Source organism: Zonotrichia leucophrys, chromosome 22 (genome assembly GCF_028769735.1).
Source record: "Zonotrichia leucophrys gambelii isolate GWCS_2022_RI chromosome 22, RI_Zleu_2.0, whole genome shotgun sequence".
NCBI lineage: Eukaryota > Metazoa > Chordata > Aves > Passeriformes > Passerellidae > Zonotrichia > Zonotrichia leucophrys.
Genome location: NC_088191.1, coordinates 2,392,880 through 2,453,827, shown reverse-complemented (window position 1 = coordinate 2,453,827; position 60,948 = coordinate 2,392,880). Strand labels below are relative to the sequence as shown.

The 60,948-nt window shown below is 52.5% G+C and overlaps 1 protein-coding gene across 4 annotated transcripts; it reads right to left on the bottom strand.

The window, feature by feature from the left end:
- Nucleotides 1-4,003: 4,003 nt before the first annotated feature.
- On the bottom strand, nucleotides 4,004-38,386 carry FGFR1 (fibroblast growth factor receptor 1). 4 transcript variants are annotated; one of them, XM_064731092.1, is made up of 18 exons: nucleotides 38,177-38,386; nucleotides 32,381-32,576; nucleotides 24,098-24,361; nucleotides 22,733-22,816; nucleotides 21,759-21,934; nucleotides 19,919-20,042; nucleotides 18,491-18,681; nucleotides 15,361-15,505; nucleotides 13,577-13,779; nucleotides 12,078-12,223; nucleotides 10,974-11,095; nucleotides 9,899-10,009; nucleotides 9,623-9,813; nucleotides 8,577-8,699; nucleotides 8,350-8,420; nucleotides 7,993-8,130; nucleotides 6,891-6,996; nucleotides 4,004-6,146 (listed from the first exon to the last, which is right to left on the bottom strand). In XM_064731092.1, the coding sequence occupies exons 2-18, from the start codon at nucleotides 32,469-32,471 to the stop codon at nucleotides 5,970-5,972; spliced, it is 2,463 nt and encodes an 820-aa protein (XP_064587162.1). In that variant the 5' UTR covers nucleotides 32,472-32,576; nucleotides 38,177-38,386; the 3' UTR covers nucleotides 4,004-5,969. The 4 variants fall into 4 exon arrangements, with proteins under 4 accessions (XP_064587162.1, XP_064587159.1, XP_064587160.1 ...); XM_064731089.1 differs by having other exon boundaries at nucleotides 13,583-13,779; nucleotides 38,177-38,310; XM_064731090.1 differs by lacking the exon at nucleotides 24,098-24,361 and having other exon boundaries at nucleotides 38,177-38,310.
- Nucleotides 38,387-60,948: the final 22,562 nt, after the last annotated feature.

Sequence of the window (60,948 nt, the reverse complement as noted above, 5' to 3'; positions counted from 1 at the left end):
CACTGATTTCACTTGCCACTAATTGTGACTGTGTTCATAGGGGTCTGAGGATGAGGGAAGAGACAAGGATGTCTCCATGTTTCAGAAGGCTTGATTTATTATTTTATTATATATATTACATTAAAACTATACTAAAAGAATAGAAGAAAGGTTCTCATCAGAAGGCTGGCTAAGAATAGAATAGAATAGGAAGGAATGATAACAAAGTTTGTGTGCTCGGACTCTCTGTCTGAGCCAGCTGTGATTGGCCATTAATTAGAAACAACCACATGAGACCAATCCCAGATGCACCTGTTGCATTCCACAGCAGCAGATAATCAATGTTTACATTTTGTTCCTGAGGCCTCCCAGCTTCTCAGGAGGAAAATTCCTAAGGAAAGGATTTTCCATAAAAGATGCCTGTGCCAACTAATTCTTCAGAAAGAACTCCTGAGCCAGGTTGTCCTGCTCTCTCTGCCCCCCTTTCCCCCCTTATTTCTTGTCTGAGAGAACAGTCAGTCACACTAAACAGCAAACTACAGATTTAACTCAAAGATGTACATTCCACCTGAATCAAAATGGATTTCTACCCTGGAAAATTTCCACTCTGCCTCAGCACCTTGCCCTGGAGCAGGGAATTTCTGCTGGATTTCTGCTGCATGCTGCTCCTGTGGCAGCGCCAGCCCCGAGCCTTGCGTCAGCCTCTTCCCCTGAAAGCTGCAGGGAAAAGATGCCCCGGTCAGCACTTTTGGAGGACATTAGCATTCAGAGGGAAAGGCGGTGATTTAGTGCGGCCCAAGCACAACAAAGGCTGGGATTTACAGCTCCCGGATCCCAGCAGCACATTCCTGCAGCCCTCCTGCCTCTGCTGTGAACGTGTAACAAAGGAGAGGAGCCTGAAATCGAGTGGGGCAAGATGTCAAATCTTGCATGGAGCAGGATGGGATGCAGGTGGCAACGTCCCAAGGTGTCCCCAGGGCTGGTCCCACCCTGCTTCTCCTCGTGATGCCCAGGACAGGGGGGTTTGGGGGGAGCTGTGTGCCCCAGCTGCAGCTGCACACATCTGGCTCTGCTCAGCTCTGGGGGGCTGGAGCTGCACATTCCTGAGCCTTTTTGGAGCATCCCTTGGCGCACTTTGGAGCACCTTAGAACATCCCTGTATCCTTTAGAACATCCTTGAGCCCCTTGGAACCCCTTGGGTCCCTTGGAAGCCCCTTGGAGCATCCTGCTGACCCCACAGCTGGCTGGGACACGGGGATAGGGGGTGGCTGAGGGGGCTGGGGGATCATTCCCCACCCACCCTGAGCCTGCTCGGAGCTGTGGGAGCTGCCCCGAGGTGCAGTGGCACAGGAGGTGGAGTGGCACAGGAGGTGCAGTGGCACAGGAGGTGCAGTGGCACAGGAGGTGCAGTGGCACAGAAGGTGCAGTGGCACAGGAGGTGCAATGGCACAGGAGGTGCAGTGGCACAGGAGGTGCAATGGCACAGGAGGTGGAGTGGCACAGGAGGTGCAATGGCACAGGAGGTGCAGTGGCACAGGAGGTGCAGTGGCACAGAAGGTGCAGTGGCACAGGAGGTGGAATGGCACAGGAGGTGCAGTGGCACAGGAGGTGCAGTGGCACAGGAGGTGCAATGGCACAGGAGGTGCAGTGGCACAGGAGGTGCAATGGCACAGGAGGTGCAGTGGCACAGAAGGTGCAGTGGCACAGGAGGTGCAGTGGCACAGGAGGTGCAATGGCACAGGAGGTGCAGTGGCACAGGAGGCGCAGTGGCACAGGAGGTGCAGTGGCACAGGAGGTGCAGTGGCACAGGAGGTGCAGTGGCACAGGAGGTTCCTGCAGGGCTGGCAGGGTGACAAAGCCCAGCTGAGCCCTGGCAGAGCAGCCACAGCCTGGGCTGGGGCCAGGAGATTGTCCCGGCCCTGCACAGCCCGAGGGCTTTAAAAGGAGAGAACGAGGAGGGAGAGGAGTGGAGAAGACAAAGGATGCTGTGAGAGCCAAGCACTCAGCAGGCACCCAGCACACCCCACCCGCTCGGGGGCTCCTCAGGGCAGCACCTTCAGCTCCTTCATGGCCCTGGAGCCCTTTCCCAAGGGATCCTGCCCCATCTCCCTCCTCAGCACAGACCTTGGAGGGGCTGCAGGGGTCCATCTGGGGGGTGCTCTGGTCCTGGGTGGGACCTGTGGGGTGCTGAGGTCACTTTTGGGGTATCCCCATCTCCCACATTGCCCACATGGACAGGATGGCTTAGCAGGAAGAGCAGAGAGGAGCTGAACCTTCCTGCTGGGCTCCAGCATTCAGGCAGCTCTGTGCCATCGTCCTCTGTGGTTTCTGCTGGGCAGCACCCTGGGGACCCTCCAAGCTGTGTCCCCATGGAATTTAGGGGGCACCCAGCTGCATGTGCCCCTTCTCCACCCTGCAGGGAGCACCTGGCATCTTGTGGGTGATTTTTTTGGTGGGCACCACCTTGGGGACCCTCTATTTTGTGTCCCCATGTGTGCAGGTGGGTGGTTTTGTGCTGGGCATCAGCCAGAACGGCACCTTGGGGACCCTCCATGCTGTGTCCCCATGGAATTCAGGGGGCACCCAGCTGCATGTGCCCCTTCTCCACCCAGCAAGGAGCACCGGCATCTTGTGGGTGATTCTCTGGCATCGCCAGGCAGACCTGGAACTCATCGTCCATGGATTCGGGCACCATGCTTGGCCTTGTCCACTGCGGGGAAACCTCGGACTCATGCTGTGTCCCCATGGAATTCAGGGGTACCCACCTTCATGTGCCCCTTCCCCAGCCCTGCAGGCAGCAGCACCAGCAGCTCTGCTGCAGCTGCTCTGCTTATTATCATATTTAATCGCCCTCCTGGTAACCCCAGGAAATGAGCAGGAGCCGGTTTGGGATGATGTAAACACCAACTCCAGCTCTCCCTGCGCCAAGAGAGCTGTGATTTATGCAATTTATGTGATTTCTGTGATTTATGGAGCCCCCCAGCCCTGCCCCCAGCCTGGGCTGCCACTTTAATCCAGGCCTGCAAATTCAACATAAATCACTTGATTAAAAGCTCTACTTAATTTAAAGGGGGTGGGGCGTGGGCAGAGTGCAGCTGATCGATTTAATTTACACCGGGAAACAGCAACAGGCAGACACGTTTAAAAAGGTTTCAAAAGGCTGGGGAGGCCCCGGTGATGCTGCAGCTGCTTCAGCTGCCTCAGTTTAACCCTTTAAAGGCTCTCAGCCTCCCTCCATGCATGGCCAGCCACCTCCCACACCCTATCCAGGCCCCTGTGGGGTGCAGGGTGCTGGAAGATTTTTATGGGAAGCGCTGGAGCCATGAAAAAACAGAATTTCCCCAAACGCACCTGAGCATCATCTTCCCAAAGTGCTGCCTGTTTTTTGGGGTTTTTTTCATGGCATAAGCCATGAAAAAAAACAGATATTTCCCAAACAGTGACTCATCTCCAAAGTGCTGCTGTTGTTTTTTTTTTTTTTTTTTTTTTTTTTTTTTTTTTTTTATTATATGGACCATAAAAACAGAATTTGCAAAGAGTGAGCATCATCCTCCAATGCTGCCTGTTTTTTGTTTTATGGCGCTAGACATGAAAAACACAATTTTCACAAGCAGCTGACATCTCTTCCAAGTGTGTTGTTTTTGATTTTTGGGGTTTAAAGCATTGAGCTGAAAACGGATTTCCAAGCAGCTGGCATCATCCCCAAGCGCTGCCGTTTTTTGGTTTTTTTTTTTTTAATTAATACATGAGATGAAAAAAAGTTTGCAAAAGCAGTGAGCATCATCTTCCAAAATGCTGCCTGTTTTTGTTTTTTATGGCCTAGAGCCATGAAAAACCAGAATTCTTCTCCACAGCCTGACATCACCTTCCAAAGCTGCTGCTGTTTTTGTTTTTGTTTTAAAGCACTGGAGCCATGAAAAAACCAGAATTTCCCTAAAATCAGCTGAGCATCATCTTCCCAAAGTGCTGCCTGGATGAGCTTGAGCCCCCTCCCCATCACCCCTCCACCCAAGGGAGATGTAAGGGTGGTTAAAGTCTTTTAATAATTACAAGAATTCCAGGATTTCATTACAGAAAAGAGTTTACAACAAATAATATTTCTCCGTACAAAGGCAAAATAAACTTTTCAAGTAACAGCGGCCCGGCAGGGAGGGATTTCAGGGAGGGTGCCCTGTCTGTCTGTCTGTCTGTCTGTCCGTCCGTGGGACTGCAGGGGGAGCACAGAGCTGGGCTGAGGGTGTGGGGATGCTCCCAGGTAAGGCACTGGCAGGGGATGCCCGGGCATGGTGGGGTTGGCACCGAGCTGGGCACTGCCCAGAGCTCCCCCCAGGGCACGTAATGACAACAGATTCCCAAAAGGCATCATCGACACGTTATTATTATTATTATTATTATTATTGTTTAATACAACCCCATATAAAACTGAAGCAGCAGCAGCAAATTCTTATCGAGGGACCTAAACTGAAATAGGTTTAGAACATAATTTAAAAAAATAAAACCAGCAAAAATAGCAAAATATATGACTTTTTTTGTTTTTTTTAATATATATATAGCAACTGATATCTACCAGCCACTAGTACCTTCCTACCAAACTGGTATATCTCTGGTAACAACCCTTTTTAAAAAGACATGTAAATATATATTCATATTTATACATATTTTTTCCGTTATGTACACGGGACTCTGGGTTTAGCACGGGTGGGTTCAGGCACCTCTGAGCAGTGCAGGGCTCCTGCCCTGGCTGTGCCAGGCCTGGCTCAGCAAAGCCCACGGGTGATGCTCTGGGGGCACCCTGGGCACGGAGGGAGCCACACCATGAGGGTGCTGGCATGCTGAGGGTGCCAGTGAGGCTCCTGGCACACCAGTGATGGTTACAGAACACCAGTGGGGCTCCTGGCACACCAGTGAGGCTCCCAGAACACCAGTTAGGGTCACAAAATGCCAATGAAGCTCTTGGCACACTGTTGAGGGTCTCAGAACACCAGTGACACTCCTGGCACACCAGGGAGGCTCATGGCACATTAGTGATGGTCCTGGCACACCAGCGAGGCCCCTGGCACACCAGTGACACTCCTGGCACACCAGTGATGCTTACAGAACCCCAGTGAGGCCCCTGGCACACCAGTGACACTCCTGGCACACCAGTGATGGTTACAGAACACCAATGAAGCTCATGGCACACCAGTGAGGCTCCTGGCACAACAGTGATGGTCCTGGCACACCAGTCAGGGTCACAGAACACCAGTGAGACTCCTGGCACACCAGTGAGGGTCACAGAACACCAGTGGGGCTCATGGCACACCAGTGAAACCCCTGGCACACCAGTGAAGCTCCTGGCACACCAGTGATGCTCTCAGCGCACCAGTGATGGTCCTGGCACACCAGTGAGGCTCCTGGCACACCAGTGAGGCTCTCAGCACGCCAATGATGGTCCTGGCACACCAGTGATGGTCCTGGCACACCAGTGAGGCTCCTGGCACACCAGTGATGGTTACAGAACACCAGTGAAGCTCATGGCACACCAGTGAGGCTCTCAGCACGCCAATGATGGTCCTGGCACACCAGTGAGGCTCCTGGCATGCCAAGGCTCCCCCCCTGTGCAGCTGCAGGAGGCAGGTGCTGCTCGCAGCTCCCCAGGTTCTCCTGGCACACCAGCCTGTGCCCCAGCAGGCTGTGCCACCCCAGGATGCCTGGCTGGGCTCTTTGGCCACGCATTGCCCACGGGAGAGGATTTCAGCTCAGCCAGGTGGGAACTCTCCAGCACAGAATGACAGAAAAGAGGTTTAAAAACAAAAGGAGGAAAGGCCACGGAAACCTTGGTGCCTTTGGGCTGTGCAGAGCTGGCAGGAGGAGCTGGCAGGAGGAGCTGGGTGGTGGTTTTGGTTATGTGAGATGCTACAGATGTCTCTGAACCCTTTCTGCACCAGCTGAGCACAGCCGGGCTGTGCAGGCAGCGTCCATGGGCATGGCATGGCATGGCAGTGCCAGCCTCAGTGTCGCTTCAGTCCACCATTGCTGTGCTGAGGGGGCAGCTTGGGCAGGCAGGGCTCGTCGGGCAGCGGGTCATGGGAGAACACTGAGTCCTCTCCTGAGGAGCACGTGGAGCTGCGCGTGTCCGGGAAGCCGGGGGAGTACTGGTCCAGGGGCAGGGACAGGTCCAGGTACTCCTGCAGGGACAAACCCCAGAGAGGGCTCAGGAAAGGACAGGGCAGCTCCCAGAGAGCCCCTCACCCAGGGGAGTACTGATCCAAGGGCATGGACAGGTCCTGGCAGGGACAAACCCCAGGGACAGGCTCAGGAGGGGACAGGGCAGAGCCTCAACCAGGTGCCACCTCTCCTACTGACCCTGATCCAGGGCCATGGACAGGTCCAGGTACTCCTGCAGGGACAGACCCAGGGATGGGATCAGGAGGGGACACAGGGAGCCCCTGACCCAGGTGCCAGCAGTGCCACCTCTCCTCCTGACCCTGGGAAGCCATGGGCAGGTTCAGGCACTCCTGGCAGGGACAAATCCCAGGGACGGACTCAGGAAAGGACAGAGCAGCCCCCATGGAGCCCCTGACCCAGGTGCCAGCAGTGCCACCTCTCCCACTGACCCTGGGAAGCCATGGACGCTCCTGGCAGGGACAAACCCCAGGGACAAGCTCAGGAAGGGACAGGGCAGAGCTTCACCCAGGTGCCACCTCTCCTACTGACCCTGATCCAGGGCCATGGACAGGTCCAGGTACTCCTGGCAGTGACAAACCCAGGAAAGGACTGGGTCGCCCCCATGGAGCCCCTGACCCAGGTGCCACCAGTGCCACCTCTCCCACTGACCCTGGGAAGCCATGGACACTCCTGGAGGGACAAACCCCAGGGATAAGCTCAGGAGGGGACAGGGCAGAGCCTCACCCAGGTGCCACCTCTCTTACCTGGTTGGAGGTCATGGCCACGATCCTGTCCAGGTCCTCCACCAGCTGCTTGAAGGTGGGTCTCTGGGAGGGGACGGCGTGCCAGCAATCCCTCATCATCATGTACCTGTGAGGGCAGGGCAGGAAGGGGCTCAGCGTGGGCACCCCCAGCCACAGGAGCAGAGAAGCACCAGGAATGTGTGCCCAGTGTCCCTGTGCCCAGGCTGGACCATCAGGGAAGATGCTCCTCCAGGGTGATCCTCCATGTGCAAGGAAGGGAAACCCTTCTCAAGAATTGCTTGGATTGTGGGAGAGTGAGGAATACTAAAGATGTGATGAACACTTAATTCTTTTAGAAATGTGGCTAATTTTTGAGATATATATGCAGGACTACTGTTGGTTTTTACTTCTTAGGGCACACTGAATGAAGCAAAAGTTTGCAAAAAATGCTGACAGGCATGATTACTTGTTTCACTTGTGTGAAAAGAAGCAAAAATTGCACTAGAAAACGTGTCTACTGAAAGATGAATATTTTTAAATTTACTAAAGAAAGAGTATTTAGTGATGTCTGTTTGCTATAACTGCAGGCTTTGTAAACTGTGCTGCTCTTGTAGAAACAGGAGGTTGCACAAGCTGACAGGGCAAGTATTGATGATAGCCTTAGCTTGACTTTTGGAAATTTGAAACATTTCCACAAGTGCTTGCACGTTTTGGTGAAAAAAGGCATGACTCAATTTTGCTTGTTTAAAAATGTTTGGCAAAGTGTTTGAAATAACCATTGTCAGTTTGTCCGCTCTCGTGTTTCTTTCTACTAAAAATCCAGCGAAGCGAAGAATGAGCTCTGATGTGAGAAACAAAATATGGATTAGTCCTATATTGCAAAGCTGTATAAAGACATGAAAGCCTGCCCTATCAACCCAGGGAGGAGGATGGACACAGTCTGGGCTGCTCCCTGTGCTGGGATTCCCTCCTGTCCAGGGAGATGCTCATTATTGCAAATCTGGCTGATGTTTTTGCAGGGCTGGGATTGTAACTCCCAACATCTGCCTGCCACCCTCCATGCCCCAGCCCACGTTGTGCCCCCAGCAATGGCACTCAAACCCCTCTTCCCCACGCCACTCACAGCTCGTTGGTGCAGTTGCTGGGCTTGTCCATCCTGTGACCTTCCTTCAGCAGCTTGAAGAGCTCCTCAACGGGCACACCGGGGTAGGGGGACCCACCCAGGGTGAAAATCTCCCACAGCAGCACCCCAAAGGACCACCTGGGAACACAGGGCACATGCTGGGGCTCCAGGGTGCTGACACCCTGCTGGACCCCAGTGAGAGGCTGGTTTGCTGGGAGGAACAGCCACCCACTGCTTCAATTCACTCTGCAGGATGAGTCCCAGCACCAAAAAATGTTTGGCTGGCTGGCACCAATTGTTATTTCATTAAATCAAAGCAAACCCCATCCATGCATGTCCCCAGCAGGCCCTACTCACACATCACTCTGGTGGGTGTAGATTCTGTCAAAGAGAGCCTCGGGAGCCATCCACTTCACTGGCAGGCGACCCTGGAGCACAAAACCCACAAGGGCTGTGAGGGAAGCTGAGCCCTGCATGCCTGGGGCACTGCCAGCACAGACTGGGGCACTGCCAGCACAGACTGGGGCACCCCCAGCACAGACTGGAGCCTCCCCAGCCCGCAGAACCCCTGGCACAGCACTCACATTTGTGGTCTTCTTGTAATAATCGATGTGGTGGATGTCACGGGCCAGCCCGAAGTCGGCGATCTTCATCACGTTGTCCTCTGTGACCAGCACGTTCCTGGCTGCCAGGTCCCTGTGGATGCACTGACCAAGCACAGGGATCTCAGAACTGGAGGGTTCTCCATCATGATGGGGTGTGTCATGGATATATTTTATGAAAAATCCTTTCATTAGGATTTTTTGAAATCCTTTCATTAGGGTTTGACCAAGCAGAGGGCTCTCAGAACCAGAGGGTTCCCCATGATGGGATGTGAAAAATTCTTTATCATTAGGATTTTTTTCTCCTGAGAAGCCTCAGAAATTAAATGTAAACAATGGTTATCTGCTGCTGTGGAATGCAACAGGTGGATCTGTGATTGGTCTCATGTGGTTGTTTCTAATTAATGGCCAATCACAGTCAGCTGGCTTGGACTCTCTGGCCAGTCACAAGATTTTATTATCATTCCATTCCATTCCATTCCATTCCATTCCATTCCATTCCATTCCATTCCTTACCTTGCTAACCTTCTGATAAAATCTTCTATTCTTTTAGTATCATTTTAATATATCATCTTCTTTTAATATAATATATATCATAAAATAATAAATCAGACTTTTGATGAAATCCTCTCTCTATTCTTTTAGTATAGTTTTAAGATATTATATTATAATAATTATATTTTATATTATAGTATAGTAGCTATATATAATATAATATATTACATTATGTTTTAATATATTATATTTTAATATACAATATATTATATTATATTATATTATATTATATTTTAATATGCCATATATTATTTTACATATATATATAATATTAAATTTTCTTTTAATATAATATATATATATAAAATAATAAATCAACCCTCTGAAACATGGAGTCAAGATTCTCATCTCTCCCCTCATCCTGGGAACCCTTGAGAACACCACCACAGGGATGGGCAGGGAGGGAAGGGTGCATGCCCCAGGCCCAGCTGCTGGGCTCCCCATCCCACCACAGCCACCTGGGAGCTCCTCACCTTCTTGGAGGCCAGGTACTCCATGCCCCGTGCCACCTGGTAGGCACAGGAGACCAGGTCCTTGAAGGAGAGCTGCTCCTCGGGCACGCGGGCGGGGTTGTAGCAGTACTCCATGCCCGGGGGCCGCCGTGCCTGCAGGTACTCCCGCAGGTTGCCCTTGCTGGCGTATTCCACAATCACATACAGCGGTCCTGAGGGGATGAGAACATGGAGCAGGGTGCCAGGAGAGCCCCTCCAGCTGAGGGGTGGCACAGGGGACACCTCCTGCCCACTCACCGTCCTGCGTGCAGGCTCCCAGCAGGTTGATGATGTTCTTGTGCTTGCCAATCATCTTCATCATCTCCATCTCGGAGATGAGGTCAGACAAGTCCTTCTCTGTGGCGTCAGCTGAAGGGGAGGAGGCAGCACTGAGGGGGTGCACACTGCAGACCCCAGCCAGGGCTGTGGCATCATGCCAGTATAATTTCAATATATCATTTTCTTTTAATATAATATATAGATCATAAAATAATCAATCAACCTTCTGAAACATGGAGTCAAGATTCTCATCTCTTCCCTCGTCCTGGGACCCCTGTGAACACCACTACAGGGAGGGAAGGGTGTGTGCCCCAGGCCCAGCTGCTCGGCTCCCCATCCTACCAAACCCCTTTTCTCCATCCCAGCACTGCACCCTCAGCTCGTTGGTGAGCTGTGAGCTTTGTGAGTAATTGCATCTTATAAATACCCACAGTTATCTCTACCTAGTATTGTATTAAGGGCTACTGCTTCACTGAAAGTTTGGCTTTGCAAACTTTCTGAAAACTCCTCTCTCTTGCTTGCTAAAAATTTCACAGCATTGTTTTGCAAGAATAATTCGTTACCATCAGTTTCTTGTATAAACTGCAGCGTAGCCATGATATTTTCTGAAAAATCCTTTCCTTAGGATAATTTCTCCTGAGAAGCTGGGAGGCCTCAGGAACAAAATTGTAAACATTGATTATCTGCTGCTGTGGGATGCAACAGGTGCATCTGTGATTGGTCTCATGTGGTTGTTTCTAATTAATGGCCAATCACAGTCAGCTGGCTTGGACTCTCTGTCCAAGCCACAAGCCTTTGTTATAATTCTTTCTTTTTCTATTCTTAGCTAGCCTTCTGATGAAATCCTTTCTTCTATTCTTTTAGTATAGTTTTCATGTAATATATATCATAAAATAATAAATCAGCCTTCTGAAACATGGAGTCAGATCCTCGTCTCTTCCCTCATCCTCAGACCCCTGCAAACACGACCACACTGCAGTTAGTTAATTACATTCTGCCCCCTTAAATTCCTTCTGTGGCATCATTTTGCCAACACATTTTTGCTGCCACTTACACTTGAGCATCTTCACCGCCACCTTGGTCACTCGGTTGGGCTTGTCCTTGTCCAGGCCGATGGCTTCTGCCAGCACCACCTGCCCGAAGCAGCCTTCTCCCAGGGGCTTGCCCAGGATCAGCCTGCAGGGAGAAGACCCCAAATGTTGGGGAAGATGAAACAGGAAAGCCTTATCAATATGATTGTCTGGCAAAAGATTTGGAGAATATGGAAACTATAAGCGAGATGGAAATGAAAGCAAGCTTTGAGATCCCTCAGTTACTGAACAACTGGAAAACAATGGTGTGGCTGGCTGAGGGTAATCCCCTTTTGATGGAACAACACCCTCTGCTTGCAGACAGCTCCAAGGGTCAGAGCAGACCCTGCTGGCTCTGACCCCACCATCCTACCCCCATTGCTTCTACACCCGATGCAGCAGGGCAGCAGGATGCCCCTGGCACCAGCATCACCAGCAGCATCCTCTGGTGTAAGAGCTTAAATGAGGGATGTAGGACTCCAGGCAGCTTTTCAAAATGCAGTTTATTCTATCTAAGAGGTCACAGCAGTCCAGGGCTGTGGGTGACAGAGCTGTGCCCACAGCTGTCAGCTCCAGCTGCAGGCAGGCCTGGAGACCCTTTGGCTTAGGTTACAATGCATTATAAACTTTTCTTTGCTGAGCATCTTCATACAGTAGAACCAATCTATACCTTAACTTTTACCTATAGCCTATCATAACTACTGCAATTACCATAGTCCTGTTATTGTTCTCCAATCAGTAAAAGTCAGTACATTACAGTTTAAGTTAGAAGTTGTTTTTCAGTTTTCTTGCAGTGGAAAATTCTGAGACCTTTTTTCTACTTGCAACATTTGCTGACTTGGTTTCCTGTGCTATCTTCCTGCTTGGTAAAGATATCTTCTTGTTTGAGGTAGGTTTATCTTTTGCTCTAAGCCATAAAAACTCTTTCTAACCAACATACTCTTTGCTTCTTTGAGTGGCTCAGCAATTCTTTTCTTCTATATCAACACTCGCTTCCATCTCTATTCTTCCATCAGACTCAACATTTAAAAATCTTTCTGCTATCTGTGAGACTTTCTTGTCAAACTTTCATCCTTCCCAACCCTCACCTGTCCCGGGGCAGCTCCCAGCGCGGATCCTCGGGCAGCTCGTACTCGGAGACCCCGGCCAGCATGGGGGTGCCGCTGGAGGAGAGGCGGGAGGGCCTCACCAGCATCACCCCCGAGTTCATGGACGAGCTGGAGTCGGCTGACACCTGCAGGGGAATGTGGGTTACCTTCATGCAGTGCCCAGCCCGCAGCTGGCTGCCCCCGGGGTGGGGGAAATGGTGATGGGAACATTGGTTCACCCTATGGAAGTGTGGTCTGTGTTGATGGAGTGACAAAACTATCCTTTGTACCCTTGAAGGAGTGACAAAACTATCAAAAAGGAAAGAAACCCAGAAATTTCCCTTCTGGTTCAGGTGAAAAAGCCATCTCATAGGATCTAGGGGACTTCACCTCAAACTTAAGGATACTACACTTAAGGATACCCAATTGCACAGAAGCCAAAAAATCTTGTATAGGAATGTGCTCCCTGTTGACAGAGTGACAAAACCATCCTTCGTCCCCTTGAAGGAATGACAAAACTATCCTTTGTACCCTTAAAGGAGTGACAAAACTGTCCCCTCAAAAAGGAAAGAAACTCAGAAGTTTCTCTCCTGAATTAGGTGAAAAAGCCACCTCATAGGACCTGGGGGACTTCACCTCAAACTTAAGGATACCCAATTGCACAGAAGCCAAAAAGTCTTGGATAAGAACATGCTCCCTGTTCTCAGAGTGACAAAACTATCCCTTGTCCCCTTGATGGAATGACAAAACTCTCCTTTGTCACCTCAAAAAGGAAAGAAGCCCAGAAGTTTCTCTCCTGGATTAGGTGAAAAAGCCACCTCACAGGACCTGGGGGATTTCACCTCAAACTTAAGGATACCCAAATGGACAGAAGCCAAAAACTCCTGCCTGGGCAATTAATTAGAAAAAGAAGTGAACAAAGAAACTAATTGCTTTTGTGAGGTGTATTACCCAGAGCAAAGACCTCCTACACCTGGCTTGGTTTTTCTCTGTTTGTTATTTTGCCTTTTTGTTTCCAACACTGCAACAGAAGCCATCCTGCTGATTTTTATGCCTCCAAGGGTAGCTGAGCTATCTTGGCTGTGTTATAGACCTCTGAAAACTTATTAGACCTGGATCGAGGAGGCTCCTATAACAGCCCCTGCCCACCCTGCCCATGTGCCCAGCAGTGTTGCTCCCCTCTGTGGAACTTTTAATTACTCTCCATCATGCTGCAGCCCAAAAATGCACAGCCTGGGAGCTCTCCCATCTCCTCCACGCTCTGCTCCAACCTTAAACTGCTGTAAATCCTCCTGGTTCTCCTCATGAGCTCCATCAGGGAGGGACGAGGGGAAGCTGTGCAGTCCCACCACCCTGCTGACTGTGCTGCCATCAGAAGCACAGCCAGGTGGGCACATCCAGCAGGGTGAGATGGTCCCAGGTGTCCCCATCCCTCCTCCCCCAGGTGCCCTGGGCTCCAGGAGAGGCAGTAGGTGCAAACAAACCCCCTCTCTACTTTCTGTTACCTGTCTGCGCAGGGGGATGCTCTTGGCCAGCTTGTGCACGGCCAGCTGGCTGTTGAAATCTGTCTTCTTGGTGGTGCTCTTCAGCTTGTAGATGATGATGGTCACCACCATGCAGGAGATGAGGAAGGCTCCGATGCAGTAGATGATGATCTCCAGGTAGAAGGGGGACGTCATCATGGCTGGGGTGTCTTCAATGGCTGGGTCAGCGTGAACAGGGGGTTTGTTAGCACCCACCAGGCCCCAGGGAGTGGAACTGGGGAGCCCCTGGCTCGTCCCCAAGCTCAGGGGGGACTTTGGTGCAGCAGGGCCTGGGGGCTGCCCCCCAAACCTTGCAGGGAAATTGTGCAAGCAGCCCCCAGCTCATCATCCCCAATGCCTCTGCCACCTCTGCAGCAGCACAGGGTGGTCAAACGGGGCAGGAGTGAAGAAGGGGACCTTTGGGGACAGGTTGTTTAAACTAAAAACTTAACAACTTTGTGAAATTTGTAAAGCTGGTATGTTTATTACAGTGCTGGACACACGTGGAGATGATTCTCTTTAAAAGACATGAGTACTTTTGGGAATTTCAGATTTTTAAAATTTTAAATATATATATATATAATATATAAACAAATATATCTATAATATATCTATATATTTTTTCTTTTAAATATATATGCCTACAATTTTACAATAGGTTTCTATATATTCATTTTTACGAATTTTGCATAACATTTGCTGTTAGTTCTTTATTAGAAAGAATTTTTAGGTCATGTTGACTTGCTTTCATAGCAGTCTTTCTGTCTTTTTTTATCACTCTTTGTCTCTTTTTTTTTTAAATTTCTGTTTTCCACTGAAGTAGTTTTTTTGAGCTTAAGTTTTTGTAGTCAGTTTTTGTAGTCAGGCTAAATAGTTATGTTTTCTAACTAGAGATTTAAGTTCAAAATGTACATTTCACTTAAATTAAAATGGATTTCTATTTTGGAGAATTTTAATTTTGTTTTTTTTTTTTATTTAATGCAATGCAGCCAGGGGCACTCCAGTGGCAATGACCTGCTGGGAGAAGGGACCCACAGACTTGGTGGCTGGTGGGGTTTTGGAGCCCTGAAGAGCTCCGAGCCCATTCCATGTGCCTGGTTCATGGTGAATCAGGCAGGATGGGGCTGCCAGCCCACCCTGTGCACCCCCAGAGAGCAGAACCTCAGAGAGAGGTGTGAGAGGGAGCTGAAGGTTCCTGCCCCAACCTCTGAGCACACCCGGTTGACAAAGCAGTGGCTGATAACTGGGAAAGTTTTGGCTGGGAAGCAGCGAGCACACAGCACCCCAAAAGCTTTCCCCAAAAGCTGTTATCAGGCTTTGCTCCCTCATTGATAGCCAGCAGCAGCATCAATGGGGACGGGGCAGCCATCCCCACAGGGCAGGCACACACAGCCCTGGATGGTCCCACACCACAGGGCAAGGCCAGGCTCTGGCAGGGAAGGGCAGCACTGCCAGCACCCCTAAAACCCCCCTGGAGCCCCTGAATGGCAGCACTGGCCTGGCCTGGGGGTGTGAGACCGTCCTGTTCCAGTGGAGCCAGCCCTGGTTAAGTACCCCAGGTATGCATTGCCTGGGCCAGGGAGAGAGCAGGGGCAGAGCCCAGCTGGAGTGGAGGGGAGCACAGAGCCAGGGGACACTGGGGACACTGCCACAGCTGCAGGGCAGCCCTCACTGCGCCAGGAATGGGGCTGGGATGTGCTCTCTCCCGGACCACAATGCATACCACGGAAAGGAGGGAGGAAAGGAAGAGGAGTATATACCTTCGAGAACTGTCAACCATGCAGAGTGATGGGAGATCCCAATAGAATTACCCGCCAAACATGTATACTCCCCAGCATCCTCAAATGAGACATTCCTTAAGTGAAGCACTTCCATTTCTTTGTCTGTCGTGTTAACGCCAGCCGTCTGGAAGGGAAAAAATGGGAGCAAAAAAAAAAAAAAACGGAGAAGCAAACGACATGAGATCTTCTGGGAGGAGCCAGAGAGGAGGGAGAGCCCAGTCTCATTTGGCAGAGCCCCGGGGAGCAGACAGAGACCACTGCAGAGATGAGAGACCCTCGGGATGACCGCTCATCCCTGGCGACCTAGGGAGATGCTGTTAAACAAAACCCTCCACCAGACGGGGTGTCCTGCCCATCATCATGCTGGGGATGGGCTGCATGGAGAAATCACCTGGGCAGGGCTGGCTGGACAGGGAGGGGAGCACAGAGACAGGACACAGACGAGAGGATGGTGGCACAGACAGGGGATGCAGCCCTGTGCCAGTCTGGGGTGCCTGGACTGGCATGATGGCAGCACCCTCATGTGTGGGTTTCTATTAAGAGCTACAGCATCACTGAAAGTTTAGCTTTGCAGGTGAGATATAAACCTGAAAACTCATCTCTCTTGCTTGCTAAAGAGCTCACAGCATTGTTGTGCAAGAATAATTCGTTAGCATCAGTTTCTTGTACAAAGTGCAGAGTAGCCATGATATTTTCTGAAAAATCCTTTCCTTAGGATTTTTCCTCCTGAGAAGCTGGGAGGCCTCAGGAACAAAATGTGAACAATGATTATCTGCTGCTGTGGAATTTAACAGATGCATCTGTGATTGGTCTCATGTGGTTGTTTCTAATTAATGGCCAATCACAGTCAGCTGGCTCGGACAGAGAGTCCGAGACACAAACCTTTGTTATCATTCTTTCTATTCTTAGCCAGCCTTCTGATGAAATCCTTTCTTCTATTCTTTTAGTATAGTTTTAATATAATATAGATCATAAAATAATCAATCAAGCCTTCTGAAACATGGAGTCAGATTCTCATCTTTTCCCTCATCCTAAGACCCCTGTGAACACGGTCACACACTCACAGACCCAGGTTCACTGGTGCCAGACACAAAACAACACGAGTGCACACACTGCTGCTCTCAAGCTGAAGAAAAGGGAAGTTTATTTTCTGTCTCTAGCATTTATAGTTTTCTAAAAGTGACAGTGGACTGGAGGGTGAAAGTGCCACCTCTCCAACGACACTGGACAAACCAACAGTCCATCAAATTTCTCTTCTTCCATAAAAGAATGCAAAACAACGAGTTATTTACAGAAAGCGTGTGAGAGAAAGTTTGCTACAAGAATGTGAACATCAGAATGCTTAGAAAATCTTAAAAAATCTTAAAAAAATCAGGGTGACAGCAGATCCAGGAGGTACCTGGTGTGTGCATGATGGGGAGGACAGACACTGGGACACACACACAGCACAGCCAGCCCCGCTGGGTATTTTTCCATGGTTGTTGCACCAGAAACAGCAGAAACAGGAGAGCCCAGAGTTTTGTCTTCCACCGCCAGGCATTCCTCGTGTTACCTGTGGCCAGGGGCCTGGTGACAGTGAGCCACGCAGACTGGTTGGCCTCTCCAATATAATTGGAAACCTTACAAACATACTCCCCGCTCTCGGCCTCTGTCACATTGTACAGGGTCAGCACCTCCGCATCGGAGCTATTAATCCCCGAGTGCTGGAACAGACCAACAACAGCAGTCACACGGCTGTGCCCAGGAACCCCAACGCCCTCAGGGCTGGCACAGGCTCTGCCAGCTCCCACAGGGGTGGGGGGCACGGGGATGCACACAGAGGGGCACAGGAGGGAGGAGCAGGCAAAGGGATGGGGGGTAACTCTGCTCCCTCCATTCAGGAGCACAGCTGGGATGCATGGAATCACAAAATGGGTTGGAAGGGATGCTTAAAGGCCACCCAGCCTGACCTCCTGGCACAGCTGGAATGGTGCCCAGCGTGCCCACTGAGTGGCACTGCTGGGGTGCACAGGGAGCTGCTCTGCCTGGGACCATGCAGGGCTCAGCTCCCAGCTCCAGAGCTGGGCTGGCTGCCTGGGACACCCACCCAGCCCTGTGCTGTGTGCCCTTGGGGCTCCAAAAGCACTGGGATAACACACCCAGCCCTGTGCTGTGTTCCCTTAGGGCTCCAAAGGCATTGGACAACATGGGATAATACCCCCAGCCCTGTCCTGTGTGCCCCTAATGTTCCAAAGGCATTGGGATAACACACTCAGTGCTCTACTGTGTGTCCTTAGGGTTCCAAAGGCATTGGGATAACACACCCAACCCTGTGCTGTGTGCCCTTGGGGGTCCCAGTCCTATGCTGAGTGTCCTTACGGATCCAAAGGCACTGGGATAACACATCCAGCCCTGTGCTGAGTGCCCTTAGGGTCCCAAAGGCACCAGGACAGCAGACCCAGCCCCTTGCTGTGTGCTCTTAGGGCTCTAAAGGCACTGCAGAACCCACTCAGCCCTGTGCTGTGTGCCCTTAGGGCTCTAAAGGCACTGGGATAATACATCCAGCCCTGTGCTGCATGCCCTTAAGGCCCCAAAGGCACCCCCAGCCCCTTGCTGTGTGTCCTTAGGGTTCCAAAGGCACTGAGATAACACACCCAGCCCTCTCCTCAGTGCCCTTAGGGCTCCAAAAGCACCAGGACAGACCACCCAGCCCTGTGCTGAGTGCCTTTAGGGCTCTAAAGGCACTGTGACACCCACCCAACCCTGTGCTATGTGCCCTTGGGGGTCCCAGTCCTGTGCTGAGTATCCTTACGTGTCCAAAGGCACTGGGATAACACATCCAGCCCTGTGCTGAGTGTCTTTATGGCTCCAAAGGCACACCCAGCCCTGCACTCAGTGCCCTTAGGGCTCCAAAAGCACTGGGATAACACCCCCAGCCCTGTGCTGCGTCCCCTTAGGGCTCCAAAGGCGCAGCTGGCGCACACATCTGGCACACCCAGCCCTCCCTGCTCCCCGCTGCTGATGGCTCTGGGCTCCAGGAGTGCCCAGGCTGGTCCCCAGCCCCAGGTGACTCTTGTGGCTGCCAATGCTCCTGTCCCAGGCACTGGGAGCCCCCAGAGCGTGGCTTTACCTTCAGGATCTGCACGTAGGGCAGGTTGTCAGGCCCGATCTTGCTGCCGTTCACCTCGATGTGCTTCAGCCACTGGATGTGGGGCTGGGGGTCGCTGTACACCTTGCACACAAACTCCACGTTGCTGCCCAGGGCCACTGTCTTGTTGGCAGGCAGCCCTGCCTGCAGGATGGGCCGGTGTGGGGAGCGCTCTGCGGGACCAGACATGTTTTATTTTATGAAAAATCACAGACAGATTTTATTTTATTTTATGAAAAATCCTTTTGCTAGGATCTTTTTCTCCTGACAAGCTGAGAGGCCTCAGAAAGAAAACGTAAACAATAATTATCTGCTGCTGTGGAATGCAACAGGTGCATCTGTGATTGGTCTCATGTGGTTGTTTTTAACTAATGGCCAATCACAGTCAGCTGTCAGACTCTCTGAGAGTCACAAGATTTTATCATTCTTTGCAAGCCTTCTGATGAAATCCTTTCTTCTATTATTTTAGCATAGATATAATATAATATAATATAATATAATATAATATAATATAATATAATATAATATAATATAATATAATATAATATAATATAATATAATATAATATAATATAATATAATATAATATAATATAATATAGTAATAATGTAATGTAATGTAATATAATATAAATAGTATAATAATATATAATAATATAATAATATATATATATAAAATAACAAATCAGCCTTCTGAAACATGGAGTCAAGATTCTCATCTCTTCCCTCCTCCTGGGACCCCTGTGAACACCACCACAACGGGGCACCTTACAATGGGGCTTGGGGTGCACCCTGCAGCCCCCCATGCCCAGAACCCCTGGCAGAGGTGGGCACCAATGCCCCCAACTCAGCATTCGTGTCCCCTCACCCAGGAGCCTGCCTGCGGTGGGGTGACAGCATGCAGGATGGGGGACAGGTGAAACCCCTGTGGGACAGGGACATCAGCACCTCTTGGGCAGGGTGAGAGGTCAAACCAACCTATGGAGGGTCCTGGCTGCTCACAAAGGGGCTGCCACTGTGGTGAGTCAGCATTAACAAACCCCTTTGTTCCCCTCGCTGACTGTTCCCTTCAGTTTGCTCAGTGTAATCAAATTAAATCACATTTTTAATGGTTCATTTACTGGCATTTAGAGCAGCTCCACATGTGGAACTGCTCAGACCAGCCTTCCCAGCTGGGAATTATGGCTAATAAGGTGATTAGAAAAACTTTCTGTCTGGTCTATGAAATTATTTTCACCACAATTAAAAACCCCCAGAACAGGGTGGGGTGAAGCTCTCGCTGCCCAGACTGGGGCAGGAGGCCATGGGATGGTGGGCAAACCCCTTCCCTGGGAGCAGAACCCACCCAACCCTACAGGGTGGTGTTTGGGAGGGCTGAGGGTGTGGGGTGAGCCCCCAGCCCCTGCACTCACCCACAACATCCAGCTGGTACGTGTGGTTGATGCTGCCATACTTGTTCTCCACGATGCACGTGTAGTTGCCCTTATCAGATGGCACCACCGAGTCCATGATGATGCTCCAGGTGGCCTGGCGGACCTGGGGGGGACAGAGCCAGTTATGTGCAGCCTGCAGAACCCCAGACCTGCTCGTGTTCAACCCCTGGCACGGGCAGGACATCAATCTCCCTTTGGGGTCACCTCTGTCCTTCCCTATAGAGGGGCTGTGATTGCTGCCAGGAGGGACAGGAGGCACAGAGCCAGCCCTGGCCACACAGAGCCAGCCCTGGCCACACAGAGCCAGCTGTGCTGAGCAGATGTTGCCCATGGGCTTGTGGGGACACCCTCCCTGCTGTGTGCAGGGAACAGAGCAGCTTTGCTCCTCCTGCAAGAGCTGCTTCCCTGGCTGGTCCTGGGGGTCAGACCCTGCTCCCCATGGCCAGTGGGGTCTGAGGTGGGCAGTGGGCAGCTGCAGCTGCACCCAGGGCACTCTGTGGGTGCTGCTGACCCAGTGATGTCCTCTGGGAGAGCCTCAGTGGCTCTGCTGGGCACTGCCCAGGTCCCTCTGGCCATGGGGACTCTCCAAATTCCAGCCCTGTCACTGCCAGCTCCAGCTGTGGCTCCTCATGGCAAACCCTCCCTGAGCCCAGCTGGAAACTGGGTTATTTCCACTGCTTATTTCAGCCCTGCTGGCACTGTGCTGTCACCAGCCACGTCCTGGCTGAGCCTGTGTCCCTGCAGGCCACCCTGCCCAGAGCTGGCAGCTGTGATGTGGCTGCATTCCTGGCAGGAGCCCTGGCATGCAGGGCACGTCTGGAGCCGCTTGTGACACGTGGCACGTGGCCCAGGGGTGATGGGGGCTCAGGCTGCAGCTCCCAAAAACAGAGAGTTGGCAAAAGAGGACAGTGCTGCTTTCTGGATGGGGAAAAGGAGCTCAGGGATGCTGGTCTGGAGTTGTGAGAGGGGGAAAGCCAAGCTGCCATGCCAGCCAGTGCCATCCTCAGCCTGGCTCTGCTCCTCCCCAGCTCAGGGAGCCCCAAAGATGTGCTGGAGCACCCCCACTGTCACAGACATGTTTTATGAAAAATCCTTTCCTTAGGATTTTCCCTCCTGAGAAGCTGGGAGGCCTCAGGAACAAAATGTAATCAATGGTTATCTGCTGCTGTGGAATGCAACAGGTGCAGCTGTGATTGGTCTCATGTGGTTGTTTCTAATTAATGGCCAATCACAGTCCAGCTGGCTTGGACTGTCACAGTCAGTCACAAAATTTTATTATCATTCCTTTTCTATTCTTAGATAGCCTTCTAATGAAATAATTTCTTCTATTCTTTTAGTACAATAATTAGTTAATAATAATTAGGTTTAATATAATAATAATATAATAATAAATAATTAATTATATATTTTTAGTATATATAATTAGTTAATAATAATATAGGTTAAATATAATAATAATAATATAATATATTAATATATATAATACAATAATATATATTATATATAATATATTATATATATGTATAATATAACATTATATTATATTAATTAATTAATTATATTATATAATTATAATATTATATATAACATATATAATTAATAACTATTATATATAATATAATAAAATACATATACTATTATATGATAATATATAAAAAGAGTATAATGATGATGATAATAATATTATAATAATTACATTTAATATAATATATATCATAAAATAATAAATCAACCCTTCTGAAACACGGAGGGAGTTCAGATCTCTCATTTCCCTGCCCCAGGAGCCCCCAGCCCTGCATTCCCCCCATCCCAGCCATACCTTGTACCCCCCAATGCGATGGTCAGGTTTGAACTCTTTGCCGTTCTTCAGCCAGCGCAGGGTGGGGTTGGGGGTCCCGCTGGAGGGACATTTGAATTTCACTGTTTTGGCAGCAGGGACAGCGTGGAGCTTCTTCTCCATCTTCTCAGGATAGGTCCAGTAGGGAGCAATGGCCTCTGGGGAGCAGAGGGAGGGCTCAGCAGGGCCAAACCCAGCAGCCTCCTGCTCCTGAGACACCCGAGGATGCCCAGAGAGGAATCAGGAGAGATGCCAGCAGGGAATGCCAGCTGAAGCAGGGAGGGGAATTCAATACGTTGCATATTTTTTAAATAGGCCTAATTTTTTAAATCCATATCTTAATAAGTCTTACAATATCAGAATGATTTCTTTGTTTGCAGGTTTTTACGTGGGAAAATATTTTAGCTTTTCAGACTAATAAAGACATGGTTTTATCCAAGCAATGAAATTTGATTATTTTTTCTTTTGTTTTTTTAATTCTTTTTGAGCTCATTAGGGGCATTCACAGAAAAATTAGCTTTACTTACCATGTGTGGGTGGATTGCTCAGTTAAAGCAGAGGGAATTCAATTACACTTGCATATTTTTTATAAATAGGACTCAATTTTTTAAATCCATGATCATAATAGTTACAATTATCAGAATTATTTCTTTATGTCAGGTTGTTTTATGTGGGAAAAATATTTTAGCTTTTCAGAGATTTTGTCTCAAGCAATGAAAGTTTGATTATTTCTTGTTTTGGAGCTCTGGGGCATCACCCAGAGACACAGCAGCCCTTTCCCTGTGGGGTGGATGCTCCCAATGTGATCCCAATGTGACCCCAACCCAGCCCTGCTCTCCCCACCGTGCCCTGGACACTGCCAGGTGCCCAGGGCTGCTTTCCCCACCCCTGGGTGCTGCCCATTTGTGCCCAGCCTCCCCCTGCCTGCCCACAGGGCAGTGCCAGCTCGCACATACGGTTGGGTTTGGTGTTATCAGCCTCCTTCTCCTCCGACGAGGAATCATCTTCATCATCATCATCCTCTGCAGAGGGGAGAGCGTCTGCAAGAGAGGGAACGGCCCTGATGAGTGCCTGGGTGTGTGAGGGAGCTTTGGGGCTGGCACAGCACAAAAGGTGGTGGGTGGTGGGGCTGTGCCCAGTGGTGCTGGTGCCCAACAGGGGCACAGGGATCCAGAGAAATCCCACAGAAATCCCACAGAAATCCCATAGAATCCCCAGCAGAGCCAGTGCCTGCAGCCATCCCGAAGAGATTTGCTGTCAGAGGTGACTTTGCAGCTCCTCACCCCACGCCTGGTGCCACCAACACCCCTGGGGTGGCAGCCAAGACCTGTGAGCACAGACACGTCCCTAACTCAATCATTCCTCCCTCTCCAGCCTCACACTCCATCAACACCAGAGCAGAGCACAGCTCCCACCCAGTAAATACCCCTTTTTGGGTGGTCCTGCAGCATCCAACCCTTCAGATAAACATGAGATGATTTCTGATTTCTGACTGCTTCTCCCTACCCTGCAGTGGCTCTGCAGTCCCCAATCCTTCAGATAAACATGAGATGATTTCTGGCTGCTCCTCCCTGCCCAGCAGTGGCTCTGGGGCAGCCCTGCAGCCCCCTCAGATAAATGTGAGATGATTTCTGGCTGCTCCTCCTTGCCCTGCAGTGGCTCTGCAGCCCCCTCAGACAAACATGAGATGATTTCTGCCTGCAGTGGCCAGGAAGCCACAGCACCACACTGGAAACTCTCCTGGGCACCCGCAAGGTGCAGGTTGGCCCTGAACTCAGTGTGTGACCAGCGTGTGTGCAGGGACCTGCAGGGGTGTCCAGAAACGTGCAGAGGTGTGCAGAAATGTGCAGGGACCTGCAGGGGTGTGCAGAGATGTGCACAAATGTGCAGAGGTGTGCAGAACTGTGCAGGAACCTGCACAGTGAGTGCAGGGACCTGCAGGAATGTGCAGAACTGTGCAGAAACGTGCAGGGACCTGCAGAGGAGTGCAGGGACCTGCAGGGGTGTGCAGAAATGTGCAGAGGTGTGCAGAAATGTGCAGGGATCTGCAGAAGTGTGCAGAAATGTGCAGAACTGTGCAAAAGTGTACAGAAATGTTCAGGAACCTGCAGAGGAATGCAGGGACCTGCAGAAGTGTGCAGAGATGTGCAGAACTGTGCAGAAATGCACAGAGACCTGCAGGGGTGCACAGAAGTGTGCAGAGGTGTCCAGAGGTGTGCACAAGTGTGCAGAGATGCGCACAAACGTGCAGAACTGTGCGGAGGCTGCCTCCTCCTCGCTCCACAGCCCGGCCCCGTGGCTGCCCCGGCCCTGCTACGAACCTGAGACGTTGACGGAGAAGAAGGTGGTGTCGCTCCCCGAGGGGCTGTTGGTCATGCAGGCATAGAGCCCCGAGTCCTCGGGCACCACGTCCCTGACCTCTACCTCGTCGCCGGTGATGCGCGTGCGGTTGTTCTCGGCCAGCTGCACGCCGTCCCTCACCCAGTTGATGCTCTGCACGTCGTCCCGCAGCCGGCAGCGCAGCTGGAGCAGCTCGCCGGGGTGGGCTGAGTACGACTCCACCTCCATTTTGGCTTTGGGCACAGCTGGAGGGGTCAGGGGAGAGGAGGGGAGAGAAAAAAAAAGGAGAAAAGGGATAGAGGCTGAAGGAAAACCATGCTGCTGCTGCTGCTGTGGCCTGGTTAATGAGGCAACATGCACTGCTGGGATGGGATATTCCCACTGCAGGGATGCAGATATTCCTGAGATATTCCTGCTGAGACATTCCCACTACTGGGATGCTCCCATTGCTGGGATGCAGATATTCCTGAGATATTCCCACTGCTGAGACATTCCCACTGCTGGGATGCTCCCATTGCTGGGATGCAAATACTCCTGAGATATTCCCACTGCTGGGATATTCCCACTGCTGGGACATTCCCACTGCTGGGACATTCTCACTGCAGGGATATTCCGACTGCTAGGATGCAGATATTCCTGAGATATTCCCACTGCTGGGATGCTCCCACTGCTGGGATATTCCAACTGCTGGGACATTCCCATTGCTGGGACATTCCCACTGCTGGGATGCAGATATTTTTGAGATATTCCCACTGCTGGGACGTTCCCACTACTGGGATGCTCCCATTGCTGGGACATTCCCACTGCTGGGATGTTCCCATTGCTGGGATGTTCCCACTCCTGGGACATTCCCACTGGGGTCCCAGCACTCAGGGATGGAGCCCATGGCAGCAGCAGAGCAGAGCAGAGGCTGCGAGCTCCCCAAGCAGCACCAAGGGCTCCCCTCTGCAGCAGGACCCAAAGCCCTCACCCTGCTCAGCCCTTATGGAGCCTGACAGGGCAGGGCATCCCCAACAGGGGAGAAACAGGCAGCAGTGTCACCTCAGTGCCGCTGTCTGGCAGGATCCAGCCTCAGAAGGATCCCAAATCCCTGCATGGCTCTGCCATCACCTCGCAGGGCTCTCACCATCCCCAGCACCACAAGCGGGCAGCCAGCAAAGCAGGCCAGGGTCCCCCAGGGTCCCCATGGCACCAGGAGCCCCAGCCTGGTTAGAGCAGGGCACTGCAGGGGTGACAGGGCAGCAGAGCAGGCAGGAGGGAGGGGACAGGGCAGCCCAGGCAGCTCTGGCCACGTGTGCCCATCCACAGCATCCAGGAGGTGAGCAGCACAAAGATCCTTTCTCTCCATCCCGTGTGACACCACGTCATCTCTCCCACTCCTGAAATGTGCAGGGCTCTGTCCTCAGGTCCTGCCCTCCATGGTGGGTGGTGCACGAGCAGCTCTCCTGGCCCCAGGCTTGGGGAAAATGCTGCCTTCCAAATCACCTCTTCAAATTCCACAGCCCATGGAAGGGTCCAGGCTGCTGCAGCTCTGCAGAGGCTCCCTGTGATGGTGATGATGAGGGTGGATGCAGAGTGATCATCATCCTAGACTGAGCTCTACAGGCACAGCTCCAGAGCCCAACTCTTCAGGAACCCCTTGATTTCTGCCTCCTCCTCCTCAATGTGTGTCTGCTTGCTCTTGGATGCCATGGGATGCTGTGGCAGCTGCAGATGTTCCTTCAGGGGTTGGAAAATCCCAATGCAGGCAGCAAAACCAGCCAGGAGATGCTCAAATTCCACAACCCATGGAATGGTCCAGGCTACTCCAGCTCTGCAGAGGCTCCCTGTGATGATGATGATGAGGGTGGATTCAGTGTGATCATCATCCTAAACTGAGCTCTACAAGGTTGCTGGGCACAGCTCTTCAGGCACCCCTTCACCTCTGCTTCCTCCTCAATGTGTGTCTGCTTGTTCTTGGATGCCATGGGATGCTGTGGCAGCTGCAGATGTTCCTTCAGGGGCTGGAAAATCCCAATGCAGGCAGCAGAACCAGCCAGGAGATGTTCAAGCTTCACCCAGGATTTCTGAGTGCCCAATGAACCAGAAGACAAAAACCTCTGCTCCCTGCTCTGCCCTCTGAGCAGCACAGAGCAGCTCAGCCTGGGCCAGAGCTGCAGAGGGGCACAGGGCTCGCTCCTCCCTGCTCCTCCCTGCTCCCAGCAGCCACTCTGAGCAGCCAAAAATGAAACCTTGGCTCTCCAGAGCTCTGCTTCACCGCACCATGACCTGCACTTCACTCTCTGGCCGCTTCTCTTTGCCTTGGACTGATGAGAAACTTCATGGGAAAAACATCCATGAGCAGCTCCAGGGTTTCTCCTCTTCCTTTTGCTCAGTACTTGAAGGAAAACAGTGGGATGGGGTGGAATTCCTTTGCTCAGTGGCTGTAATACCAATCCAGGGCTCCAGTTCATCCATGAGAGGTTACAAAACATTTTCATGTGGAAGGTGGGGAAGAGTCTTGCTTTGCAATCCTGTTTTCCCCTGATTTTCCCCACAGGACAGGCACTTCTCATAGTTGATTTTTGTTTCAAGTGCCAAAGGCTCCCAAAGCAGCAGTGACACCCCCTGAACCCCAGGGCTGGGTAACACCACATCCTCCTGCCCATCCCTCCTCACACAGAACAAGGCCAGTGGGCAGCAAACAGCCATGAACACCCCAGACCAGCCCGAGCCCAGTCCTGCAGCCACATCTGCTCTCATCTGCCCCTTCCCAGGCATCAGCAGCGTCCCTGTGGAACAGAACAGCCCTGCTGTGGTCGCTCCTCCCAGCCCTGAGCTCCACCTGCACCCCAAGCTGCACCTGGGCAATGTGCAGAGGGGTCCTGGGCATGGAAAAGGCCTTTGGAGGAGGGGAGATGTTGTGGTGTGTTTTTATTCTTTGTGATAGTTTTGTTTACCTGTGTAACCCCTTTCCTTTGCTGAGATCATCCCCAAATCCCCACCAAGTTTTGGGAGACCCCAGCCTGATGCCAGGGCTTGAGGAAGCAGCACTGCAGGTGCTGGGTGCAATGGCCACAGGTGCCTGGGTGTGCTGTGTGAGTGCCACTGCTCCTCCAGACCCTTCTGACCCTTCCCAAAGCTGCCAGACCCCTCCAGCCCCACTGGTTTGGATCAGCAGCATGGCTGGGGCACGGAGGTGGGAGGGGATGGAGGGAGAGGGGAGAGGAGGGCACGGTGGGGTGTGCCCCATGTCACCCATGGCATGAGAGAGGACACAGAGAGCATGGTGTGGTGTGCCCTTGGTCACCCACAGCACGAGAGAGAATGTAGGGACAGGGACATGGGGCAGGGACAGGGACACAGGACAGGGACATGGGGCAGGGGTTAGGGACAGGGACATGGGGCAGCCCTGGGACATGAGGCAGGGAAAGGGGACATGGGGCAGGGACAGGGACATGGGGCAGCCCTGGGACGCAGAGCAGGGACAGGGGGCAAGAACAGAAACGTGGGGCAGGGACAGGGACATGAAGCAGGGACATGGGGCAGCCCTGGGACATGGGGCAGGGACAGGGACATGGGGCAGGGCCACAGGACAGGGACATGTGGCAGGGACAGGGATATGGGACAGGTACAGGGACATGGGGCAGGGACATGGGGCAAGAACAGGGTCATGGGACAGGGACACGGGGCAGGTACAGGAACATGAAACAGGAACATGGGGCAGGGACAGGGATATGAAGCAGGGACATGGGGCAGCGACAGGAGGCATGGGGCAGGGACAGGGACATGTACAGGGACACAGGGCAGCCCTGGGACACGGGGCAGGGACATGTACAGGGGACATGAAGCATGGACTTGGGGCAAGAACAGGGTCATGGGGCAGCCCCACGTTCACAAGCTGCTCTCACCGTGCCCCCTCTCTCCGTGCTGCCCCTCAGGCTGGGCACACAGCCCAGGGCGCACCCTGCAAGCCCAGCCAGCCCCGGGCTGCGCTGGCCATGGGATGGTGACGGTGGTGGCAATAAAGGGGCCAACAAAGCGGCGCGGGGACAATGCGGGCGGGGGGCGCGGAGCCGCAGGCGCCGGTTGCCCTGGAGACCCCAGCGGGGCTTTCCGAAGGTATTTCCTGAAGAAAAAGCACACACATGCCCGGCAGCCCCACTAATCCCAACAGGAAGCGCTCACCGGGACCTGGGGATTGGCTTCTTTTTGATTTAAACAGCTCCGTGTCCCCCCAGCCCGGGGGCACGGCCCGAGGTGCAGCATCCCCAGCCCTGCCTTGTCACAGACATCTTCTATGAAAAATCCTTTCCTTAGCAATTTTCCTCCTGAGAAGCCTCAAGAACAAAATGTAAACAGTGGTTATCTGCTGCTGTGGAATGCAACAGGTAGATCTGTGATTGGTCTCATAGAATTATTTCTAATTAATGGCCAATCACAGTCAGCTGGGTCAGACTCTCTGTCCGAGACGCAAACCTTTGTTATCATTCTTTCTTTTTCTATTTTTAGCCAGCCTTCTAATGAAATCCTTTCTTCTATTCTTTTAGTATAGTTTTAATGTAATATATAGGATAAAATAATAAATCAAGCCTTCTGAAACATGGAGTCAGATCCTCGTCTCTTCCCTCATCCCCAGACCCCTGTGAACACGGTCCCAAGGCTGCAGCAGGGAGATGCCACCAGATGAGCAGCACAAGGCACACGTGGCTCTCAGGGCACCCCCAGCTCCTCCTGTCCACGTTCCCGGCTGCTCCCTCCAGGGAGAGGGGATTTATGTCCTGCTCCAGGCCCTGCCTGCACCGCAAATGAAGCAGCACTTAATTAACAGGCGCCTTGGGAGCTTGCAGAGCTGTCAGGATAAGCCCACCCCTTTCCCCCCTTTCCCTGCCCTGGAGGCAGCAGCCTGGGGCACAGACACATCTCCATCATCACCCCTGGGCATGGCACACATGGGGGGCACAAGAGAACCCCCAACCCCACAATTTTTAGCTGGATTTGCCCGTCTCTGGCTTAATGCTGGAACTGAGGGTCCATTCCTGTGCCCACATCCCTCCTGCACAGCCCCAGGCGGGGGCTCCACACTCAGGAACCCCCCTGCTCCCCACAACCCAGGCTCTGGGTCTTTCCCAAAGACTCTTATTTATTTTTTTGCTCCTCAATTAAGGGCTGGAGTGACAGCATCCGAGTGGAAAGGCGGGAGGAGGGAACAATGCAGGCTGGGAGGGGATGGGGTGTGATGCCCTGGAGGGCACAGCCCTGGCAAACAGGACTGGGCAGCTGCAGCAGTGGGGTCTGGGGGTGCTGCTGGGCCCCTGTGCAGCAGGGAACAGCCCTGGGCTGCTGCCATCAACAGCAGAAGAAGAGCAGGAGGCTGCAGGCTTGGCAGGGAATGCCTGGGCTGCTCGTGGGGCTCCAAATGGGATCCCCCGGGCTATGGGTGGGAGACACCTGGAGCTGCAAGGACAAGGAGGAGCTGGACAGCAGGGAAATGGGGAGGGGGACAGAGGGTCAGCAGTGCTCTGGGGAGCAGAGGGGACAACCCAAAGACCCTCGTGGGCTGAGCCTGACCCAACTGTTGGCTTCTACAGGGTGCAAAGCAAGACCCCCTGGAGGAGCTGGGGACAACAAAGCCCCGGGAGCCAGGGCCCCTGCTGGTCCCACAGATGGCCAGGGGGGGTTAAGCCTGTGGCCAGCTGGGCAGCAGCAGCCCTGGGAAATGGGAAATGGGGCAGCCCTCAGCCCCTGCCCCACGGGGAGGGGGCTGCAGCCCAATCCCCTGTGCTTTGGAGTGCAAACACACCCCTACAGGGGAGGGTTTGGGGTGCTCTGTGACCCAAGGCAGGACCCCCTACCCCAGCACAATCTGCTGCACTCCCTATGAGGAGATGCCTGAGCAGCAGCTGGGACAATGGCAGACAAGGAGAGAGGGGGAAAAAAACCCTTGGCAATTTTCTGCAGGTTTCTATTTAACCTGGAGACAAAGAGCGGCTTTGTGCGAGGGAGGGACGGAGGCTGCGCATGGAAATTTCTTGGCTTTTCCCCTTCACCGGGGTTTTTTCACCACTCCAAATTTAGGTAACTATAAAAACGCACTAAATGGCTGTTAATGTTTTATTTGCTGCAGACTTTTTGGTGCTGGGAGCTCCCGAAGTCCCTCTCACAGCACGGGGAAGGGGTGGGCAGAGCTGAGCCCCCCTCCACGTGAGGCACAGGGCTGGCCGGCCGCGGGGGATTACTCCTCCCTGAGAAGGGAGCTTAGCTGCCTCAGAACCAGGAGTAAACTGAAACCCCATAAACATGCAGAACAAAGTCCTGGAAAGCTGCTGCCTCCAGCACCGAGCAGGGCCATGGGGGATGCTCCTGAGCGCCATGGGGAAGGACAGACACCTTGTCCCCCAGCATCCACATCCCTGGGGGACCCCAAAACCTCTGAGGTGAGATCAGAGCCTGCCCCTGAGGGATGCTGGTGGCTCAGGCCTGGCTGCAGGTCCTGGCCCAGCGCTGGCTCTTCCCATCCCACACGTCCTGCTGGGAACATTCTGTTCCCACCAGCCGGCTCCCGAGCCAAGGGACGGATCCTGCCCCAGCCGGGCTCCTGCTGTGGCACTAATTGGGCTGCCCTGGTGAGAACCGTGTCGGGAAATGTTTCCAGAGGTTATTGTTAGCCCTGGCATGAGGCTGGCAAGGAACCAGCTCCCTCCTCTCCAGCCTCTCCTCCTCCTCCTCCACTGCCGCCGCCAAACCCTCCAGGGCTCCTCGTGCACCCCAAAATTCACCTGTGCTCCATCAGCCTGAACACCCCAACACTTTTCTCAGTGGGGCTGCAGGTGGTGCTCTGCTGGCAGCACAGAGCCATCCTCACCCCAAACACTGCCAGGAAACCTCTTCCAGGAAGAGCAATCTCCCGAGAAAAACATGTTTACCACTGTCAACCGCATTGTTTACAGATGCGGGGAGCAGGCACGCCAGTGGAAAAATCTCAGCAATGGTGCCTGGCAGGGAAGCTCTGCCCGGGCTCCTCTCTGGAGCTGCAGCTCCCCAGGGACCATGTGTAACTCTGGGGTGTCACCTCGCAGGGAGTGACCTGGCACCAGGTCCAGTCAGAGGCACCAACCCTGGTATCACCCAGCATCTCCCGTGGGGCTGGGGCAGCTGCAGAGGGGGCACTTGTTGGCTGCCAGCTCCCACCCTGAGCCCTGAGGGGACCCCAGGGCACCTCACAGCGCTGTCCCCATGCTGGCCACACCAGCAATCTGCCTCCCAGGGTTCTGCTGGGAGGAAGGGGGAAGGGGGAGCGAGTCTTAAAAAGCAGAGCAGTGCCCACAGAGCAGACATTCTTGGGTAATTAGAACCAAAAGGAGCGAGTCGAGGTCCCGCTGCCGGCTCTGGTTATTCTCTGCCTCGCCGAGGCTCCGAGGCGCCGGAGCCGGGGCTCTCTGCCAGGGCTGCCTCTGCCCAGGGCCAGGGGACCCACTTGGGCCATTCCTGAGCCTTGGGGCGCCCCACACTCTGCTGGAGCAGAGATCTGGACTGCAAAAATCAGCCAGCCCCAGCTTTGAGCCCCCACCTTGGGCATTTCTAGCTACGAGCAACACCGGAGGGTTTCTGTGGGGTGCATTCATCCCTAGCACTGCCAGCTGGCAAAAGCTCAACTCAAGGTTCTGCCCAGGCCCAGGAGACCCCCTTGGCCCATCCCTGAGCTTTGGGGTGCCCCACACTCTGCTGCAGCAGAGATCTGGACTGCACAAATCAGCCAGCCCCAGCTTTGAGCCCCACTTTGGGCATTTCCAGCTGGGAGCAACATTGGAGCATCCCGAGTGTTTCTGTGGAGTGCATCCATCCCTAGCATTGCCAGCTGGAAAAAGCTGAACCAGTACCTTGCACCCAAACCTTCACCCCCACTGTTGAGCCCAGGGTCACCCCAGTGGGGCCAAGAGGGTGGGAGCAGCCGCACACACATCCCAGGTCACAGACTGTCACAGGGAGTGACCCCAGCAGGGGACACAGCCCCCAGGGCTCTGTGTCCTCCTCCAAACCAACAGGTCAGGGTTTGCCACAATTTTCTCCAGGTTTAAAATGTCCCCAGGCACTGCTGTGCCCACACAAACCACTTTGGGGACAACACATGCCATGTCCCCACAGGCACCAGCTCCCAGGTGACACCACAGTGGCACTGGGGACGTGCTGGTGGCCCAACAGCTGGACAGCTGCAGAGAAGAACAGCTTGTGTGACCCACAAGGAACACCAAGGAGGGAATGGGGGCACCAGGCTGTGCTCTTACCTTGCTCGGGCAGGGTGGGGGCCGGCCGGGCAGCGGAGAGCGCGGCTGCGACCAGCACAGCCCAAAGGATCAGGCACCGCCAGGTCCACATCCCACTGCTGCAGCTACTGCTCGGCGACTGGGCTCTGCAACTGCCCCTCCATGGGGGCCCTGCGGGGAGCAGGGGGGTCTCCGCAGGGCTGGCAGCCCCTACAAGCTGGGAAGGAGGAAAGCAGAGTCAGGCAGGGCCAGCTCCCCCACATCCCACCATCCATCCAGCACTTGTGATGTTCCTCCTGCATCCAGCGCAGACAGCAGGATGTCTCTGGATCAAGGGACATTCTGCATCAAGGGACATCCTCAGACTGCAGTGGCAGGTCCCCACAGACCCCTCAGCAGCCTGACACGAGCTGGCACTGACTGGCAGGGTTATGTTTCCCTGTGTAAAAGCGCTGATGTGTCAAGAGTGAAACCGCTGGCAAAGCAGAACCGAGCGCAGCAAGATTTCCCAGAATGGTGAGAGAAACATTAACGACACTGAAAGAAAGGGAGATTCCTGCTCTCCTCCTCCTGCACTTTGTCAGGTGTTGCTGAGCCATGGCTTCACTGAGGGAAATCCCTTACCCAGAGCAAAATCTCATGCTGTCTGTGCTGTGCCACCCCTAGCAAAGCAGCTCTCACTGCAAACTCCAGTCCCTGCCATTCCCTATAGGATCCATAGGGCACACAGCAGCCACCCCTTGGAGAGGCCTTCCTGGAGCCACAGGGTCAGCCAGCTGCAGCCCATCTCCTTCCACCAACAGCTGTTTTTGAAGTGGCTGTGTGGGGAGAAATCCCCCGGCATCCAGAGCCAACTCTGCAACTCGCTCTCGTCCCTGCCAGCTCTCACGCTCAGGTCCCCATCCCTTTCCAGGCCAGCTCCAGAGCTGGGTTCTGGCACAGCTGGGAGGCTCAGGGTGCTGTGGGGGCGTGCCCTCCATGGCCCTCATTCCTCCTTGCCTCTGACCATCCCTCCCTCTCCCCATGCCAGCAGCATGGAGCTCTTCCAAGACACGTTCCAGGGGACGCCGCAGCCCGAAGCCGGCCGCCCCCGGCCAACTGCTCCGAGCCTGGCGGATGGGATGGGAAGGAGCCCCTGTGCTCCACCCCCGCGCCACATCTGCACCTCGGCAGCAGCCTGGGATGAGGTCCCGAGGCTGGCCATGGCTGATGGTCCCGCTGGGCTCTGTGAGGAGATCCTGCCCAGCCATTGCTCAATGTGCACGGCCCCGGCCAGGGCGCTGCCGCCAGCGGTGGTGTTCTGTCTCTCTGGGACAATTACAAGGACAGGACAGGATACCATGCCACAAACCCTTCCCCATGGCACCTCCTGGGGTACAGCTGTGCCTCCAGGCCCCTCAGCCCCTGCTGAAGATCCCAAGCTCACCCGTGCTGCCATGTGCTCCGCCGTCCCCGACCTGCTGCGGGAACAGGCGTCAGGCTGAAGTACACACTGTTAAAAACAGTGAGTAATAATCATAGTGAGTAATAAACTGCTACTCATCCTCCCCACGCACTCACTCCATGGAGCTCTACCTCTCCTGCTCCAGTGTGAGACCCTGAGCCTGGCTTTTCCTCAAGGATGGGCTGAGCAGCCATGATTCCCAAAGATCCTCCAAAAAGCCTCTGCATCCAAAGGAAACCCAGCTGGGGTGTAGTTGTGGGGTTCCAGCTGCCTCCTTCATGCCCAACAGCTCTGGCTGGCACAGGAGTATTTGGGACCCAAATTATTGACACAAGGAGTCGGGCAGGGAAAAGGGCACCCAGCAAACACCGGCGTTATCTCCAACACCAGCGCTCCCAGGCACTGGGTAGTGCTTGGAAATAGTTATTGAATGTTCAGGATTTATCAGGCTTTGGAAAGGGGAGGCGGAATTCTTTGAGGGAGGAGGTGGGGGGGAGAAAAAAAAAAAGCCTTTGGTATTTCTGGAAATTATTTTCTGTCTCTCGGTGGCTTTGTTTATGGGCAGCACATGCTCCCCGGAACATGCCCTAATGCGGAGCGTCTGCGTGGGCCTCCCGAGCCGGCCCCGCGCCGAGGGGAGGGATGGAGGGATGGAGGAGAGCCCAGTGCCTCCAGTTCCTGACAAATGAGTCAGTGCTGGCTCGCGCACAGCAGAGCCCTTCTCCAGATACACCTCGGAGCGGGCGCCTTCCAGCTGATTCAGGGGCTTGACAGCGGGATATTTCCATGGCGTAGGGATGGCTCGGCAGCACGGAGCTGTCCCGTGGCTCAGAGGGTCACTGCAGGGAGGGAGGAACAGAGGGAAGGGTGCCAGCACCCAGCAAGAGCACACAGAGATGGTCGGCTTCCCAGGGCAGCGAGGGAGGGAGCAGCAGCCATGGCTTTGCTGGAGGGCAGCAGGACTGGGATTGCTCCTTCTGGACAGGTTCAGCAGCACCCGAGGGAATCTGAGTGCTCAGAGATGCTGGAGAGGCAGCACAGACCTTTTCCCCCTTCCCAAGGGAAAAGGGGAGGCTGGGGAACCCCAAGACACCTGCCCTTCATGACTCCTTGGTGTCCCAAGGAAGTGGGGAGAGCACTCCTACCTGTGCAAACACCAGCATGGCTCTTTTCCGTGTTTATCCAGCTTTTATATAAATCCCAACAGGAAACCATTTGCTCTGGAGGATGGCAGCTCGGGCAGGGTGGGTCTCTGGGCACCATCCCCTCTCCCTGCACACTGCAATTTACTGCTCTGGGGTGGATTCAAACAACTAAAAACAGAAGCAGCTAGAGAGGAGCCAGGGCTAAGTGCCCCTCGGAGACCTGCCTCCAAAACTGCAATTACCACCAGCCATTACACCCACGGAGCTATTTCAGAGTGGTGATGGACAGCCCTGTGCCCATCCCTGCACCCTCCAGGGGCACACGCTCCCTGTGTGCCAGGATAGATGTTCTCACACTGCCTTTGCACACCAGTGTGTCCATGGTCTTGTGCAACCTGTGCCCCCCTGTCCTCAGGGGGCTGCACTTTCACTCCTTGAATCTCCCACAGCCCTGAGTCACAGGGCTGAGCTGTCCCAGGAACGTGGCAGGGACTGGACTTTCCCACTTGCACAGCAGATGCACCCCGTGGCTCTGAGCTGAGTGGTTCTGAGTGGGGAAGCCCCTTGCTGTCCTGTCCATCTCTGGAATGCATCTGAGGTGCCAAACACTGGAGCAGGGTGGACAGCCAGGCTTGGAGCCCTGCAATGCTGTGATATCTGCAGGGGAGCCCTGATCTGATCCCTGAGACTTTGCCATGGGCTCGCTGGGGCTGGGGGCTCTGCTTCCTCTCCTCTGCCTCCCAGCTGGGGCAGAAACAGCCTGAGGCATTCACCACGAATGGGTACCACCAGTGGGTAGCACAGCAGGCAGGGAAAGCACAGGGACAGGCCAAATGCAACAGGGAGAAGAGTCTGAGCTCAGCTCGTGGGTCTGCACAGCATCAGGAGCCCGAGGTGGCACACTGTGCCCAAGCAGGCACGGTCCCTGTCCCTCAGGAGGGGAGGTGGTCACTGCCAGCAGACCACCCTGCCTGGCACAGACGCCCCTCAGCTCCAAAGCACATGAAAAGAGGCTCCTTTTCCTCTGAGGCACAACAAAAGCAGCCCAAATCCAGCTGCCCTTGGGGAAGGAGGACACGCCAAAGGCACAATCTGTGGGCGGCAGGAGCGAAGCCTTTCCCTTGCCCAGTGCTCCGTGCCCCCAACCTGTGGCTCAGGTCAAGAACCAAGTATTTGCTGAAATAAAAAGCAAACACAACTGCACATGGAACTGTAGGGGAAAACTGTAATGCTTAAAGCAGACACATGCTTGGAAAAATAAATATCCAACTGTGCAGCATAAAGAGCATGTTAACCCTTCCCAGCTGGCCGCCAGGACTTCAGGGCTACCAGGGGCACCTCCAGCACTGAGCTGTGGGCTGGAATGCAGTGGTGGGAGAGCCTGAGACGTGGGGCAGGAAGGACAGGGAAAGGCCCAGCCTCACCCACAGATCTCCACAAAACCATCGCAGTTCTAGAAGCATCCTCACACTCAGGGGTCCCTCCCCACCCGAAGAGTTGAGTTTCAGATCTACAGAACAACCACTGGTACCCAAAAATCTGTACTGGGATGGTCGCCCTGGCTGCTTTGGGAGGGGACTGGAGAAGGAGAGTGACACTGGGACACGATCACAGCCTGCCATCCCAGGCAGGGACAGACACCCATTACGCAGCCTGGGAGGAGCTGGATGGGCTTTTCACTAAATTGCACTCCTGCAAGAAAAGCCATGGGGAGGGGAAGGACACACATTTGCCATCATGTCCAGAAGCAGAAGGTCCCCAAAGGGGCAGAAAGTTGGATTTTCAGGATGCAAGGAAAGCCATCGGGAGGGGAAGGACACGCATTTGCCGTCATGCCCAAAGGGGCAGAAAGTTGGATTTTCAGGATGGGATGAGCATCTGCAAGTAGCCCCTTCCAGCAGCCAGGACTTGGGGGTGCTCCACCTGGGGCTGGAGATAAAAGGGCTGCTGGCTCAGGTTATGTTTTTAGGTGGGTAAATAAAGAGGGAGCTGCAGCTCAGCTCTGGCAGTGGTGAGGCCAGGGAAGGCACCTCGTGTGTGCAACAGCCCAGACTCGGCTCCCGCCGGCCGCCTTCACTCGTGCCTGCACCCTGCCGGGGCAGGGGCGATTTATTTTAATCCTCTCGCAGCAACACAAGGAAAAGGCAGCAGTGCATGCCAGCCAGCACAGGGATTAAGGGAGGAAGTGCTCCTGAGTGGGGAAGATGGCTGCTAGCCAGAGCAGGGGGCTGCAGGGCCCACGCTCCTGCGGTGGCCCCGGACAGGGCGGGGGGGCTCTGCCTGTGCTGGCATCCAGCATCCATCCTGGCACGGGGGGGCTCTGCCTGTGCTGGCATCCAGCATCCATCCTGGCACCCAAACCACCGCCTCCACCTGCCCTGGGCTCACTGAACCGCTTGGGTTTGAACACTGCCGGGCAGGGAGCAGCCCCGGCCCGCCCGATCCGGGACACGGGGCAGCAAGCCGGGAACAGAGGGGACAGCGAGGCAGCCCGGCATCACCTGAACGCGGACACGCTCCGCTCCGTCCGCACACGAGGCCGTGTCTGCCGGCCCCAGAAGCCGCAAAAACCACAACCAAACCGCTCTGCAGCCGATTCCCCCCAGTGCCCAGGGCCACCGCAGGTGTCGCCTCCCCGCACTCCCGTGGGCGGACGAGCGGTTCCCGGAGCCGCCGCATCCCCGCGCTGTGCCGGGCTCCGGGAGCCCCACCGGCGTGCACACACAAAGGGAAGCACCAGCCCCGGGACGGCGTTATTCCAGCGCCTCCATTCCCGCTGCCCGCCCCGGCATCCCAAAACTAAACCACAACCAAATCCAGCTCCTTCTTCTCCATTTTTTTTTTTCTGGAAGCCGCAAGGCTCCCGCTCAGGTACTTTTCGGGAAGAAGGGGCCAGGCAGCGGCTCGGAAAACGCCCCCCGATTCCCGCCAGGCTGCCCCGCGGCCGGGAGGGGTTTGGGGGCCGGGACGGCGGGGGCGGTTCCAGTCTCGGTTCTGCCGATGGACGGGGTCGGACCCGCCGCCTTCCCAAACCGCTGCCGTCCCGGGAACGGCCCCGGGGCCCCGCAAACCCCCCGGTCCCTCAATGCGGAGCCCCCCCCATCGAGCCGCCCGCCGGGACTACGAGGCGCACCTGGGGGGGGGTTCGGTCCCGTCCCCCGCCCGAGCCCCCCGGGCACAAAGCGACGCCCCGCCGTGTCCGTGCCGCCCCTCCCGGCCGTTACTCACCGGAGCCCCGGCGCGGAGCCGCCGCTCCCGGGAACAATGGAGGGGAGGGAGCCCCGGCCGGGGCGAGAGGCGCAGCCCCGCCGCCGCCGCGCTCACAGCGGCCGCCCCATGGCAGCCCCGGTGCGGCCGGGCCGGCGGAGGCGGCGGGAGGCGCTCCCGGAGCCGCTGCCGGACGCGCTCCCGAAGGCGCGGCCGCCCCGACGCCGCCGCTGCCGCTGCCCGCCCGCCGCGTCCCGCCGAGCGCCCGCCGCCGCCGAACTAAGGCGCTCCCGCACCGCCCCGCCGGCCGCCGCGGCTCCTCCTCCGCCTTCCTCCTCCTCCTCAGCGGCCTGATGGGGCTTGTAGTCACAGCCGGAGCGCCCCCCCAACTGCAGACCCCGGGGCCATTCCGGACGAGCCCCGGGGATTTGCGCCCCGAAGGCAGCGCAGGATGCTGGCCGGGATGCTCCCCTCTCCTCTGCACCCTCCTCCTGTGGGTATTGCTGGCCCCAGAGGAGCCTCAGGCCCCGTGGGTGCAGTTTGGGGTGGGGGGCCTGCCTGCACCCCCGTTATCTTGTGCAAAACCCGGTCTGGAGGCATCAGGATGCGGGCAGTGCATGCAGGCAGCGGGGTGGGCAGAGCTCTGGGCAGCCTGGAGCCCCCCAGCCAGCCCCTCTGCAGGGCAAGGCCCGGGGTGGATGTTTAAAGAGTCCCAAATCAGCCCAGGGTAGATGTTTAAAGAGTCTCAAATCAGCCCCGAGTCCTCCCAGGAGCCACCACAGCACTTTTACACAGGGAAACATAACCCTGCCAGTCAGTGCCAGCTGTTGAGGGGTTTGTGGAGAGCTGGTGCTGCAGTCCCTGCCCTTCCCAGCTGCTTTCACCGAGGTTTGGGGCAGGAACGTGGCAGCTCCAACACAGAGCTCCCCAGAACTCTCCACATGCACTTTTGGCTTAGTCTCAGCTAAGAGCCACACTCAGCCCCCAAGCCAAAAGGCAGAGTGGGATATTGTCCCACCAGCGGGCTCAGCCTGAATTCTGCACTCCCCAGCATGGAAGGGCAGCTCACAGAGCCCCAGTTTGGGCTCTGAGATGAGCTCCCCCAAAGCTGGACTGGCTCAGGGTGGTGCAGGGCACTCAGATGAGCTCCCCCAAAGCTGGACTGGCTCAGGGTGGTGCAGGGCACTCAGATGAGCTCCCCCAAAGCTGGGCTGGCTCAGGCTGGAGCAGGGCACTCAGCCTCCATGCAGGAAGCACTGTGGGAGCAGCCATGAGTCCAAGTCAGGGCATCCTGGGATGAAGACATCTCCAGACAGCAGGGAAAGAGCTGCTGAGGCAATGTGCAAGTGATTAAGTTATAAGAGGGAAGAGGACAGGCTGAATTAGCCCTGTCAGTCACTGGTGGTAGATTTGAACCAAATGCTGGGCATCCATCCCCAGGAGCAGCCTCCTCCTGCTTCAGGCACCCGTTCAGCTCCCCATGCCAAGACCTGCGGAACATTTCCCTTTCACATTTGACAGATTTGTGGGCAGGGAGAAGGGGGGAAGGTAACACACCTGCTGGGATGTTCTCCCAGCAAGCTGGAGATGGGAAGTGTTTCAATGCACAATTCACACATGCACAACTCACCCAATGTACATTTAGGGTGCAGTCACCCATCCCCAGCCCTGCCTTCCTCACTGCTCAGGAGCTTTGGGCTGAATTCAGGTTCCAAGGCTGCTGAGGGACCCAACCTGCTGGACTTTGCTATCCATGACTCCCACTGGGCTTCTGTCCCAGATTTTTCTGTGCTGGCTCCAAAACAGAGCTGCACTCATGATGGACAGCCTCTGTGGCTGCTGGTCCTTTGGCACGGGTTTCTGCATGATTTCATCAACAGGGCACAAGTTCTTGGGCCTTTATCAATAAAGGTGCTTGGAAATGGCAGAAAATGGGGAAAACCACCCCCTGCTCCCAGGAGGCTCCAGCATCTGGCTCAGCATCATGTTGGGGCTCAGCACAGAAGTGACCATGGCATGATGTGCACAGCAAGTCCTTCTGGACGGACAGGGACCCTGAAGGGTGTCCCAGCTGTGTCCCTGCAGGGTGTCACACACTCGTGTGCACACATGTACCCCCTCCTGCACACTCAGTGCTGTCAGTGCTGCCCGCCTCCACTTGCCAGCCCAAGGCCACGGGGTGGCCTTCATCCTCCTCCTCCTCCTCCTCCTCCTCCTCCTCATCTGCTGCCTCCACATGCCGGCTCCCAGCTGCGGCATCGGAAGCAGCAGAATCCATCACAGGCAGAGCTGAGCCCTCCCCAAATCCATCACAGGCAGAGCTGAGCCCCCTCCCCAAATCCACCCCAAGCAAAGCTGAGCCCTCCCCAAATCCAGCACGGGCAGAGCTGAGCCCCCCCCAATCCATCACGGGCACAGCTGAGCCCCCTCCCCAAATCCATCACGGGCAGAGCTGAGCCCTCCCCAAATCCATCACAGGCAGAGCTGAGCCCCCTCCCCAAATCCATCACAGGCAGAGCTGAGCCCCCTCCCCAAATCCAGCACAGGCAGAGCTGAGCCCCCTCCCCAAATCCATCACAGGCAGAGCTGAGCCCTCCCCAAATCCCCCCCAAGCAAAGCTGAGCCCTCCCCATCCCATCGGGCTGTCTCCCCCTCGTCCCCAGCGAGGTTCCAGCGGGAACCGGACTGTGAAGAGGGGGCACAGAAAGGGCTGAGCCGGCAGAGGAGAGGCCCCGCACAATAGAGAGGCTCCCCCCCTGACCTTGCCTTCCCCGTGAAAGATGTGCAGCTCTCTCCTCCTCCCCACTACAAAGGGGCTCCTTTCAGCCCCTAATTCTGCATTTAGAAAACAAAAGCAGATGCATCTAGTTTAGGTTTGGAGAGGGGGGGGGGGGGGGGAGGCAAGAGCAAATGCTGAAGAACAAAGAGCTTTCCCTGACAGATCTGACTGACAAAGACTTTGTCAGCTCCGTCTCTCCCTGAAAGGGCTGGAGCCCATCAGGGTGCGGGGCTCCTGGCAGGCAGCTGGCGGCTCCCGGCCCGGCCAGCAGAGCAGAGCAGAGCAGAGCTCACACACACACACACACACACACACACACACACACACACACACACGTGTGGGACGTGCCCCAGCCCCGTGGGGCACAGCTGAGTGTGCACATGTGTGCATTCGTGCTCACAGGCACCCAGCCTGGTGCTGGGCATGGGGCAGGACACGCCTGTGTGTCCCCAGATGGGAGCCAGCACCAAGGGCAGGCTGTGCCCGTGTCACCCTCTGTCCTAAACTCCAGGTGTGGGGACCCAGGACATCCCTCTGGCTGTGCAAGACCCCTGCCAGAAGTCTCAAACCCACAGAGCCCAAAATGCCCCAGTGGTTTTGATTATGACCAATGGAGCAAATTACCAACCTTAGACGAAGATCTGCAAGCCACAACAAATTAAGTAGAATGATAGCGAATTTATCGCAAGGTGGAAAAGTAGATTTTGGTGTTTTTAGAATGGGGATTTAGAGGGGCAAAATGGAGAGATCTGAGCTTGTCCAGCCTTTCTCCTTCTTCTTCTTCTTGGCCTCCGTCTCCTGCTATGATGGTGGCAGTTTTAGATTGGTTTAGAGTAGAAGCTCACTGTCTAACATAGGTGATGGGTATTGGGAAGCAATTGTAAATATTGTACATGTAGTTTTTAGTATAAAGATATAATACAGTCCTGAGGGCAGGCAGAATGCCTCAGACTGTCTTGCTGAATGGACCTCGGCTGGACAGGAGAAAGAATTTTACAGATAAGATACAATAAACAACCTTGAGACCGAGAACTGAAGAGCTCTGACTCCTTCTTCAACCACCGGGCTGGGAAAAGAGACTTTGGAACTTTTCTGGGGGTCACTCTGAGCAGCAGAGATCCCAACACCCAGGATGTCTTTTCCCAATGTCCCCTCACAGCCAGGCTGCAGGGTTTGCTCTGCACCCTCCAGGTGTGTTGGCTGGCCTTGGCAAAGCACTTGCCATCATCTGGAACATGTGAGTCACAGAGAGCAGCCTGGAACCTGCCCAAGGCTGGCAGCTCAGCTCTGGCATGCAGGGATGGGGTTTGCTGGTGCCGTCTCTAGGAGAACTCGAGCCCCTCTCTCTGTCCAGCCCAGACTTTTGGACCCAAACTGCTTTTTTTCTTTTCTTGGTGTCAACACCATCACCTTCCTCACCCACCACTACTTGGCTGCTCCTCTGGGAAACACATTTTTTAGGAGCCCCTGGCTGCCAAACTGCCCAAACATCATCATCTTCATGAGGAGAGGACCTGTTCCATGACCAGTGTGCTTGGGACATCATAGGTGCAGTTTTAGGAGACCTGGTAGGAGCTGATGGAGCAAGCTCAGCCAGCGAGAGCAGAACACCACTGCCACCCAGCCTTGCCTTCAAAGCACCCAGCCCAGCTGTTTTTGCCATTCCCTTGACATTCCTGTGGTATCTCATTTGAGACCCCAGCGCTGGGACCAGCCCCTCCAGCCAGGCAGGAGCTCTGCTCCCTGCAATTCTCACATGCTGAGGGGCTCATTAAGACATCACAGGATATTTTATTGTCTGCAGACAGCAGTCAAGGCAGGCAGTTCCCCAGCAGTGCTTGCAGCACGTCCCCAGACTGGTGCCTGCCCAGGACAGGCACCCTGGGAGGGAGAGGGGAGATGGGCTCAAGGGTGCTCAGGGCTCTGCATCCCCACTGCTGGCACAAAGACCAGAGCTGCCAGGTGTCACAGACATCTTTTATGGAAAATCCTTTCCTTAGGATTTTTCCTCCTGAGAAGCTGGGAGGCCTCAGGAACAAAATGTAAACATTGATTATCTGCTGCTGTGGAATGCAACAGGTGCATCTGGGATTGGTCTCATGTGGTTGTTTCTAATTAATGGCCAATCACAGTCCAGCTGGCTCAGACAGAGAGTCTGAGGCACAAGCTTTTGTTTTCATTCTTGCTGATTCTGTTCTTAGCCAGCCTTCTGATGAGAACCTTTTCTTCTATTCTTTTAGTATAGTTTTAATGTAATATAGATAATGAAATAATAAATCAAGCCTTCTGAACCATGGAGTCAAATCCTCGTCTCTTCCCTCAACCTGAGACCCCCGTGAGCACGGTCACAGCCAGGTAAAGGGCTGAGCCATCCATCCCACAAACCTGCTGCCCAAGAGTGCTGCCAGGCTCAGCTCTGTGCCTGTTATTGATTGTCCATCCAAGAGATCCTGCCCAGAGGGAAGCTCTGATCTGCTGGGAGGTGAGCAGGAGTATTGGAATAAACCCTAACCCAATATTAACAACACAGGAGCCCTTGGAAGTGCTGCAGGATCATCCTGTGGGATGATTATCTACTGCAGTGCATCTCCTGTGCTGGCAGAGCTTGACTTCTGCCCCCCACATTGATTTGCAGAAGGAAATTAATTCTGTTTGTTTGACATTGCCCCCGTGGCACCGAGGCTGAGCTGCTGTATGAATGTCATTCTGTTCCAGCCCAGCTTGCTCCAGGGGCTGGGATGTTTAATGAGCTCTCCCAGGGGACCTCCAGCTCTTCCCATCCCTGATGCTCGATGCATTCAGAGGCTTTTCGGGCTCCATGGAAGTGCCCACACAGCCAGGCAGGCTCAGAGGGCTGGGGATGGAGAAAGGACAGGCTCTGGTGCTGACACCAGCACACCCAGGGCTGTCTCTAGAGCCAGGACACTGCCCATCCTGTCCCCATGGCTCTCCACCCTGAGAAATCCTCCTGCTATCTTTGGTTTGGCCCCAAAAGATCTCCAGGGGCAGATAAAGGTGCTGAAGTCCATCAGAGCAGCAACAGCCACCTCCTCAGGCTGTTATCTCCTCCTCACAGGGGGAGGATGCTCCAGATAAGAGATGTCACTAATTTACAGCCTTTATAGTGATGCAGGCACAAGAGAAATCACTTGGGGGTTCTCCTCCCTTATCTCACCCCTCCAGCTGTACCCACAGCACCCACACATTGTCCCTGTCCCTGCTGGGAACTGGGGATGTCCCTGGGCCTGGTGGGATCCCTGGGCTGGTGCAGAGACCTGTATGGATATGGGATTAATCTCTCCCATTCCTGTGTGAGAATGGAGCTGGCAGCTCCTTCTCCCAAGGCCAGATGCATTTCACCTTCTTGCTGCTGCAAAGATCCTTCAGCTGGGTAATCTGCTAATGGCATTTTCTGCACGCTGTCGTTTGGAAGCCCAAGAGCAGCTCCTTGCAGAGGGAGAAGGGCTGTCATTATGTGTCATTACCCACGGGCCAGGATTCCTCCCCCACTAACTGGAGATGGGTTTTTTTTTTCTTCTTTCAAGTACTATTTGGATGTTTACAGGGAAAAAAAGCCACAGCTGGGGACAAAACAGCCAGGGTGAGGAGTTTTCCCTGCAGGAGCATGAAGTGGAAGCAATGCAAAACAAACTGGAGCAGGTTTAGCACCTGGAAGGAAGGACCCAAGCAGCTGGGTCTGATGGGTGAGGGATCCAGTGGATCCCATGCCTAGAAATGCAATTGTTGGCATAAAAAAGGGAAGCAGAGAGGCCAGAGCAGCATAGAGGAGTGGTTGTGGTGTAATTCTGCTGCCTCCCCATCTTCCTCTGCCTCACCCAGAGCTTTGGATCCCCTGGATTTAGAAGCAAGCAGCCAGTTTCCCCTGGGCTCCCAGCACTAACTGGAGCTGGTTTTTTAAAATTTCAAGTACTACTTGGATATTTACAGGGGAAAAAGCCACAGCTGGGGACAAAACAGCCAGGATGAGGAGTTTTCCCTGCAGGAGTATGAAGTAGAAGCAATGCAAAACAAACTCGAGCAGGTTTAGCACCTGGACAAAGCAGCTGGGTCCCTGTGCCCTGCCCAGGCTCTGATGGGTGAGGGATCCAGTGGAACCCATACTTAGAGCTGCTCTGCAATTGTTGGCGTAAAAAAGGGAAGCAGAGAGGCCAGAGCAGCATAGAGAGGTGGTTGTGGTGTAATTCTGCTGCCTCCCCATCTTCCTCTCCCTCACCCAGAGGCAGAATCCCCTGGATTTGGAAGCGAGCAGCCAGTTCTCCCTGGGCTCCCAGCACAGTCCCAGTCCCCTTTAACTGCAGGAGTTTTCTCCCAGTTTCTCAGGCTGTTTCCTGTCTAGACAGCCCTGGAGAAGCCGCTGTATTTATAGAGCAGGGCAGAGAGCTGTGCCCGCTGGCCCTGCCAAAGCCACACGAGGCTGATGCTGCCGGATGGAGATGCCTCCCACACGCTGGAAACGGGAGGAGGAGGAAGGCAGAGGAAACCACAGGCAGACCCTAAACTCTCTCACCCCTCCAGATTGTGAATGGCTCCTCTCAGTGCCCAGGGCTGCTGGGATCCTCTTGCCCTTCCCCTTGCTCTCTAACAGAGAGGTGCCAGGAAAAGGATGAGTGCAGGGCACTTCCAGGTGAAGGTGACTCAGTCCCCAGCTCTCCCCAGGGTCCTGTCCTGCCCAGCAGCTCTGGAGCAGGTGACTGGCGTATAAATAGAGCAAGAGCTGCACAAGTGCATGAAAAGCTTTTAAAATTTCACTCATTGATTAATTCATTTGGGCTTAATTTGCCGGGGAGGAGCATCCTCTGGTGCTTCCACCTGCCAGCGTTTGACTTAACTCACCCTTGTCTTGGCTGCTGAGCTGGAGAGGCATTAAACCTCCCAGGACACAGAGCACAGCCTGGCTCAGAGCATGGCCCTGGCAGAGGTTCCTGGCTCACAGGGAGCTGTTTCAGAGGGGTTTGGTGCCCAAAGGGTGGGTGGGAGCCCCCCTTCCTGCTCTGAGTTCTGCAGGACTCAGAGATGTGCAAAGCCCCTTCAGCATTCCCAGCCCTTCCCCAGCCTCTGCACTGCAGCTCTGGGGGCTCTGAGAGCAGCAGAAGCCAAGCTGGGTTTCCAGGAAGCTTTCCCCTGATGGATTTATGGACACAGTGCCCTTTTAACAGGAGTTCATGCTGGAAACAAGCTGCAGATGCTCTCCTTGGGGTCTGCAGCAAGCAGCCCAGCTTTGCTGCTGCTGCCTCACTCTGTGCTTGGGAAGGGGCTCAGTGTCCCCATGGAGCCATGCCCAGCTGTGGACAGAGGTTTTCCCTGTCCCAATCTGTTCCTGAGAGATGCCAAGGGGCAGGGAGAGTGTGCTGGGCAGCCTCAGGGCTGGGTTTGGCATTGGACTCAGAGGCACTTGATCCCAAGGGTGTTTTCCAACCGAAATGATTCCTCCATTCTGTGAATTCCCCAGGCAGCTCGGTGGTGGCTCAGCTTGTGTTGCTGAGGGCGAGGCAGGTGATGCTCCAGCATCTCAGAATGCAAAGTGCCTTCCTTGTCACACAGAGGGTGACCCTGGCTCGGTCCCAAGGGTGAATTCATGCTGAATAATCATGCAAATCAAAGGCGAATTCATGCTGAATAATCATGGAAATCAAAGGCAAATTAATGCTGAATAATCATGCAAATCAAAGCTGAATTCATGCCAAATAATCATGCAAATCAAAGGCGAATTCATGGTGAGTAATCATGGAAATCAAAGGTGAATTCATGCTGAATAATCATGGAAATCAAAGGCGAATTCATGCTGAATAATCATGCAAATCAAAGGTGAATTCATGCTGAATAATCATGTAAATCAAAGGCGAATTCATGCTGAGTAATCATGGAAATCAAAGGCGAATTCATGCTGAATAATCACGCAAATCTCTCACCCAGGAGCCTGAGTTTGGTGCCCCCAGGGGCTCACTCTGGCTGACAGAGTCTCTGTGTGTTTCCCAGCCTGAAGATTCCCCATTGCCTGCTCTGGGGTCCCTCCTGCCCTGCTCTGCCCCTCCTTGGTCCTGGGGATCACCCAGTGCCCAGCCACACGATTTTGAGTGGTCTCAAGGACCACAGGTGCTCTGTGTGTGTGGATTCCAGTTCTTGGAAGGTGTTCCCTGAAGTATTTGGGGACAATTTGCACCCCACCCCATGTTCCTGCCATGCACTGAGCAGCTGCAGCCCCAGGAAATGCTGAGCTGCTGGTAACTCCCAGAAATTCCCCAGAACTGCTGTTTGATCCTGTGGTGAGCAGAGTAACGATGGAAAAGGTCCCTAGAGCATGCCAAGTGCTGGGGCAGTGTCACAGACATCTTTTATGGAAAATCCTTTCCTTAGGATTTTTCCTCCTGAGAAGCTGGGAGGCCTCAGGAACAAAATGTAAACAATGGTTATCTGCTGCTGTGGAATGCAACAGGTGCATCTGTGATTGGTCTCATGTGGTTGTTTCTAATTAATGGCCAATCACAGTCAGCTGGCTTGGGCAGAGAGTCTGAGACACAAACCTTTGTTATTATTCTATTCTATTCTATTCTATTCTATTCTATTCTATTCTATTCTATTCTATTCTATTCTATTCTATTCTATTCTATTCTATTCTATTCCATTCTTAGCTGGCCTTCTGATGAAATCCTTCCTTCTATTCTTTTAGTATAGTTTTAATGTCATATATATAATAAAAAAAATAAATCAAGCCTTCTGAAACATGGAGTCAGATCCTCATCTCTTCCCTCATCCAACACCATCACAGGGCAGAGCTTGCAGAGTCTCTTTCTTGCCCTGTCAGCGCTCATCCAGCAGGTTTTGAGGCTGGATAAAACAGGGAAAATTTCGAGTTTGGTGCCAGGAGCATCCTGCCTGCCCTGCCTGTGTGTGGAGCTGTCGGTGCACTGGGCAAACTGAGGGGATTAGCTCTGGGATTGAAGCCGGTGTGAAAAGTGACTCCTGTTCTGAATGGATAAAGCTGCTTTTCTCTCCTCTGCTCCAGCGCTGCAGCAGCACATCCAAGGTTTAATCCCTTCCGCCTGATCCTGCTCGTTAGACATAATGTAATTAACAGGCTGCAAAGCTGTTTGTGCTCCAGGGTCACACGGGAGAACAACAGGGGGAGAACAACAGGGCACCAACTGCCAGGCAGGGCTGGGGCAGCGCTGGAATTCGGGGGGCTTGCCCACATTGGGGGGCTCCATTTGGGGGGCACAGCCCAGGGGACACCTGGCACGATGGGAGGGACCCTGGTGCTGGCAGATGGGGACAGAGCCCCAAGGTGTCATCCCCATCCTGCTGCTGCCTCTTGGACCACCAAACCCTCCTGGGCTGGACTGGTCCTTTTGGGTTTTTGTGGCTGAAATGACTTTTGAGGTATTAGAAAGTCATTTTTTCCCAGCCTCATGACTGAAGAAGAAGTTTTTTTTTCTTTTCAAGGTTGTTTATTTTCTCTTATCTGTTCCATTCTTTCTCTGTCCAGCAGGTTGGGTTGTGGCACAACCACTGCTTTTGGGGTGGTGTTGGCTTTTTATACTAAAATCCATGTGTGCATTATTTACAATAATTTTCCAATACCTATCACCTATGTTAGACAGTCTTTCTCTACTCTAAACCAATCCAAACGTGCCACCATCACAGCAGAAGATGGAGGACAAGAAGAAGAAGAAGAAAAGAAGAAGAAAACAAGAAAAGAAGAAGAAGAAGAAGAAGAAGAAGAAAAGAAGAAGAAAGAGGAGGAGGAGGACAGGACATGCTTAGATTCTCCTATTTTACTTCTTGAACCTCCATTCTAAATCCCCAAAATTCTACTTTTTCACCCTGTGGCAAATTAACTATCATTCTACCCAAACTCTCGTGGCTTGTATAATTTTCACCCAAAGTTGATAATTTTTTTATGGACTAAAATCAAAGGCACAGGTGTTTTTGACTCCATGCTAAGGTTTCTGAGCTCTTCGCTAGGGTCTCGAATCACTCAGGGTAGCCAGAGGAATGTTTGGGTCTCAGGGTCCCAGCTCCAGGACCCCTTTTGGAGGGATGCAGTGACTTCTCCCCCTGACAAAACAAAAGGGAAAGGTTGGGATGGAGCAGGGAGCCCCTGGGCTGCCCCACCACCCCGGCCCCTCCCCACCTGTCACACTCTGGCTCTGTGGCCCTGCTGGAATAAAAGGCCCCATTTATTTGAGCTGTGCTAAATAAGCCAGCACAGCCCCAGTGGCCTGGCTGAGGACACCCCTGGCTGTCCTCGGGAATGTCCCGGGGTGCCAGCTCCAAAGGCAGCTGTGGTGGGCCTTAGATCTTTATGGCCACTAAAGGGCTCCGTGGCTAATTTATGCCCCTCCTATAATTTACAGCCTCTTTACAGCTGCTGTAAAATGACCTATAAATCACAGGCAACATCACAGCGCAGGGACAAAGCCTCGGCATCGTCACCTGCCAGTTGGCTGGGCTGGGGGTGGGTGGGAGCAGGTACATCCCAGTGCAGCCAGGCACTGGGAGCACTGGGAGCACTGGGCAGGGCTCCTCTGCCAGCTCCAGCCCCCTTGGCACCCCGCCTGTGCCACCCCCTGTCCTCAATTCTCGGCTGGCTGGCACAGGGGGTCCCCACTGCTGTCCCCACCAGCTGGGGAGCACATTTCATTCACAGAGAAAAGCAAGGCACAATTAATTCTTGCCAAGGATATTTCTGGGATTCACGTTCTCTGAACCTCAGAGAAAGGAAACACAATTCTTATCTGTGCCTGTTTGTGCAAAAGTAGAATGCAATATGGAGATTATTTACCCAAAGTGATGGTGTTGGTGGTGATGGTGCTTTGTTTCCTTGACCTGTCAGGGCCAACTGTGTAGCCCCACATTTCTCTTCACAGAGAAAAGCAAGGCACAATTCTTGCCAAGGATATTTCTGGATTTCACATTCTCTGAACCTCAGAGAAAGGAAAAACAATTCTTGTAATTTGCTGTGCCTGTGTTGTGCCAAAGTAGAATGCAATATGGAGATTATTTACCCACAATGGTGGTGTTTTGTTTACCCAAAGTGATTTGTTGTTGGTGTTTTGTTTCCTTGGCCTATCAGGGCCAAGAATGTGTGTGTGTGTTGGGACTGTCGGGGGATAGTCATGAGATTCTGTGCAGTGTGTGCAGAGCTGAGTGCTTGGCAGCATTCCATTTTAGCTGTATTGAATAATATGGTATAATAAAAAATAAACTAATAATAAATTATATATTGCATATAATAAATTATATAATTTAATTACTATAATTATATATAAGTATAATTATATATAATTATATAATATATATAATTATATATAATATAATTATATATAATATATATAATATATAATAATATAATTCTATATATTATAATTATATATTATATATTATATACTATATAATATATAATATATAATATATAATACTATACTTCTATATATTATAATTATATATTATATATTATATATTACATATAAAATAGGTTTTATATAATTTTATATTATAACATATTTATATTATAAATATATATAATTTATATATTATATAATTACACACAATGTATATATAATTAACACAATTATATATATTAATTATATATTATAATTATATATAATTTTATATTATAATATATTTATATAATTATTTATTAATAATAAATTATTAACTAAGAAGTGTAATAAATAATAAAGTAATTAATTAGCCTTCTGATAAGGTGGAGTCCTCCTCATCATTCCTCCTTCATCAAGAGCAAAAGTATCCACTATGCAGAGGCTGCTGCTCGCAGGGAGGGCTGGCTCTGTCCCTTTTGTCCCTTGTGGGAGGAAGAGCAAAGCCCAGGGCTGTGGGCAGGAGGTGGTTTGTGTTTGTGCTCGGGCAGGAGGTGGTTTGTGCTTGTGTTTGTGTTTTTGCTCAGGCTGGAGCCAAGTCCCTGGGCTCTCCGTGGCTCTGCCTCTGTTGGGGCTCCTCTGGCACAAATTCCCTGGGTGATGAGGATGGAGAGCCTGTCTTTGTGCCCAGGTGTGAGAGCAGAGCCTCTGTGGCACCCCTGGCACCCAGCACTGAACACTGAGCTCAGTGCTGTGGGTGCTGCTGGGCTCCCCTGGGGGGTTCAATAGGATGCAGAGGGGCAGGGGGCACCCAGAGCCCCACAGAGCCAGGCTTGGCCCCTCCAGCCCTCTGCAGGCGTTGTTTGAACTCCTCCAAACTGCAGGATGATGGGCCCATGGCCCTGGAATGCAGCCAGCACCCTGGGGCCATGTCCTCAGCTTGCACCTGTGTCCCATTCCTAAAAACCAGGCTTGGCTCTGCTCCTTCTCCTTGCCCAGGCTTTAAATAGTGACCTGAGACTGTGTTTCTGTATAAATATATATATATATTTATGTGAACCAATTACAAACTAAAGCAGTGTGCAGGAAAACACAGTGGGTGTTTTAGGTGACAAACCTTCTAGAAGGACAATGGCTCAGAGTTTACATCTGGTGGGACAACTTGGCTGCTGCCTGGTGGTGCTGGACCCCAATTTGGATAGAGATATATCAAACTAAAGAATTTGCAGGAAATCACAGTGGGTGTTTTAGGTGACAAACCTTCTAGAGGGACAATGGCCCAAAGTTTACATCTGGTGGGACAACTTGTCTGCTGCCTGGTGGTGCTGGACCCCAGTTTGGATAGAGATGCATCAAGTACAAACTGAAGCAGTGTGCAGGAAATCACCATGAGTGTTATAGGTGACAAACACTCTAGAGGGACCAAAGTTTACGTCTGGTGTGAAAACTTGGCTGCTGCCTGGTGGTGCTGGACCCCAGTTTTGGATAGAGATGCACAGGATGGGGGCTCCTCCAGGCCTGGGAGGAGCAGGGACCTGCAGTGTTGGTGGCTGGGGGACAATGGGAGTGCCCAGCACAGGCTGGGGAGGTGGAATGAAACCAGTGGCACTGCTGTGGATGGAGCAGCTCGGGCTCTGCAGGGATGCCCTGCCTGCCTGCTGGGAGCCCTGTGCTGACTCCAGCGGGCTCTGGCAGCTGTGCCAAACCCAGGGGCAGCGGGAAGAGGTTTGGCTCTCAGTGCCAGACCACAAAAACATCGGTTGGGCAGGAGGGGAGTGCCCAGGGCCACGTCCGGAGCTCTGCAGCCACTGTGGGCTGTGGTTGCATCCGGAGTGGAGGGACAGAGCAGGGAGAGGGCTGGTGTGGCCGTGTTGAAGGAAGAGATGAGGATCTGACTCCATGTTTCAGAAGGCTTGATGTATTATTTATGATATATATTACATTAAAACTATACTAAAAGAATAGAAGAAAAGGTTTCATCTCAGAAAGCTAGCTAAGAATAGAAAGGAATGATCACAAAGGTTTGTGGCTCGGACAGAGAGCCCGAGCCAGCTGGGCTGTGATTGGCCATTAATTAGAAACAATCACATGAGACCAATCACAGATGCACCTGTTGCATTCCACAGCAGCAGATAATCAATGTTTACATTTTGTTCCTGAGGTCTCCCAGCTTCTCAGGAGGAAAAATCCTAAGGAAAGGATTTTTCATAAAAGATGTCTGCGACAGGCTGGGATGGGGCTGCTGCACTGAGGATGCTGGGAGCCATCTGGGGCTGGGCCACGGAGCACATTTCTGAAATGTTTTAGGTTATTCTGGTTAAAAAAACAACAAACCAGAAAGTGAAATTTTATCTGTTGAGAGAGAATGAGAAGTTTCAGTAAAAAAATCTGCAGATGTCCTGTCCAGGTTTGTTTTGATCCAAAGGCCAGATGGGTGTGGGAACGCCCCGGTGCCTTCCCAATGCTGCTGTGCCTCATCCTGCTGGGATCCTCTGCCATTCCCACACAGCCCAAAGCAGCTCCTGGACTCCTCCAGGTGGTTGATTATTTTAATCTGGGCGCTTTGCTTTTTCCTTTGCTAGCACAAAGACTCCATGGGACCCTCCAGGGGCTTCATGGGCAGGATGGGACACTCCAGGTGTTCCATGGGCAGGATGGGACCCTCCAGGTGTTCCATGGGACCCTCCAGGGGCTCCATGGACAGGATGGGACCCTCCAGGTGTTCCATGGGACCCTCCAGAATTTCATAGGCAGAATGGGACCCTCCATGGTTCTGTGGACACAATGGGACCCTCCAGGTGTTCCAGGGGCAGGATGGGACCCTCCAGGTGTTCCATAGGAAGGATGGGACCATCCAGGTGTTCCATGGGACCCTCCAGGTGTTCCAGGGGCAGGATGGGACCCTCCAGGTGTTCCATGGGACCCTCCAGGTGTTCCATGGGCAGGATGGGACACTCCAGGTGTTCCATGGGACCCTGCAGGGGCTCCATGGACAGGATGGGACCATCCAGGTGTTCCATGGGCAGGATGGGACCCTCCAGGTGTTCCATGGGACCCTCCAGGTGTTCCAGGGGCAGGATGGGACCCTCCAGGTGTTCCGTGGGACCCTGCAGGGGCTCCATGGGCAGGATGGGCCCCCCTGCCTTGCTTTACCCCAGCAGGAGGAAGCATGCACAGGGCGTTCCTGCAGGGCTGCGCTTCCAGAGCAAAGCTCCTAATTAGAAGGAGCACTGCAAGCCTGCACTGTAATTTAAGATGAACTCATGAGACTCAGTGTCTAATTTGTGGCTGGGAACAGATTTAACCTGCAGGATGGGCACCAGGAACCTGCCTGTGGGTGTGGTGTCCCTTGGCTGGGCACTGGGGGCACAGCCCTGGGGTGCAGCCCCTGCTCAGGGCACCCCCAAACACTGAGCAGGGCTGTGGGCAAGGCTGGCTCAGCCTCCCCTGGGCTTCTCCAGGGTTTGGGGGGTGTTTGGGGGAGCCCTGCTGCTCTCCTTCCTACCCTGGCCTGAAACAGAAAAGGGGAAGAGGGATGTAAAGGGAAAATGATGTCACAAAAGTTTCAGGAGTGTGGTTGTGTTTGCAGGGGTCCTAGGATGAGGGAAGAGACGAGGATCTGACTCCATGTTTCAGAAGGCTTGATTTATTATTTTATTATATATGTATAATTATATATATTATATATTATATATATAATAATATGTAATTATTATTATACTATATAGTATGTAGTATGTAGTATATAATATGTAATATATATTATATATTATATATTAGATATTATATATTATACATTATATATTATATATTATATATTATATATTATATATTATATATTATATATTATATATTATATACTATATATTATATATTATATATATAATAATAAATATACATATATAAAATATATTATATATATTATATTAAAACCATCCTAAAAGAATAGAAGAAAAGATTTCATCAGAAAGCTAGTTAAGAATAAAAAAAGAATGATAACAAAAGCTTGTGACTGACTGAGACAGTCTGGCCAGCTGGACTGTGATTGGCCATTAATTAGAAACAACCACATGAGACCAATCACAGATGCACCTGTTGCATTCCACAGCAGCAGATAATCAATGTTTGCATTTTGTTCTTGAGGCCTCTCAGCTTCTCAGGAGGAAATAAGCTTAAAGAAAAGTTTTTTCAGAAAATATAATAGCATGTTAGTGGAAGCAAAGCCACCCAAAGTTTTCCAAGCAGAGTGGGGATCTCACTGCAGCCTGGCTCTCCTGAGGCTGCTCACGTATTCCCACCACGGGGCTGCTGGCAGCATTGCCTCTGCTTGGCCTTTTCTGATGAATTATTGAGCAGTGATGCTGTGACACCCCGGTACCTGCCGTGTCTCTGTCAGACGGGAGCTGATGAGCTGCCACATCCTGATCCCTGCACCAGGAGGTCGTGGGTTCCAACAGCAAAACTTGTTTTCCCTTCTCTGCTCTGCCTCACCAGCAGACAGCTGAAAACACTCCTTTCCCTGGAGCATGACCCACACTTCTGGGAGCTTGTCCATCTCCCAGGTGAAGCTCTGTTTATAAACCTGCTTGGAGCACAGCAGAGCATGCAGATCCATCCCAGGAAAGGGCTGGCATGAACCAGCATGGTCCCTGTGAAAAACGCCAATCGCTTGTTTTTAAAATGGTAAAAGTTTAATAGTACTAAAATGGTTATAAAAATACTAATACAGTTAGAGTAATAATAATTTGGACAATTTGAATTAGGACAATATGAGACAATAGAAACAGAGAGTTATGGACGTCTGGGTACCTTTTTCTGGGCAGCACAAGCCCAAAAAAGGACCCACGTTAACAGAGGATTAACCCTTAAAAGCAACAGCCTGTTGCATATTCATACACCCCATACATGATGCATAAATTCCATTTAAACACAGGATTCTGTCTGGTCATCATCAACTTCTTCCTCTGAATCCTGACAGCGCCTTTGAGGTGGGAAGAAGTTAATTTCTTCTGATAATGGAGCAATAAATTCTTTTCTCTGAAAGATTCAGGTGTCCTGTGGCTGCTATCTCGCTGCAAGTCCTTTCTTTAAAAAAAGTATCCTACATAGCATCATTTCTATTTTAACAATTTTTATAACCCAAAACTATATTTAAGACAGTACTTAAGAGAATTAACACAGTATCACTTTCTAACACAACACATATAATATTCATTTCAATATTTGTGAAATATCATAAAATACATGCATTTTTCACAGTCTCCTGCTCCCTCCAGGAGAGTTTCCACGCCCTGGGGGAAGGCAGGGGGTCCCAGGGAGCCCCCAGCCCCGGGCAGGACGGGAGGTATCCAGCCAGGCTCGCTAGACTGCTCCTAATGGGATCATCTCTGCCTGATGCACAGGGCACTCCGAGCCAGGCATCATCCCCGTGCTTACCGGCTCATTAAATAGGAAAAGGGAAATTAGGAATGGGAGTTTGTGGGGAGGAAGGAGCCCGGGGAGGGAGGGGGGGATGCTGTGCTCTGTCTGCAGTAACACAAACCTGGGCTGCTTTCCCTCCTGTAAGTGAAACCAATGCATTATTTACAGGACATGAGTAAAGCATCCAGGAAAGCACTCCAGAGCAGCTCTCTCCTTAAATACAGGAAATGCTTTGAAAACACTCCGTGGGTTCACAGATTTGAGGACCAGAAACACCACGAGGCCATTGATGGGTCTCCTGCAGCCCCCCACAACACCCAGAGATGGAGTTACTGCTCCCTCTTCTTCCTCCCTTATCATCCTCTAACAAATTTGCATGACACCCCTAACAAAGGGAGGGAACGATGTATCTGACTCTATTTTATCAGAAGGTTAATTACTTTATTATATTACATATTATATAATATTGCACATTATATAATATTACACATTATATTATAGTACATATTATATTATATTATATTATATTATATTATATTATATTATATTATATTATATTATATTATACTATACTATACTATATTATACTATACTATACTATACTATACTATAGTATAATATAGTATAGTATAGTATATATATATATACTATATATATATACTATATTATACTATATATATACTATACTATATATACTATATTATACTATATGTAAACTGAATCTGCTAAGCACCGAACTGCACACAATTGCACAACATCTTGTGACTGTTAGCTGATAGTTTTGACTCAAACACACACTTGGCCCTGATAGACCAAGGAAATAAAACACCATCAGGTAAACAGTTTTCTCATTGCATTTTACTTTTGTACAAACACAGGTACAGCAGATGAGATAAGAATTGTTTTTCCTGTCTCTGAGGTTCAGAGGAACATAGAAATATTCTTGGGAAGAATTGTGCCTTGCTTTTCTCTGTGAAGAGAAATGTGGTGCCAATCCTCTCTATCTGTCCCCAGGCAACCCCTGAGTGCTCCTGGCTGTGCCATCTATTTTGTGGTGTGATTGAAGAGCTCTCCAGTGCCCGGCATTTGCTGCCCACCGAGGCACTTACTCACTGCAATCAGGGAGGCACTTCAGCTCCTTTTGATTAGCTGAGCAGAGCTCAATCAGGCTGCAGGCAGCACACCGTGGAGATGCAGCACCCTGGGGAGATTCTTCCCAATGCTCTTGGAGATGCTCCTCAGCACCCCAGGGTTAAAAATAAGTTAGAAAGTGTTGTAAAATAGTTGGTAGGTTGTTAAGCATGTACTGTTAGTTTGGTTATTATATGGTAAAAGGGGTTTCAGGGGTAGTTGTAAGAAATCAGGTATTTAAGGTGCCATAACACACCTCAGTAAAGCGCACCATGAGCCAGCCTGGACAGAACTGCAATGGCCAATCAAGGCCTTAAACCTTCATGCAAATGAAGGATCCAAACAGAAACCAATCCAAAGGGACAAAAAACAGGATAAAAAGGAGCTCCTGACCCACTGAATTGTGCTGCTCCATCTGGGACATTGGGGCCATCCCTGCTGAAAAGAAAACCCAGAGCCAGTGGATGGGAACGCTCCTGCTTTGCCAGGGGCCCCCTTGCTTTAGACCTTTCTTTTTCAATAATAAATGCTGAAAACCACCCTTACTTTAGGCCTTTATTTTTCTTATAATAAATGCTTAAAATCACTTTAGTACCAGGATCCTGCTCTTGCTTCTATCACCAGGGAGATGCCCTGGTTCAATGATGCTGCTCCCACTCCCACTGCCCAGACAGGGGATGCTGGAGAGGCCCTTGTCTGTGCTGCACTCCCTGGCACAGGCAGGGAGGGATTTCTCAGCTCCCTGGCTTGGCTGGATGATGTTCTGAGCCCCCTCATCCCCAGGACACTGCAGAGCAGCCAGACTTGCTTCTATGAGCCAAACCCTGCAGATAACAGACCAGCTGCTGGGCAGAGAACAGGCTCAAGGGTGCAATTACAGCACAGATATTGCACCTTGGAGCTGCCATGGTGCTGGAGACTTCCAAAACTTGGATGCTCATGAAACCCCTGCCCCAGGAGTTGCTTCCCCATCCCACAGCTGTCTGCTCCAGCAGATTTTGTGAGGGCACTGTAGGGCAGGCAGCAGCCAGAGACTTCTCTCAACCAAAAAGCACTAAAAAGCAGGAAGGGTTTAAACCCTCCCCTCGGAACAAGCAAGGCATGTTACCTATAAATCAGGGTGATTAGTGGGTTTTTAAGGGCTGGGAGCATCGATCCCGGCGGGAGCACTCAGCCAGCACTCCAGGCAGCCCGGCAGCCTAATGGACACGGATGTATTTGCAGGAACATCCGATGAGATTGTTGCTGTGGGGTTTTTGCTCTTCCAGGATTGTGAAATCAATTCCCCTGACCTGGTGTCCTCATCCCAGGCTCCTGCACTGCCTGCTCTGGGCACACAGGGCTGCAGAAGATGATGATGGGGATATGATACAGAAATGGCTGCCTCACACCAAGAAATTAAAACTTTTTATGAATCTTCTCCTGCCCATTCCGCCCATGTGATGAGAGTCTTTCCCCCATTCCCACTGGAAATACTGTGGGGGGATCAACACTCCTCCTTCCTCAGCACCATCTTGGGAACCACAAGTGAACCCTGCCAAAGTTGGGATCCTTTGGTGAGCACAGAGCACCAAATGATCTCCTTTCCTGAGGACTAATTAGTGTCTGGAATCAAAAATATATTTCCTCTCACTCCATGGGGATGTGAGGAGTTAGAAAAGGAACGCCTGGATAAGGAATGGCCACATCTCTGAGCTGTGGTGGCAGAGCCTCGTTCCTGGAGCTTTTAAAAAAGGTTTTCATCCCAAAATGTGTGTTCAGGCATCTCAGTAAGATGGAGGATTCCCAACAGGATCCGGGCTGCTGCTGTTTGGGCTTGGAAGGGAACAGGGAAATTCTCTGGAGCTGCGGATGGGAACGGCTGTGTGCTCATGGTGCGCTGGAAACCTGAGCCTGCCCAAGCAGGAATTTGCTGGCAATGGCATAAAACAAAGGCTCTGTCCTGGGAAGTCAAAATGCAGAATTATGGAGATGCAAACTTCAGGAGAAACACTCCGCAGCGGTTTATGCAAATGCCATGCAAATGAGGCTGATAAATATGTAGTAGGACGGAAAAACGACAAAAGGTGGCTGAGTGACTCTGGCACATGACCCGGGGGGGGCTGTCCTGAGGAACCCTGACCTGTCAGCACCCAGGACATCCCTCTGGCTGTCCTGAGCAGCCCAGACCCTGCCAGGGGGCTCAGAGACCCTGGCACGGAGCCCAAAATGCCTGTGGTTTGAATTATTACCAACCTTAGGTGAAGATCTGCAAGCCATGACAAATTAAGTAGTTAAGAATGATAGTAAATTTAGAATAATTAATTAATTAGTAATTAAGTAGAATGATAGCAAATTTATCACAAAGTAAAAAAAAAGTAGATTTTGAAGTTTTTAGAATAGAAATTCAGAAAAAGAAAATGGAAGAATCTAAGCACACCCAGCCTTTCTCCTTCTTCTTCTTGGCCTCCATCTTCTGCTGTGATGTTAGCACTTCTACATTAATTTAGAGTGGAAGCTCACTGTCTAACACAGGTGATAAGTATTAGAAAGTAATTGTGAATATTGTACATTTAGTTTTTAGTATAAAAACATAACACCGCCCCGGGGGGCAGGCAGAGTGCCTCTGACTGACTCAGCAGAACAAAAGAACGATTTTTATAGATAAGACACAATAAACAACCTTGAGACCAAGAAATGAAGAGTTCTGACTCTTTCTTCAAGCACCCGGGCTAAGAAAAGAGATTTTCCAGCATTTCTCGAAGTCATTCTGACCAGCTAAAGATCCCGAGGATGCTCTGGAGGAGGTGAGAGCCCCTGCAGGGCTGGTTGGAGCTCGGGGGCTCCTTCTCCCTCCATCCCTGCCCGAACTCCTCGGGTTTGCTGCAGGTGAATCTCCCTGCTCAGAGCCCCCTCCTGCTCAGCAGGATGCTGTGAAATGCAGTGGGGGCGGAGGGAAAAATCCCAAACAAGAACTGGATGCTGCAGGCAGCTCGGAGCAGAAATGGCCAAGTGCTGCCACCAGCCAGGGGCTTGGTGGTCTCACAGATCCACGGGGAGCAGCGATGGAGCCGTGAGGAGAAACGCTGTGTGCCAGCTGAGCCCAGCACTGCCTCCTCTGTGCTTTCCAGTAAATCTGTTAAAATAACTGGAATAAATCAATAACGGCATGCTTGGTCTGCCCCTCCTGCCAAGGAGAGATTTGGAAGGGCTGTGGGGAGGAAGGGATGAGGGGAAGGGTGTGGGGAAGGGATTTGGGGACGGGTTTTGGGGAAGGGCTCTGGGGAGGTAGGGCTGGCTTAGGGGAAGGGATTTGGGCAAGGGATTTGGGGAAGGGCTGGGGGGAAGGCCTATGGGGAGGAAGGGCTCTGAGGAAGAGATTTGGGGAGGAAGGGCTGTGAGGAAGGAAGGGCTGAAGGGAGGAAGAGCTTTGGGGAAGGGATATGGGGAGGAAGGGTTGTGGGGAAAGGCTGTGGAGAAGAAGGGTTTTGGGGAGGAAGGGTTTTGGGGAAGGGATTTGGGGAGGAAGGGCTGAGGGGAAGGGATTTGGGGAAGGGTTTTGGGGAGGAAGGACTGTAGGGAAGGGCTCTGGAGAGGGGCTGTAGAGAAGAAGGGTTTTGGGGAAGGGATTTGGGGAGGAAGGGCTTTGGGAAGAGCTTTGGGGAAGGGATTTGGGGAGGAAAGGCTTTAGGGAAAGGCTTCGGAGAGGGGCTGTGGAGAAGAAGGGCTTTGGGGAAGGGCTGAGGAGAGGAAGGGCTGTGGGGAAGGGCTCTGGGAAGGGCTTTGGGGAAGGGGCTGTGGGGAGGAAGGGATTTGGGGAGGAAGGGCTCTGGGAAGGGCCCCGGGAAGGGCTGAGGGGCTGCAGGATCTCCTGGCAGGCACTGCAGCGCTGCCCCTGCCCCTGGCCAGCCCCATGGCCCACAGGGTTCCCTCCCAGCCCTGCCCGCCCTCCTGCTCTCACCCAAGTTAGCAAGGCGCTTTTGTTCCATTCGCCCGGCCTCGTTCCACCGGCTTTGTTTTCCTTGCGAAGGCAGAGCCGGTGATTTCTGCTGAATTCAGCTGCCGGCTAACAGCGCGTGTGTTTGCACAAGTTCTCACTGCAGCTTCACACCCGGAGGGCTCAGGAAGGCTCAAAGCAGCCC

Bases quoted from the DNA above. Each gene is read 5' to 3' on its own strand.
- FGFR1 (XM_064731092.1), bottom strand. From the start codon at position 32,471: ATGTGGACCTGGCGGTGCCTGATCCTTTGGGCTGTGCTGGTCGCAGCC. The intron at 10,010-10,973 runs GTAAGTGGCAGC...CCTCCCCTTCAG, and splicing joins GGCGGTGAAGATGCTCAAGT to CTGACGCCACAGAGAAGGAC. The intron at 6,997-7,992 runs GTGAGTGGCGTG...CTGCCCTCACAG, and splicing joins AGCAACTGCACCAACGAGCT to GTACATGATGATGAGGGATT.